Here is a 72,089-nt window from a genome sequence, read left to right as displayed (position 1 = left end):
TTTGTCACATAGTTATTATAGTTGGTAGTGGATTGCTTGTAATAGACACTGATATACTCAAAGAATATCTTGAGTACAAGTGGGAGATTGTTAGGGTTATACTGAAATATTCGTTTGAAGTATATAACAATTATTTGAGAATCTTGAATGCATGTTTTCACATTGTCTGTATATTATATATTGTAGACAATCTAATATCAAATGGGATAGCAGAAGATTAGATTGCCAGACTCCTTATATAATATAATAAAGGTTTACAGTCGAGGTGGTGTTAGACAAACCACTGGAACGGCTGAAGTATTATTTGAAAATAGTTTATCTTGATTATTGAATAATACTTATATACTTTGTGTATATTGAACGGGATCAAAATAGTAGAATAATTGTTTCTTTAATTCTGACAATAAAGAACTAAGATTCTCTGATGTTATTAATGCTTAAGGTCTAAATCTGGATATAGTGATTGACACTTGTATTTAATGCACATGCCTTGACTCATAAGTTAAGTAATTTATTTTAAATTATGAATTTATGTATTGAGCAATGACATAATATACAGAGTGGGATATTGCCTATAGAAGGAAACCGTGTCCGAAAAATATATTCGGGTGATGATGTCCTCTTGAAAGCTCATAAAGATAATTATGCGATATCAAGGATAAAAGATAAAAGATATTGATTAAATTAATTGTCAGAAATTAATTTAATTAATGGACATGCGATATCTTAAACATGGGGAATTTATAAGCAATTAATATGGGAGCCAAATTAATTAATTAATTTACGGAATTAGGAAAGGTAGTGCTAATATTAATTCTTTAGTGGATTGAATTAATATTTAATGACATTGGGCCTGGCCCAGAATGTCATTGGAAGGCCTGACCTAATGGTCCATGATCCTACTGTAGCCTATATATATTCTCGTTCTCCTAAAGCTGAAAGACACACCAAAACGAATTCATCCTAGAGTTTGAGAGAGGCAGACGTTTTTCTCAAGGAGACAGCTAGGGTTTTGGGTTTTCGGAGCTTTAAGGAGAGGCACACGTTGGGAGATCGAAGGCCACACTTCGTCCAAGGAGAATCAGGGAATACAGTAGAAGACGTGGATTTGAATTGCTTGCGCCGTAGTGATTAAGGTTAATATTCTGTTCGAACTTTTAATTAGTATCATAAAACGCAGGGCCAAGGTCCGATTGTTTCTACAATACCAACATTCAATAAGTGTTGCCATAAAATGTGAATTTCTGTGAAATTTGGCCCCACCAATGGGGTCCACAACTCTGGTTTACAGAACCATTTATTTATATATATTTCTGAAATTTAAAAACACATTTTATCTATTTCACTACCAAATATTCATTCCATTAATACACACGAAACAAATACATATTTAACCCAACTGGAAAACACAAGAAAAACAAATACACCGCAAAGTGTTGTACTACTTTAAACATTTAAATAATTTATTACAAAAATAACACATCAAACAGCTTTTGTAGTTGCATCTACTGTGTCTATGGTTTCACTTGACAAAGTTATACCATGAAGATCATCTTTCAGCCAAGCAACATCATAAATTCCACTGATTCATGTATTGTGCTGCCAAACCTAGAGAGATTAAAAAGAGAAAGCATGAATTTAGAAGTATAAAAAGATATCATAAAAGTGCATATTATAGAAACAACTAATGTGTATAAAATCGAGCAAACATTATTTTCTAATAAAAAGGCGAGAAGACTAAAATCTTATTTTCTATAAATAGACAAAGTTCAATCTCAATAAAATGATACTTTGAATTATGCTTTCAGAGAATTTATAATATATTCCATATATTATACCACCATTTCTAATGAGATTTCTAGCCTTAAAATTGGTAACATACTTATCCAGAAGCATGACAATCGACACATATGAGCAAAAATATTTAACATAAAAATAAATTAATGGCTTACATGAGTTCTAGAACATTATAAGCTCCTTCTCTATAATAAATGCCAAATGCGTGCATCTCCAATTTTGTATTGTTTTATCTCAGTATCTACACATGATATCATTGACTAAATAAATAATTTTTTAAATGGCTTCCAGAGGCATATCGAAAAAAAAGATCACAAGAACTTACATATATTTTAAAATCCCATGAAGCATCCGTAAAAACAGTCCTAGACATGCAAAGCCTAATTATAAACAATTGTTGATCTGTTCCATTAACTTACACCTTCCTTCTTCGATATATGTTTCCTCATTTTTTTTCATATCCTCTACAATGAAGAAATGCAGTTATTTCAAATAGGTACTTAAGATGTAGCTAAGGTGTCTGGATATCAATCAAAACATAAATGCATAAATATTTACATGTGCAATTGATCTGCCTAAAAACTATTACCTGGTAGAGAGACTTCTTCCCTGACTCCTTGTATTAGTAGTACCCAACAAAACTGCAAAGTGTTTGTCGTAGAATTTTCATCAAAGAACGAGACATGTTTATGACAAATTATAAGAAGATTACATATATTTCAAGAGAAAACCAAAAAATTTTGAACCAGGTGGTTCGGAGCTGCAAAGGCAGGGGAAGAGGTTACTCGAGAAAAAAAAGGAAGAGATATACACGAAGATTATTCCACCATAGCCAATCGAGGAACAAAACAGTGTGAATATACGAAGTGTGAATAAACAAATGATTTCATTTCATGAGTACTTCTATAATTAGTAGTATTCAACAAGTACCTTGAAGAATCACCAGGGCTATCAACAATAATTTGATAATAGTCTGTTATTACATAATAACTTGTTACATCATAACTTGTTATCTCATCATAGTTCAATTTAATCATAAAAAATAAAAATTTATAGCTAAACTTTCTCTTGATATGTGAAGCACTAAAATCATTAAAACTCTAATCAATGTAAATAATAATGGAAGTCGTAGCTATACTAATCATCTTAGACTTTCAAATGCCACAATTTAGTATAATATATGTAAAGCAAGAGTGCTAATATAAACTAGAAAATAAAATACATTTAACTAGCTAGTAATTCATGGATACCAACATAAGTCAATTGACACTCGCTACAAGGAATGGTAACAGTTTTTGATTAAACACAATTAAGGCCTAATTTTTAAAACCCTAAAAATATTTCTTTAAAGAAACTAAAATTAGAGAGAGAGAGAGAGAGAGAGAGAGAGAGAGAATGGGATTTTGAAGTTAGAGAGATTGGGAGAGATAAACAGAGGATGAGATATGGAGATACAAAAACAAGTGGAAGATAAGCAGACCCCAAATCTGAGCAAATTAACACTCAAAATTACAAATATGTGTTTAAATTAAGAAGAATACCTGATGATATTGAAAAGCCCTAATTCAATCTGTTATATGGATCCTCAATTGAAATCGACACTGTTAGATATAATTGATGATTACTAATGTTCTTAAAGTTTGTTTTAGAACAGGAGTCATCAGAGTTTAAGCTGGAAGCTGATCAGAGTTTGATGTAGCTGATCAGAGTTTAGTAAAGTCTGACCAGAGTTTGATAAAGTCTGATCAGAGTTTACATAGTCAAGACTTGTCAGAGTTTACACGTGGAAAGAGCTCAGAAGCGGATATACTTCAAGGAAGGATAGAAGCGGAGGAGTGATTTGCTGACTATGGAAACTAAACAGAAAACTGGAGCAATCTTTGATTGATAGAATACATAGCTGATTTATAGGATATCAAATCAGAGATTGATTTTGTAACTGTGTCTATATAAACACAGATTAGGGTTACTCTATATGAGTTGAGTTATCGAGTACATTGTTAAGAACCCTAGCAGCTCTTAGTGATACAATATAAATCACTAAGAGAGTTTTTGTAACCATCAAAGCTTTTTGAATATAACAGTTTATTGCTTTCAATCTCTCATATTGTCATACTGTGTTACAGATTGTGATCACTATATCATATTATATAGTGAGTTAACAGGACCTAACAAGTGGTATCAGAGCCAGCTCTGTTAAGATTACTACAGTGAGATCTTAATCACAATCATGTCTGAAAAATCACAAGCTTCATCCTTTAGAGTTCCAATCCTTAAGGCATCTGAATATCCAGTCTGGAAAGAAAGAATGATCATATTCTTAGACTCTGTTGATCCAGAATACCTTGACAGGATCTATGATGGACCACATATGCCCACCAAGCTCTCTGTTGGGCTTGCAGATGAACCTCAGAAGATGGTTCCAAAAGAAAAGAAAGATTATACCCCTGAGGACATCTTGTCAATTGGTAAAGACTCTAAAGTGAAACACCTTCTGCACAGTGCCCTTGATAATGCAATGTCTAATAGGGTGATTGGGTGCAAAACTGCTAAACAAATCTGGGATGCTCTGGAAACCAGATGTCAAGGAACTCAGGCCATTAAGAAAAACAGAAAAACAATCCTTACACAGGAGTATGAGCACTTTGACTCAAAATCTGGTGAGTCCTTGACAGATCTGTATGACAGATTTGTCAAACTGTTGAATGACTTATCTCTGGTGAACAAGGAATATGATCTTGAAGACTCAAACCTCAAATTCCTTCTAGCTCTTCCTGAAAAATGGGATTTGAAAGTCACCACAATAAGAGACAATCTTGATCTTGGAGAAATGTCTCTTGATGATGTTTATGGAAGACTGAAGACTCATGAACTTGAAATGGAGCAAAGGAGCAAACGTCAAGGAGGAAAATCAAAGTCTGTTGCTCTAAAAGTTCAAGAGGAGGCTGCTAAAAGCAAGGGAAAAGCTCATGTCACAAAGTCTGACATTGAGTCATCAAACTCTGATGACTCAAACTCTGATGTTCCCTCAGACTCTGAAGAAAGTGATGATGAGATGATGCAGTTAGCAGCATTGATGGTGAAAAGCTTCAAGAAGCTGGCCTACAAGAAGTTTAACAAAGGCAAAAGTTTTTCAAGGAAAGACAGAAACTCTGACAGAGTTTATGATAAGAAGAACTTTAGAAAGAATGAGAGCAAGGAAGGGAAAGCTGGAAAAGCTGACAAGTATACCTGTTTCAACTGTGGTGAAAAGGGTCACTTTGCATCTGAATGCAAGAAAGCCAAGAAAGAAAAAGAAAAAGCCTTTATCATCAAGAAGGAAAACTGGACAGATACATCTGATTCAGAAGAAGAAGTCAATTATGCTCTGATGGCAAACACTGACAACAACTCTGAATCTACTGCAAAGGTACCTCATTCCTCTCTTGCCTTTGATACTGAAGATATAACTGAGTTAAGACTGTTCCTTAAAACTTTGCATACCAGCTTTAGAGATCAGACTTTAGAAAATGAAAGATTAAAATCTGAAACTCTAAGTGTGAAGAAAAGGAATGATTATCTAGAAAAAGAATTAGTTCAAATGTTGGAAGTTCAAAAAGAAAGAGATGATGTTGTCATTATCAAAGATGAATTATTAAAGAGGTATGCATCTCTTCAATCAGAACTTGCTAAGGAAAGGGAGATCATTAAGACATGGACTAATTCAGGCAAAACTACTCAGGATATCTTAGGTAGTGGAAACTGGAAGAAGGGACTAGGTTACACTGATAACTCAGAAGCTGAGTCATCAAAAACAGAGTTTGTTAAAACTCAAAAACCTAAGGTTAAACCTGTTAAATTTGTTGCTGAATCCTCTAAGTCTAAACAGAATAGACCAAAATCAGAGATTAACAACAATTTAAAATCTGATAAGCACAAACAGGTTAACATAGGACTGATGACTCAGAAACAGCTTAAACATAAGCTTAAAGAGGTAAAGTCTGATGACAAAAACAGGGAGCCTAGGAAAAATAGAAATGGCAAGATTGGAATAGACAAGAGTAATAACTACATGCCTATTCCAAATGCACCTAGGAAGACATGCCATAACTGTGGAAATACTAATCATCTTGCTAATTTTTGCAGGAAGAACAAGGACATTAACTCTTTACCTACAAAGTCTGGAGTTAGAAAAAATAGTATTAGATATAAACCACAAGATCCATGTTTTCATTGTGGTAGTTTATGGCATTCTATTTATACTTGCAAAGAATATCATAGTTTGTATTATGATTATTATCAATTGAAACCTTCTTTAAAGGTTAATAAAAACTCTGCAAGTACAAACTCTGTTTCTAGTACAAACTCTGTTGCAAAGTCTGTTAGCTCAAACTCTGAAAATAATAATTATTCCGCTGCAAAAGCTAACAAACTTAATAAGGCCAAGGGATCCAAGCAAGTCTGGGTCCTTAAAACTAACAATTAGTGGTCTTTGTGATTGCAGGGCAACAGGAAGAATATTCTAGTCTTGGACAGTGGATGTTCAGGACACATGATTGGAAATAAGGCCCTGCTGTCAGAGTTTGTGGAGAAGGCTGGCCCAAGTGTTTCTTATGGAGATGGCAACATAGGAAGGACTCTGGGATATGGCAACATCAATCTTGGAAATGTCATCATATCAAATGTAGCTCTTGTACAAGGGCTAAAACACAATTTACTCTCTGTCAGTCAGATCTGTGACAGAGGATATCATGTTGATTTCTATGAAGAACACAGTGAGATAGTAAGCAAGTCAACAGGCAAAGTGGCAGTAATTGCTCACAGACATGGGAATATTTATGAAATCCACTTGCCTACAAACTCTGAAGGAAAAGCAATTTGCTTGTCTACAAGAATCTCTGCAGAAGAAAGTTGGAAGTGGCACAAGAAGCTCTCACACCTGAATTTCAACTCAATAAATGAGCTTATAAAGAAAAGGCTTGTGAGAGGACTCCCTGAATCACTCCTAACATCTGATGGATTATGTGACTCATGTCAAAAGGCCAAGCAGAGAAAGACATCCTTCAAGAGTAAGACTGAATTCTCAATAAAGAAACCATATCATCTTCTACATGTTGATCTATTTGGACCAGTTAATGTACCATCCATTGCAAGGAAGAAATATGCTCTTGTCATTGTTGATGAGTATACAAGATACACTTGGGTATATTTTCTTCACTCTAAAGATGAAACAGCCTTGCATTTGATGGATCATGTGAAGCAACTGGATCATGAATCTGAAGACAAAGTGAAGATCATTAGAAGTGATAATGGAACTGAGTTCAGAAATTCAAAAATGGAAGAGTTCTGCAAAGAAAGAGGTGTAGTGCAACAATTTTCTGCACCTGGTACACCACAGCAAAATGGTGTAGTTGAAAGGAAAAACAGGACTCTTATAGAAGCTGCCAGAACTATGCTTGATGAGGCTAAATTGCCTACTTATTTCTGGGCAGAAGCTGTTCAAACAACTTGTTTCACTCAAAATGCAACCTTGATTAATAAGCATGGCAAGACCCCATATGAGATGGTGAAGAAAAAGAAGCCAAATCTGAAGTACTTTCACATATTTGGGTGCAAATGCTTTGTATTGAAGACTCATCCAGAACAGCTTACCAAGTTTGATTTAAAAGCTGATGAAGGCATTTTTGTAGGTTATCCTCTGACAACAAAGGCCTTCAGAGTCTATAATCTGAGAACCAAGGTGATCATGGAATCCATACATGTGTCATTTGATGACAAAAGAATCATGGGATTAGCAGATATGGATGATCATGAAGAACTGCATTTTGAAAATGAAGGAATATTCTCTGATTCAACAAACTCTGATGAACAGTCAAACTCTGACTGTGAACAAAATACAGCAAACTCTGGTGAAAATTTACAAGTTCATGATGATGAAGCAATTGTTGAGGGGGAGCATCAGAATGTTTCAGATTCTACCCAAGAATCATCAGAGAATGCTGACTCAAACTCATCAGAGAATACTGATTCAAACTCTGATAGCACAAATTTAGGGGGAGCTACAGAGAATAATCAACAGAATCAGGAAAGCATGGATCAAGGGGAGGATCCAATGATGAAAATGGTCAACTTCCACATGCTAGGAAGTGGACAAAATCTCACACACCTGATTTAATAATTGGCAATCCAGAAGCAGGTGTGCAAACAAGGACAACTACAGCAAATGAATGTTTACATCATTGCTTTCTGTCACAAACTGAACCTAAGAAAGTGGAGGAAGCTCTTCAAGATGCTGACTGGATTCAAGCAATGCAAGAGGAGCTAAATGAGTTTGAGAGAAACAAAGTATGGACCCTAGTACCAAGACCTAAAGACAGATCCATAGTTGGTGCAAAATGGGTGTTCAGAAACAAAACTGACAGTGAGGGTGTCATTACAAGGAATAAAGCAAGGCTTGTGGCAAAAGGGTATTCACAACAGGAAGGTATTGATTATGATGAGACATTTGCTCCAGTTGCAAGATTGGAGGCAATCAGAATCTTTCTGGCCTATGCTGCTCACAAGAAATTCAAGGTATTTCAGATGGATGTCAAAAGTGCTTTTCTAAATGGGAAACTGGATGAGGAGGTATATGTTGAACAACCTCCAGGCTTTGTGGATCCAAAGCATCCAGACTATGTCTATAGACTGGACAAGGCACTTTATAGACTAAAGCAGGCTCCAAGGGCATGGTATGAAACTCTGGCTCAATTTCTTCTTGAAAGTGGATTTACTAGAGGTACCATAGATAAAACCTTGTTTTATTTGAATCATGGTAATGATCTGCTTTTAGTTCAAATCTATGTTGATGACATTATTTTTGGCTCCACTAATGCTAAACTCTGTCAAAGATTTGCCAAGCTCATGCAGTCAAGGTACCAAATGAGCATGATGGGGGAACTCAACTATTTTCTGGGTTTACAAGTTAAACAGACTGAAGATGGGATTTTTATAAATCAAGCCAAGTATACCAGAAATCTTTTGAAGAAATTTGGTATGCAAGACAGTTCAGCTGCAACTACTCCTATGGCAACAGCAACCAAACTAGACAAAGACACTGGTGCATCAGTGGATATCACAAACTATAGAGGAATGATTGGATCCTTGCTTTATCTGACTGCAAGTAGACTAGACATCATGTATGCCACATGTCTATGTGCAAGATTTCAGGCAGATCCAAGAGAACCTCATCTGATTGCAGTAAAGAGGATATTCAGATATCTCAAGGGAACCACATCATTGGGATTATGGTATCCTAGAGAATCAGATTTTAGTCTAATTGGATACTCTGATGCAGATTTTGCAGGTTGCAAAATTGACAGGAAAAGCACAAGTGGGAGTTGTCAATTTCTGGGTGGAAGACTTGTTTCTTGGTATAGCAAGAAGCAAAAGTCCATTTCAACATCAACAGCAGAGTCAGAGTATATAGCTGCAGGCAGCTGCTGTGCTCAAATTCTTTGGATGAAGAATCAACTTTTGGACTATGGGTTATCCTTTTCTAAAATTCCTATTTATTGTGATAACCAAAGTGCTATTGCTATGACAGGAAACCCAGTTCAACATTCTCTGACAAAGCACATCAGTATAAGATATCATTTTATAAGGGAGCATGTGGAGGAAGGAACCATTGAACTTCACTTTGTTCCTACTGAACAGCAGCTAGCAGATATATTCACCAAACCACTAAGTGAATCAACCTTTACTAGGGTGGTGAATGAGCTAGGAATGATATCAGGAACTGAGTAAACATAATGGTCAGATCTTTCAAATTTCAATTGTCAAGTTACCATATGTATTGCTCACAAATTTGCCATGATATACTCTGATTGTTAAAATCTGATGACATTCTCTGATGATATACTCTGTGTGCTATACTCTGATGATATTCTCTGATCGTCATTCTCTGACGATATTCTCTGATGTTTGTAAACTCTGAATCTTGATTAATGATCTTTTTTTTATTTCTCTGAGAAAACAAACCTGTGAAGATACTATGAAGCATGATATGAATTAGTAATCATGAATCTCAGTTCAGTTCTTTAATCTTGATCTCAATTTTGTGCTACTACTTTACACTATATGCATGTTGATATCATTGAGACTCTATTACTTCACATATCTTAATTATAAGTGAGACTGACTAATTTGCATATTCTCTCAGAAAATTAGACAGTGATTACAAACTCTGATGCTATATACATACCCCTGCAAATAAGAATAGTACTCCTTTGAGATCTTAGATATATGACAGTGACTGGGAAGACCCAAACACTTACTGGTATTAAGTAATTGCCAAGATTTTATAATCTATGGTGACCAGTCACAATCTCTGATTACTGGAGAAATACTGTTGCAAAATAATATTTAAAGGTCGTGATTCATTTACACTGAAAAGCGTCCTTGAAAAAACAAAAAAAAAAAAAGAAAAAAAAAGGGGTTAGTTTATTTTATATATTTCTCCATCAGAGTATATCTTTTGTCTATGTCTTGAGAGTTTAAATAAATTATTCTTGTCTACCTTATAATTACGAAATTGTGAAATTCTCTAGTCTCTGATTTAATATGTTAAATCACACACATTTTGTCACAAGCACATTATTGAGCTATGGACTTTATGACAAACTCTGATTTTTTTGATGAATTTTCTAAAAATTATGTCTTTATTCTGAGGTATTTAGAATTTATTTTCTTTGATTTAAATCTCAGAGTTTAATATTCGAGGGATTTGATCTTGATTTTCTAAACTCTTATACATTTTCAGGAGTTCAAATTTTCAGAGAATATGAATGGAGTATTTCAAACGGGTGTATTGTTAGTGGGTTTACATCAAAAACATTTTAATAGGAGAACGTGTAATCAGCATTTATAACTGCACATGTTTTACTGCGCTCATGATTATTACTCTCTTTTCTCCATCCCACTAACTCTCATCTACCAGTTAAAATCTGACAGGTGTCCAAGTGAACAAAGAGCCATGCGTGTACAATTACACAAAATCTGAAGGGTTCATCACATCAGATTTTATTGCTTATCATTCACTTATACACTTATTCACTTATACACTTACACACACTCTCTCAACAAACTCTTGCTCTCTTCTCTCTGACATTCAAATTTTCTCACACACACTTCCTCAAACACTTTCTTTCTTAAACTCTGTTCTAATGGCCACTACAGCATTCATCTTTGCAGGTGTGGAATTTGTAACCAATAACCATGCTGCTATTCTAAACACTGCCGACGCTCCAAGGGATTATCATCCTATGCAGCAATTTCTGGCACAGAGTGCCATTGCTACCGCTCTCACCGCTCCTGCCAGACTCTCAGGAAGCCAGATCATCAATTTCTGGAGGACGGGTAAGTATGACAATGGTGGTGAAGATGGATCACCATCGATTGTGTTTTCATATGAAGGGGAGGAGTATTTTGTTACTCCAGCCACAGTCAGAACAGCATTCAACCTTCCAGAACTAGACACTGCTTACATCACTAATGGAGATGCAAATCTGAGAACAATGATGACTGATTTGGGCTACAGTGAATCACTTGACAAATTGGGACAACTGAAGCGCCCAGGGCTCAGAAGGGAATGGAGTTTCTTTTTCGACAGCATCACCAGGGCATTTCAAAAGAAGTCTACAAACTGGGATGCCATTCCAATGGACATGCTGCAGATTGGGTATTCTCTGATCTACTCTACTAATTTTGATTTTGGTAGATTAGTTCTTAGAAATATTGGTGAAAGAATGCATGAGAATAGACAAGTCATATATTTCTCAAGATTCTGTCAATTATTGTTTAATGCAACTGTTGGTGAGGTAGATTTTGGTGTTGATGATGAAATCAAGCCATTCAGGCTTCATAAAAGAGTGTTTAAGGACCTCATCTCCAAGGATGAGAAGTATCCAATTCAGAGACCTCTTCTGATTCCAGCTCAAGTTAGAGCTAGGATGGACATGCCCCCAGTACAACAACCACAACAACCTCAACCTCCAGTCTCTCCTACAATCCCCAAACAACCCAGAACTTCTGCATCCAAGTCCAAGAGGGCTGCAAAGTCTGATGCAGCCCCCTCCACTGCCAAAAGAACAAGAACCTCTGTTGCTACACATGTTCTGAAAGCAAACTCTGAAGTGCCGACAAACACTGATGAGCCAATAAACTCTGAGGCTCATTTAAACTCTGAGGCTCCAAACTCTGATATTCCAGTAAACACTGAAGCTGCTTCTCCTCAAAAGCAGAAAAGAAGAAGACTGGTTGCAGCCTATGACTATGATGATCTTGAACCTGCACATGCCGTAAACTCTGAACCTATTCCTACAACAGACTCTGAACCTGTTCAAGCCAGTCCTCAAAAGCCAGCTAGATTCAAAAGAAGGTCTCAAAAGCCTGCAAGGGCAAAGGTGCCCATCACAGAGATAACAGATTTCACTCTTGAGGAAGAGCAAGCACCATCTACCACACTACCAGAACCTTCTCAAGCTCTGATGGTTCTTCCTCTTCAGGCTGTTCCAATCTCTGATGGTGCTACAGCATCTACTACATCCTCTGAAGTAGATGAAGAAATAAAGTGTGATGAACCAGTTACAACTGAAGCTGGAGCAAAAATGTCTGATCCTCAAACTCCATTATCTGATCATGGCCCCTCCACTCCAATTCCTCATTCTCCAATGAAAATTCCTGAGGATGCCATTGTTCATGATACAGCTCCAGAAAACTACAAGTCTGATGTAGTTGATGAATCTGACAAAGTAGCTATGGAAGCTATACAGTCTCTTGCTAAGACTGGTGAAGAGCCTAGCAAATCACAGTCTGAAGCTCAAGAAAAATCTGCTCAAGATACTGTTGAGAAAGTTGCTGATCCTGCATCTGATAATGATGAGGATGATGAAAGTTCAGATGATGACAATGATGACAATGATAATGAAGTTCCTCAGTCACATCTACAACAAAAGTGGGAGTCTACCAGCCAGTATAATGCCAGGCTACAAACTCTGAACACAGACTCTGAGCCACTTCCCAGGGATCTTCAGGTTGATCCACCAAATGAAGTATGGGATAAACTCTGGCTGAGCCATCAACATTCTCTGGAACCAGCAAAAGCTGAAGATTTTCTATCTATGGCAGAGAATAAAATCACAAACTCTGATGTCATGTCAAGCCTCAAGGCTACAGTTCTTTATTTAAAGACATTTCATCCTGCTCAAGCTCAGACATCTAAGTCTATAGATAGTCTCAGAACAGAGGTAGCTGGTCTCAAGGAAGCTCAAACTATGGAGAAGAAAAGAAACCTCATACCTCTGAAAGATGATGTTCAGAAGTTGGTATCTGCAAATGAATCTCTGGAAAAGAGGATGACTACCATTGAGTCTACTCAAGAGAAGATGTCCAAGCAGCTGGAAGCCATCCAATCTTCACTTTCTCTGATCACATCAATACTGATTCCTGATGAGGATGATGTCAAAAAGGGGGAGAGAGTAGCTAAAGTCAAATGCAAGTCTACTACTCAAACTCTGAAGAGAAAGAAGAAGGATGATGATGATGATGTTGATGATTTCACAAAGCGCAAAAGATTTCAATCAGGGACTGGTGGAAGAGTTTCAAACTCTGACAGTCAGAAACAGTCTAAGCAAAGCACAAAGTCTGCTCCAACACATAATTTCACATCTGGATCTAAGCAAAGACCAGTGACTGGATCAGACAAACCCATGACTGATGAAGAGCTTGCTAGATTGATTTTTGAACAAGAAAATCCAGAAGCTAATTTGGATTTGGAGTTGATTGCTGCAGAGGAAGAAGAACTAAAGAAAGAACATGCTGAAGCAATAAAGTCAGGAAAAATCCAGAAACCTGCAAAATCAACTGCCAAACCAAAGGAAAAGGGGATACTGATTAAGGAAGCCACTGTTGCTGATCAGAGTTTGTCTGTCAAAAAGATATACTCTGAGGATGAGTATACATCTAAAGGCAAAAGCAAAGTGGATGAACATCTTGAGAGAGGATTCACTCTGAAGAAATCTACAACCTCTGACAAAGATCAAGTTGTAAAGGAAAAGAAATCAGAAGCTGAAATCTCTGACAAAGCTCATGTTGCAGAACCTCAAAAAGAAAGATTAACCTCTGACATAGCTCAAGTTAATAAGGATGCAAAGAAGGACACAACCTCTGACAAAGCTCAAGCTGTGTTCAAACCAACAACTACTCTATTGGCTGGATTTGCAAAGCCAAGTCTGATGACTGAGATAAGCTTTGAAAAGGGCTCAATTCAACCAATCTCTCATCGAAAGGCAGGAAGAGATAAAGGAGGGCTGGGATCCAAATATGAGAAATTTGATCAGAGTATAGGATCAATGTCTACAGACCCCTCATCTCTATGTGCTCCCAAGACTGGAGCATTACAAGAAAAAATGGACAAATTAGATTCAGTCCAGTTGGTGAAGAATGACAGAGGAGATAATATTCTTATCTACTTCATGTCTGATGGAATAGTGTTTAGAGTAATTGAAGCTGATGTATATGCTAAACACTGGGAAGAATTGAGATATGTATCACACATATTTCAAATAAAGAACAAGTCATGCCAACACATCTTCAACCTGCTCAAAGATCAAATCAGAAGAAAGATGGGTATTACAGGAAACAAAAATGCTGGACCTTTTATTCCTAAATACTTCAATCATAAAGGACAGCTGGTTGAGATGAAGAAAAATTCAGCAAAAATAGTAACAATAGGTGGAATCAGAACTCTTGCATTCAATGAAGAGTCTGATAAAGCTTACAATATCAGGCTGGATAGAGACTTGAAAAGAAACAAGATCTATGATCTCAGAGCTGCAATTTATCAAACTGGAGTTTCAGATCCAGAGCTGAGGGAGATCAAGAGACAGATGATTACAGTACTTGAAGAGGCTGAAAGAGAACTCCTCAGAGGATATCTAAAGACAGCTCATGGTGTCTATGAAGCTAGGGAGTAAAGTATCTGTAAGTTTTAAAAAGTTTTCTGTTATATAGCTAAACTCTGTTGCATTTGACTTATTTGTTTTGACATCATCAATTATATGTTAACTTGCACATAACTTATTTATGCACAAGTTGGGGGAGATTGTTAGATATAATTGATGATTACTAATGTTCTTAAAGTTTGTTTTAGAACAGGAGTCATCAGAGTTTAAGCTGGAAGCTGATCAGAGTTTGATGTAGCTGATCAGAGTTTAGTAAAGTCTGACCAGAGTTTGATAAAGTCTGATCAGAGTTTACATAGTCAAGACTTGTCAGAGTTTACACGTGGAAAGAGCTCAGAAGCGGATATACTTCAAGGAAGGATAGAAGCGGAGGAGTGATTTGCTGACTATGGAAACTAAACAGAAAACTGGAGCAATCTTTGATTGATAGAATACATAGCTGATTTATAGGATATCAAATCAGAGATTGATTTTGTAACTGTGTCTATATAAACACAGATTAGGGTTACTCTATATGAGTTGAGTTATCGAGTACATTGTTAAGAACCCTAGCAGCTCTTAGTGATACAATATAAATCACTAAGAGAGTTTTTGTAACCATCAAAGCTTTGTGAATATAACAGTTTATTGCTTTCAATCTCTCATATTGTCATACTGTGTTACAGATTGTGATCACTATATCATATTATATAGTGAGTTAACAGGACCTAACAGACACAATCAAAACCTTAATTGAAGAGCCTACCTGATCTACAAGCTCCCATCATTAAAAAACAAAATCTTGATAACTTGTGAGTAACATTGAAGATGAAGCCGTGAGTCGGTGAAACAGAGAATGCTATCAATTGTATAATACGGGGAGAGAGTGTTTGTGTTTTTTAAGCTTGGGTGTATGTACATGACTATGTTAATCTTTGTTTATTGGGCCTCAGTTGTTTTTTTGTCCAAATACAGGGCGGTAAAAATCCCCGCTTCAAAGTTCAAACATTCACACCCAGCTACAAAATTTTCAAAGTGGGTCACTTTTCATTAGTTTATAATATACTTTTTTAATTAAAAAAATAAATAATTACAAAGTTAATATAAAACATATTAAATTTATAAAAATGTCATAATTTTTAGAGTTTTGACCAAATAATAAATTTTTTAAATTTTAAAAGTTAAAATCGAATATTTTTCAAAATTGATTCAATTTGTAAAATAGATTTTTTATTCAATTAATTACTTTCTTAAAGTTTTTGTAATTCAAATTATTAAAAATATTATAATTTTTTAAAATGACATAACTCTGATTATCAATTTGTTACCTTTGAAAATTGAATATATATTTTTTCAAAATTAATGCTTTTTAAAAAATATAACTATTTATTTTATTATTATTATTATTATTATCATCAATAATATAATGTTAGCGGCAATACTTCATAGGTGTTGCAATGTGAAACATTTTTAAAACCTAACACAACATCCTATTTATGTATACATCAACATTAGAAAGACAATGTTACTGTAAGTATAAATTTTTGACCTACTACAACGTTTTTCAATGCAACACATGTTTTTGATGTTGCGTAGGTGCATCTATGGCGTAGTGTACCAGATTCTGTTTAGATCAGTACACTTCCTTCATCAAAGGTCTACATGAATTTGGACACTAATATTGTTGTTGCAATGCGACAAAGGTTAGCATATCAAAAATATGGCTTTTTATTCTGATGTCGTTGTAATGCTGATTAGATTGATAAGAAGTTTATCCCGCTGAATGTTTTATTATGTACCCGAAAGGCATATGTTTAGCCTATTTTTAATTAAAGAGGTATCAACTCAACTCTGATAAAAGAGTTAAGTAAATAGCAAGTACTGTTGAAGGAATCCGCACAAAGAACGTCAAATGATTTATTAAAATCATATGTCTGAAGAATTTCAGGATGCTGCTGCACACCACTGGAAGAAGTTCATTAATATGTTCAAGCCTCAGTGTACAGATAATCTTTTGTAGCATGTCCAGAAGTCCATAAGGTATAAAGTTTTAATACTTTATTTATTCAGAAGATTCCATACTATTTCTACTTATGAAGAAGAACTACGAAGACAAAGACTCGACGAACAAGCCACATCTCAAATGTTTATTTGATAAAGATAAATGATTCAGCTAGACACAGATGAACCAGACAGTACATTTGTGTGTCAGCTACTCAGATTAAATATTCTGCATCAACAATAGGTGGTCGTTTAATCAAGACAAAGAATCATATCATTTAAAGGAAGTCAGAAGACCTGCTGCTGAAGAAAATGCACTATATAGTTAATTAATTAATTAATTCACATCTCAAAATAATTATATGGGTTATATAATTTATTTATTAAATTGATTCACATTCGAATTAATTTAATTTATGAATTTATATAATTAATATAATTAAGTGAATAATTATTAAATTAATTATATAAAGAAAATAAGTGTTTTATTGATTTTAGGCGCGGCATGACAATCTAATTGATTGTCATACCGCACCTTGTAGAATGCATACTGGCAGAAGCATGACAATCCTTAGGATTGTCATACCGACTGATCTAGGCATGACAATCACAGATCGTCATACCGAAATCAGTAGGTATGACAAGGTATAAGATTGTCATGCCACTACTAACTTGGTGGCCAAGCTCTGTAAGTCATACCGATGGTTTCATGGTATGACAATCCTTTAGATTGTCCTACCTTACCATTTGTGCCATGACAATGGCTTAAATCGCCATACCTTCCCATATAATTGTCATACCACTTTGTTGGATTGTCATAGCACTTCTTAGAATTGTCATAGCCACCTTTGTCACACTAGTTCAAGTGATTTGCCTATAAATAGGCTTTCACTTCTTCATTTGTAAATGTTCAAGCAAGTAAACTTTCAAGTTGTTAGTAACTTGTTATTCGTTAAATACACAGTTTTCTGTGCTTTGATCACTCGGTTGTTTTAATCACTAAGTTAGAATACATCCTGTCGAATTTATTCTACGAACTTTTGTGGACATTAAAAATGAACCATATAAATTATATAACGACTTAAAATATTGTTATACTAATTAATTAAAATCTGATTAACAAGTTATATTCAAATCAGATTATTCCGCCGCGATTATTTTGTGACGATTGTATTTAATACCCCTTCTACAATCGTATCTGGACCTAACAATTGGTGTAATGACTCGGGTTTTTATTAATTTATTGTTTTTTTTGTTGATGATTTTCTAAAAAAAGGAGGAGTAAAATTTTATATTTTATTCCAATTTGTGGATTTACAAAAAAAAAAACAATTTTGTGAGTTACTGCAATTATGTGATTATTTGATTTAATTGTTTTATATGTTCAATGAGCAATATTATTTGTTTATTTTCTGTTTGAGTGGGTAGTTTAGAACTTTGATTTATTATATTGTTTCCGATAAATCAAAATTATCTTTTGATTTCAAAAATCAATAATTATATTTTATATGAGCCCAAAAGTTTTGTATGATTTAAATTACCAAAATATTTAAATTTTGGTATTCTTATAATTTTATCGGTTTCAAAAATATTTGAAAATGTGCAAATGATGTTTTGATTATATGCAGTTTCAAAATGATTTTGAGCATTTGAAAATAGAGAAAAGACTTGATTTTGAAATTTTAATTTTTGTAAATATTTGGTATTCGAGATTTGCAGAAATTTTCTAAAATTAGGGATAGATTTTGGAGCTTTTAAATTCTTTTATTCGCTAAAGGAGCTTTTTATTTAGGAGGTGTTGTGTGTTATGTTTTAATTATAGATAGATAGTTTTTGTTTTGTTAAATCAAAACACATGAGTCGTACACGTAGCAGGGTGATAGGTCCATTATTTTGCACATTTTAACTACCTATTTATTGCTTGTTTTCGTATTTTTATTAGTTAATTGTTTTGTTTTCAGGAATTTTTAGAGAAATCGAGAATTCAAGAGAAAAAGGAACAAAAAGGAACAAAAAGGTGCAAGAAGGGAAAAAGAGGAAGAAAAAGAAAAGAAAAAGAAGAAGAAAAAAGGAAAAGAAAATCAAGACACAAAAATCCTTCTACCCATAAAACCTAATCCCGGCCTATATAAACATCCTTTTCTCTCATTAGCCACCACCTTAGTCTAGCTTAGTTTTTACCTAGTTGTTAGTAGCCTCCTTCATCATTTTCTAGCTTTCTTTTTCAAATTGTAATCTCTCAAATATTGTAAACACTTTCCATTTATACAAGTTCAAGTTTGGTTTCTTTATCTCTTGCATTCTTACCTTGTAGAAATTTATGGCTATGACTAACCTTCTTTTCAACAAGTGGATAAAGTGACATTTATGCCAACCACTTGTAGGTTAAGCCTTTACTTCATGTTATAAGCTTACATTTTTAGTATTTAGATTGAGCCCCTTTTAATTCTCAATATTATTAGTGGGTTCAATGGTTTAGTATTTTAGATTTTGATTTTAGTTTGTAGTTTGATGGGGTTTTGTTAGAAACATGGTAAATAAGTTAGTTTTGAAGTTTTGTGTGATTTGGAGTTAGTTTGGTAAGATTTGATGTTCTCCTTGTTCTTGATTTTGATATTTTTGGGGGGTTTTTGGGTGTTAATTTTAGTTTATGATTTTGACTTGAGGTTAGTGGGTTTTGGTTAGTTATATTTTATATAAGCTAGATTTATAGTTTGGTATAAATTGGAGTTGTTTTAGCTTGATTTGGGTCGTGTTTTGGTAAAAGAAATGGTAGTTTAGGGGCTATTTAGTGTAGAATTTGGTGTTAAATTTGATTTAGAGGTTAGTGGGGTTTGATTACATAAATTTGGAATAGCTAGATTTTTCTGTGAAATCAATTTTACGACGAGATTTAAGCTACTCCGGGCACCTCCTATGATATCCGGTAAAGCTCCAACGCGTGTGACGCGCGACCCTGTTCGCTTCCTCTCTTTCCTGCGCCGTGGTCGTTTTATTCTGTTTGACTTAGATTAAAAGCACTTCACTGATTAGTTATTAGTTTGATTAACAAATCTGAATGATTTCTGTTTTCTGGTTTATGTATTTTCACACCGTGACTTTCTTGTTTCATTACCGTCGTACCTGCTGCGTGATTTCTTTAATTAATTAAAATTTTATTTGGTTCATTAATTAATTAGTTTAATCTTTTATTAGTTGCTCACTAATTAGTAATTAGTAATTCTAAAACAGATCATAATTTACTTTGTTTATTTAAATCGCTAATTAGTAATTTAGCTTTTAGTTTCTAATTTAGATAAACCAAAATATCTCAAAATCAAAATGGTCTAATTCGATTAAATTTGAAATTAAGGTTTTCGCCAAAATAAATTTAGTCCTTGGAACAAATCTTATATTACTAAAACGGGATCGTGCACTTGCGATTAATTTCAAAATCCTTATTTTGAGCACATCAAGTTTTTGGCGCCGCTGCCGGTGACTAAAATTAATTTTCGCGCCTTAATTTTTAATTTTTCGGATTAGTTTTTTTTAATATTCTCTCACTTCGTTTTGGTTGAATTTTAGAAATTAGAGGAATATGAGCTAGCTTGGAATAACTGGAGAATATTCTTGGAGTATAGGAAGCTTGCTTGGGTAACTTGTATCTCTCTCCTATTTCAATTTTTTTTATTTAGAAAATCACAAAAAAAATCTGAAAATTGAAAAACACAAACAAATCAAATATTTAAAATCCAAAAATATTAGTTAGACATACATAATTGTTGCATCATGCATTTAATCACTTAGGGCACATTATTTAGATTTTAATTTTTGTTTTTAAATTTTCGTACCTATATTTGTGGTGATCGCTGGAGGACCCCAAAGTACGTTAATTTCTTCTTTTCTTTAGATTAGAACACGTAGTGTAGAAGCATCCATAAATGTTTATCGCTTTAATTATATCGTTGTGTGGAGCATCATTTAAATAAATCTTAAGGGCATAACCCACTCCCAAGATAAGGGAAGGGATTTCATCATGCTTTCCTTGGCCCACAACAATTTAATTCCTCATTTTGCATACCTTAGCCTTTAATAAAATTGAATTAGACGTTAGCCCCTAGGATTTCACGCTCAAATAGGAAGGTACCTAAAGAACGAGGTAATCTTTAATTTTTCTGACTCTTCGATGTCTAAGGCTAGCGAAAGCTTACCTGGCCGATTAAGGTTTGGTGTCTAAGCGCGGAGATTGGCCTCTTGGCAATGCCTGCTCCAAACTGGCCAAACCGGTTCGAATAATTTTGGATTTATCGAGTTTTTGGTGGTCCTTACGGTTAGGAGCAAGGTCTATTCGTTTTATTAGGGAACAATAGAACTAGGTTTTTCTTTCGCTTTTACACCCTTTCTTTTGTTTGTTTTAATTTTTCGCACTTATTTGCTACATGTTTATCATTTATGCGAATTACTTGGGTTGGGAAGGAATCATCTAGACTAGTAAGACCTATAGTCGAGATATCTTCTTCTTCGTCCTTTTCGGACTCCGAACCCATAGAAGCTAGCAATTTGATTTTAAACATAGCCGTGTCTCTTAAAGACCGTTGTTACCCGTCCTGTTCCGCTCAACCACCGTGCATCACCCTTCCTCCCGTTAATGGGAATAATTTCGAGATTAAGGCGCATCACATTAGTATGTTGCCTAAATTTTTAGGGAGTGAAGGTGAGGATCCCTACCTTTTTATCCAAGAATTTGAGGAGGTTTGCGGTTTGCAAAAACTCCAACAATTGAGTGAAGACTCCATTAGGCTTAGACTAATCAACTTCGCTTTAAAAGAAAATGCTAAAAAATGGTTGTATAGTCTTCCCGTTAATTCTATTTCCACTTGGGACGGGTTTGTGGTGGTTTTTCTTAAAAAGTATTTTCCAAATCATAGGACTACTCGAATTATAAATGAAATAAATCAATTTCATCAAAGGGAAAATGAGTCTTTTTGTAAATTCTTTGATCGTTTTAAAAATCTTCTATCACAATGCCCCTCATGTAATAGAAAAATGGAGACTTTGCAAAATTGTTTTCGAGGCCTTAGATAGTCAAACAACCGCTTTGTTAGAGTCTATGTGCCAAGGCAAATTCATGGAGAAAGATGAGGACCAGGGGTGGGAATTTTTCGAGGATTTAGCTGAAAAGACTATGTTGTGGGAGTCAACTAGGGAACCTAAAAAGTCGATCGAGTCGTCTAGCTCTAACTCTAGGGGTTTGCACTCGATAGGAAACAATGTGGCAACCGATGCCAAATTAGCTACCCTAACTAAGAGACTCGAAGCACTAGAAACTAGTAAATCTCCCCCACAAATGTCAACGTACCTGAATTACAATCCCGCAACCCAACCCTCGCATGAACTTGAACAAGTACATGCGATGTTTCAAAATCATAGGAATGACCCATTTGCATCCACGTACAATCCGGGTTGGAGAAATCGCCCAAATGTTTCATGGACCCAAGGTCAAAATTGTCAAATTCCTCAACCCAATTTTCAAATGAATCAAGGGCCAACTTCCTTTCAAACTCCTCAACAAAATTTTCAACAAAGGCCCAACCCAAACTCTTACCTAAATCAAGGTCCAAATTCATGTCATAACCCAATTCAAACTCCTTTATATCCTCCCGGTTTCAATGATTCGGATAAAATCCTCAATTCCTTTGAAAAGAGTTTGGAAGCCTTAGTGAAATCTCGAACTAATTTGACTCAATCTCAACAAACTTTTATGACAACCCTAACCCAAGATAGGCAACTTTTGCATTCTAATTTGCAAGTCGTGTCTAAGTTAGAGGCTCAATTGAGTCAATTAGCTAGCACGTTGTGTGAGCGCGAGAAAAACAAATTCCCGAGTCAACCCGAGGTCAACCCAAAGTTTCCTCTCAATCAAAGACCTCACGAGAATGTTAATGCGATTATTTCTCTAAGGTCGGGAAACCAACTAGATAACAAAGTTTGTGAGCACATTAATGAAAATGAGGAGTCGATTCCTAAATCAAATCCTTCTTTGTCTAGCACTAATCATGATAAGCTGGAATGTTCTAGAGTCCGTGAGTCTATGAGTGAACCTAGTCCTGGGCCCATTTCTCAAGAGCCCAACGAAGAAGTTTATAAGCCAAGGGTTCCTTACCCACAAAGACTCATTCGCCCTAAACAATCGGCCCAAATGGAACAAATCCTAGAGGTTTTCAAGCAAGTCAAGATAAACATTCCTCTTTTAGATGCCATTCAACAAGTTCCTTCTTATGCTAAGTGTCTAAAAGATTTGTGTACCCATAAGAGAACCACTCATGTTCCAAAGAAAGCCTTTTTGACCTCACAAGTTAGCTCGATTCTCTCAAATCAAATTCCCGTGAAATATAAGGACCCCGGTTGCCCTACAATTTCTTGTGTCATAGGCAATACTTTCGTGGATAAGGCTCTACTTGATTTAGGAGCGACTGTGAATCTTCTTCCTTTCTCGGTCTACCAAGCCCTAGGTTTAGGGGATCTCAAGACCACCAATATGACCCTTCAACTTGCCGATCGTTCTATTAAAATGCCTAAGGGAATTATTGAAGACGTGTTGATTAAAATCGGTGATTTTATCTTTCCCGTTGACTTTGTTGTTCTCGAGATTCAACCCGTCTCGAATCCTAAGAACCAAATTCCTATAATTTTAGGACGACCTTTTCTCGCTACATCCAATGCCTTAAACAATTGTAGGAATGGTTCGATGAAACTCACTTTTGGGAACATGACCATTGATTTAAACATTTTCAACGTAGGAAAAGAACCCAACGAACTTCATGAGCAACCTATAGGGGTTAATGTGGTCACATGGTCTAGTTTCGAGGATAGTGAGATTGAGTCTCTTTTGAATGAGGATTTCAAAGTCAACCATGGGAATAATAGGGAGTATCACGAGTCTTTGAAAGAGTTGACCTCGGAAGAGTTGTTAGGAGCATTGAACGACATTTGTTCAAAATGGGAAACTTCTCCCGAGATTGTTAGTGTTAACCTTAGGCCCGATTTTGAGAGTCATGTAGGTGAACCACCGACATTTGACTCATTGTTCCATCATTCACATAGTGCCTTAGGAAAAGATGAAAACGTTTCCTACATCATTCCTAATGATTCATACCATGACCAAAATTTCATTGTCTCTAATTTGCTTAAACAAAATAAAGAAGCATTAAGTTGGTTTATGGAGAACATTAGTGATACTTGTCCTATAGGGGTAAACGATGGTCACATGCTAGAGAAAGTCTATGTGCCTAAAAATTTTCGCACACATTTTGACTCTTTCTCGAAGCTTCCTCCCATCTTTCCTTCCGGAATTGGCTGATTTGGTTCCTTCTTAGAACCTTCCCTCATGAGATTCAGGTATGGGGAAGGAAATGTGTGCGTGCGTGGGTCGTGTATGTGTTTCAGTAGTTAATAAAAATCCCCCTCATCTCCTATTCAGGTATTTTTCCTCTTTACTCTCTTATTTCAATTCTCTCTTTTGCATTCATTGAGGACAATGCATGATTTAGGTATGGGGAGGGCTTTAGTGTAATTCATAAAATATGAAAAACCCTAAAAAATGAAAAAATTAGAAAAATCCAAAAATAGAGATGTTTTAGCTAAGTTGTCTTTCCCTCACTTGAACTTTAGGAGTACTTGGTATTAGCATGTTTTCAAAAGTATATGTATGTAGTGTCTTTTAGATAATTTGAACGTAGTTGAGTAAGGTTGTCTTTTTGAACCTTGTATCGACCGATTTGTACTCTTAATTCCAAGATGGCACACACATTTGCACAAGACCTTTGATGGAGAGATTGTCTAGTGATGTTATTCGATACCTGAGAGAGATCCACATGTTGAAACAATGTCGAATCGAACCTTTGCGAATAAAAAAAAAGCAAAAAAAAAAAAAAATATGCAAAAAAAGAAGAAGGAATAAACTACTTCAATACCCACTGTTCTTTATAGATAAAATCTTTAGATAAATGGGCAAAAGTAGATTGACTAGTCTCGTTTTGTGGCCTTTGTTACTCGAGCAATTAAGTCCGTAGGGGGATTTCAAAACCTAGTGCCCTAAGACCGTTTGGTTTGGGAGTCACTGACTTAAAGCTCGCTACATGGGTAACATTGTTTGCCTAAGAAAACGGACAAAATAAAGTCAATAAAAAATGAAGAATAAAAAAAAGAGAAAAAAAAGAGAAAAAAAAAAGAGAAAAGAATAAGAGTTTGTGAAGTTTGGCTAGATATTTGTTTCGATAGAGATTGGGTCAGTTCAAAATTGGTTGAAAAAGAGAAAATGTTCTTAGATGATTAGGATCCATCAAAGGCCTTAAATTCATTACACACCTTGGATTTCTAGTAAATTTTTGTGTCGATTCAAGTAGATTAGAGGCAATTGTATCTTGATTATTAGTAGAAGAGTCTTTGAGTCGTATTTTCCTTAAAAACGCTTTTTGTTAACACCAACGAAATTAGAGTCGAGTCGAGTAGGACGATTGTTAGAATGTCTCACAGATTTTATGGGTATATCTTCTGTAAACCCTTAGGAGACAAAACTCCTCTTGTAGAGATCGTCTACGAGTTTAACGGGTTGGTGAACCTAAAATCACTCGTCACGCCTACGAAAAGGAGCCTAGGACTTGCATTTAGTTTTCTTAGTTTATTTTCTTTCCTTTTGATTTTTACTCGAGGACGAGCAAAAGATAGGTATGGGGACGTTTGATAGGTCCATTATTTTGCACATTTTAACTACCTATTTATTGCTTGTTTTCGTATTTTTATTAGTTAATTGTTTTGTTTTCAGGAATTTTTAGAGAAATCGAGAATTCAAGAGAAAAAGGAACAAAAAGGTGCAAGAAGGGAAAAGAGGAAGAAAAAGAAAAGAAAAAGAAGAAAAAAAAAAGGAAAAGAAAATCAAGACACAAAGACCCTTCTACCCCTAAAACCCTAATCTAGGCCTATATAAACATCCTTTTCTCTCATTAGCCACCACCTTAGTCTAGCTTAGTTTTTACCTAGTTGTTAGTGGTCCTTCATCATTTTCTAGCTTTCTTTTTCAAATTGTAATCTCTCAAATATTGTAAACATTTTCCATTTATACAAGTTCAAGTTTGGTTTCTTTATCTCTTGCATTCTTACCTTGTAGAAATTTATGGCTATGACTAACCTTCTTTTCAACAAGTGGATAAAGTGACATTTATGCCAACCACTTGTGGGTTGAGCCTTTACTTCATGTTTTAAGCTTACATTTTTAGTATTTAGATTGAGCCCCTTTTAATTCTCAATATTATTAGTGGGTTCAATGATTTGGTATTTTAGATTTTAATTTTAGTTTGTAGTTTGATGGGGTTTTGTTAGAAACATGGTAAAGAAGTTAGTTTTGAAGTTTTGTGTGATTTGGAGTTAGTTTGGTAAGATTTGATGTTCTCCATGTTCTTGATTTTGGTATTTTTGGGGGCTTTTGGGTGTAAATCTTAGTTTATGATTCTGACTTGAGGTTAGTGGGTTTTGGTTAGTTATATTTTATATAGGCTAGATTTAAAGTTTGGTATAAATTGGAGTTTTAGCTTGATTTGGGTCTTGTTTTAGTAAAAAAAAAGGGTAGTTTAGGGCTATTTAGTCTAGAATTCGGTGTTAAATTTGATTTAGAGGTTAGTGTGGTTTGATAACATAAATTTGAAATAGCTAGCTTTTCCGGTGAAATCAATTTTCCAGCGAGATTTAAGCTACTCGGGGCACCTCCCATAATTTCCGGTAAAGCTCCAACGCGTGTGACGCGCGACCCTGTTCGCTTCCTCTCTTTCCTGCGCCGCGGTCGTTTTGTTCAGTTTGACTTAGATTAAAAACACTTCACTGAATAGTTATTTAATTTGATTAAAAAATCTGAATGATTTCTGTTTTCTGGGTTATGTATTTTCACACCGTGACTTTCTTGCTTCATTACCGTCGTACCTGCTGCGTGATTTTAATTAATTAAAATTTTGTTTAGTTCGTTAATTAATTAGTTTAATTTTTTATTAGTTTCTCACTAATTAGTAATTAGTAATTCTAAAACAGATCATAATTTTCCTTGTTTATTTAAATCGTTAATTAGTAATTTAGCCTTTAGTTTCTAATTTAGATAAACCAAAATATCTCAAAATCAAAATGGTCTAATTCGATTAACTTTGAAATTAAGGTTTTCGCGAAAATAAATTTAGTCCTTGGAACGAATCTTATATTACTAAAACGGGATCGTGCACTTGCGATTAATTTCAAAATCCTTATTTTGAGCACATCACAGGGGATAGGCTAACACGCAGCAGCTTTACAATTTTTAATAAAACAGACAGAATCGATCAAAACAAAACAGAGCGGAGCATGTACAGAGTTGGGGCGGCGATTTGAGGGTTTGGGGAATCGTTCAATTGCAGTGAAATCGGGGGGTAAGTCCTGATTTCTGTGTTTATTCGTATGATTATGGCTTGCTTGTTTGTATTTTTGTTGCTGGATAATGGTTCCATCTGTGTTGGGGATGAGTTTGGCTGATGGCGGAGGGTGAAAGAAGAAAGAGATGGGGTCGGAGTTGTGGTTGAAAGGGAAGGAGATGGTTCATTGGTGAGTAGTTAAAGCAGCGATGGTGGGGAGATGGGTAGAGAAACATAGTGAAGGAGAGGTTAGAGTCGAGAGGGAGAGTTGAAGGCCGAATTTGGTGATTGATTAGGTGTGTACGACTGTATGTATGGATTGGCATATCTGTTCAATGGTGGTGAAGGAAGTGGATAATCGTGACTCAGTGTTGCTCCGGCGATGCTGTCGTGAAAAGAAAAGAGGTGAGCAGAACAGCTCTTCATGGCTGGGTTTGTGTTCGGGATGGGTTGGGGTTTGTTTAGGTGTCGATTGTTGGGTACTGGGTGTTGTATGGTTGTGGAAGATGTGAGTTTAGGAGGACAACGGCTCGTAGTGGCCGTCGACAACACATATAACGCTACTGGAGGACACTGGCAGTGGGAGGTTGTTAGAGGCTGGGAATGGCATGTGGTCAGGAGGTGGTGTGGGTTTGAAGTTCTGATAGTGTATCGGAGTTCTGAGTTGCTGCAACCTGTCGGGGACAACGACAGCCGTGAAAGAAATAGGAAGCAGCGACAGAGTGAGAAGTTGAAAGGATGGGTCTTGAATGGACAGCAATCATGGAGGTTGAACAGAGTGATGTAGGGAGTGGTCAGAACATGGTAGAATAAAACAAGAAGAAACGGTGGTTTAAAGCTTGCTAGAATCGGGCCAGAGATGATGTATGTTCTAGCAGCTAGAAAGAGAGTGTGAGTTGAGAAAGTTAAAGGTGTTAGGGTTATACTGAAATATTCGTTTGAAGTATATAACAATTATTTGAGAATCTTGAATGCATGTTTTCACATTGTCTGAATATTATATATTGCAGACAATCTAGTATCAAATGAGATAGCAGAAGATTAGATTGTCGAGTTCCTTATATAATATAATAAAGGTTCACAGTCGAGGTGGTGTTAGACAAACCACTGGAACGACTGAAGTATTATTTGGAAATTGTTTATCTTGACTATTGAATAATACTTATATACTTTGTGTATATTGAACGGGATCAAAATAGTGGAATAATTGTTTCTTTAATTCTGACAATAAAGAACTAAGATTCTACGAAGTTATTATTGCTTAGGTTCTTAATCCGGATATAGTGATTGACACTTGTATTTAATGCACATGCCTTGACTCATAAGTTAAGTAATTTATTTTAAATTACGAATTTATGTGTTGGGCAATGACATTATATACAGAGTGGGATATTGACTATAGAAGGAAACCGTGTCCGAAAAATATATTCGGGTGATGATGTCCTCTTGAAAGCTCATAAAGATAATTATGCTTTAGTCCTGCAGGCAGATTTGTTCTTGCATAATTATAAGGTTGAGTGGATGATCAAGGATAAAAGATATTGATTAAATTAATTGTCAGAAATTAATTTAATTAATGGACATGCGATATCTTAAACATGGGGAATTTATAAGCAATTAATATGGGAGCCGAATTAAATAATTAATTTACGGAATTAAGAAAGGTAGTGCAAATATTAATTCTTTAGTGGATTGAATTAATATTTAATGACATTGGGCCTGGCCCGGAATGTCATTGGAAGGCCTGACCTAATGGTCCATGATCCCTACTGTAGCCTATATATATTCTCGTTCTCCTAAAGCTGAAAGACACACAAAAACGAATTCATCCTAGAGTTTTGGGTTTTCGGAGCTCTAAGGAGAGGCACGCCTTGGGAGATCGAAGACCACACTTCGTCCAAGGAGAATCAGGGAATACAGTAGAAGATCTAGCCTATTTTAATAGAGGTAAATAGTAGGGGGTCCGAATTGCCATTACCTCTATTATTTGTGAAATTCGGACCCTCTATTATTTACGAAAACAAATAGACTAGATTTAATTTTTGATGATATTTTTTTTTAAATTTTGTTTTATTAAGTTATCCCCAGGTCAAAATGATTTTACATATCGAATGATTTTAAATTTTTAGTGACATGTGTATTAGGTACTTAAAATATACACTATTTTAAATATAAAAAATAAATATCATGTGATATTTATTATAAATAACACATAAATTTATCTATTGATTAAAATATATAAATTTTAATTATTTTGTTTGGAAAAATTGATCAAAAAATTTAAAAAAATATCATCAAAAATTAAATCTAGTCTATTTTAATATATAACTTTCTATTTTCTAAAATAATAAATACATATTTTCAAATAGTTAGTAAAAAATTAGTGAATTTAACTCCTCAAAAAGCAAAAGGGACATGTAAATTGAGACGGGGGAGAATTTTAACGAAGGTAGCGGAATTTAACGGAGGGGGTGCGTATCGTTCCTGAGATGTAAAAATAGGTGGTACGATTCGAGTTTTCAAAAATATGGATACCATATCGTTTTTGAACGTAAGTTAGGGGGTCCGAATTGCAATTATACATATATACTGACTTAACGAAGTGCACTGAGTTAACGGAAGTTAACGGCAGGGGGTGCATCTCGGTTTTGAGAAGTAAAGATAAGGGGTGCGACTTGAGTTTCTTAAAGTGTCGGTACTCTATCGTTTTTGAACGATACTTAGGGGGTGCGATATGCAATTGTTCCTACAATGGTATCAGAGTCAGGTTGCGGTTCTGCATTTTATGATATGTAGTCTATGTCATGATTATATATATGCATGTATGTAGTGGTTCTGTGATGCAGGTTGTTATCCACTATTATGGCCATGTTTTAATTATGTGTTTTGGATTCCACGTGGTTTATCGTGGCTGTTGTAAATCACGAGGGTTGATCGTGATAGTTTTGATCTTGTAATTCAAATTGTAATTGTTTTAGATTATGATCTGATGTAATAGAATAGGCTGGTTCATCTGTACAATTTGTATGTAATTGTTTGATCAACGGGGCTGCAAGAAACAAGGATCTTCCGCTGCTGCGATTAGGGTTTCGGGGGTGCTGCACTGTTTTGGCCGTAACTTTTGCATACGATGTCCGATTTGGGCGAACGAGCACTTTTCGGAGACGGCAGAACGAGACGGAGCAAGCCAGAGCCCGGGGAACCCCGGCTGAGGTGTTTTTTAGGCTGTTTTCAGAACTTTTCGAGGCATTCTGAGGCCGTTTAGGCCTCCAAACGGGCTCTCGAAGTTTTCTGGAATCTTCCGAAGGATGAATTCGAAGCTGATTTTTCCGGGGCCATAATAGTGGACGTGTTTTATTATGATTTACATAATACTTGATTATTGTTGTTATGTGTTTCTTGTCTTTGTTGTATGCCATGTGATACTAACCCTTCGCATGCTAGAATGACATGGACATAGGGATGTTTTTCATTAATGCTTTAATCATGATAGTATGCTGCCATGTTATGTGTTCTTTGTGTTGCTATGATCATAATAGTATGCATGTGGACTTCGAAGAACTAACATAGGGCGATGCATCTAGATTAAAATCCTCAAAGTAAAGTCTAAGTGGGAGAGGGAATTAATATGATATTAAATCCCGTGGTCTCCATCATTGTTTGTATGTAATTTAACATAAAGACGAATATAAATTATGTATACGTCACCCATCGTGGCATGTAATTTATGGTGTCTAGAATGTTATAGATATTACTGGAACAAACTTCTTATATTAATACGAATAGATACGAATTTTCATTATCTCTGATTTGGGGCGATTTCTAAGGCTTATGGGTATTAAGTGAGACCGATGTGACTCCTCCACTGCCTAGAAATCAAACCAGACACGAATATTGAATTGAAGTATTCTATTCAAGGAATATTGGAAGGTATACATGCCGCCCATCGTGGCGTACCAAGTTCCATAGGTTTCGGATAATTTAAGATTTGATGATGGTATACACTTAGCTATGAAAAATAATATAGACCACCCCAACGTGGCTTATTGTTTAGTAATAGGACTGAAGTAACGTTTAAACAAATTTAGGTGGTATACATGTCACCCGTCGTGACGTACAAAAAACTTATGGTGTTTAAACGTTAGTGCATTTAATTTTAATAATTGTTAGAGGAACCAATAGGTCTTAATTATTAATTCACCCTTCTTTATGTGTAATGTGATTTTTTATGCATGATTCTCAGGATAAAATGGGCTTTAATCCACTGTTCACCATACTTAAGGATAACAAACTTACCGGACCTAACTATATTGAATGGAAACGTAATTTGGACATTGTGTTGACTGCTGAGGAGTACAAGTTTTGCACTTATGAACCCAAGCCTGAGCAGCCCGCTGCTGATGCTCCTGATGAGGAGAAAGAGTATTATAAGCGGTGGATAAAGGCTGATGAGATGTCGCGATGTTACATTCTGGCAGCAATGTCGGGTGTTTTGCAGCATCAGCATCAGGCTATGGCCACTGCTTCGGATACGCTCTTTAATCTTAAGGAACTTTTTGGAGATTAGAATAGGGCTGCTAGGCAAGTAGCCATGAAGGCTTTAATGAACACTCAGATGGCTGATGGTACACCTGTAAGGGATCATGTTCTCAAGATGATGTCACATCTGAATGAGATAGAGATCCTTGGTGCAGAGCTTGACGGGGAAACCCAGATTGACATTATCCTTATGAGCTTGCCCAAGAGTTTTGAGCAGTTCCGCTTGAATTACAACATGAACAAGAGGCAGTGTAGTCTTGCGGAACTGCTGACAGAACTTCAGGCAGCAGAAGGATTATTTCGCCAGAGTGTTCAAGTGAATGTGGCTGAGAAAGTTTCTTCCTCTAAGCCGAAAGGCAATAAGAAGAAGAAAAAGGCTCAGACACAGAAAGCTGTGAAGGCAGTGGGAGTTCAAGGTGGTGTGAAAAAGCCTAAGGGGAAGTGCTACCGGTGCAAGCAGTAGGGTCACTGGAAAAAGGATTGTCCTCTTCCTAAGAAGACAAACGATACTGGTATGTCTCTTTCTCTAGTTATAGAAACATTTGTAGCGGCTATATCTACGAGCACTTGGTGTGTAGATACTGAAGCCACTGATCATGTTTGTAACTCTATGCAGGGGTTCCAGCAATCCAGAATGCTTAGAGATGGTGAGATCTACATGTTCATGGGAGATGCTACGAAAGTAGCAGTAGTTGCAGTAGGAGTTATTCATTTATCTTTTGGTTCTGATAGGATTTTGGTTTTGAACAATTGTCTTTATGTACCTTCTTTTAGAAGGAATTTGATTTCGGTTTCTAAACTTGCTATGGATGGTTATAATGTTTGTTTGGATCGTAATGTTTCTATTATGATGAATAAACGGATTATATGTTCTGGTACATTGTAGGACAATTTGTATATAATTAATCCTAGTCAACCCGCACTGCAATAGGGTATTGAACAACACATCTTTTACCTCTAATAAAAGAAAGGAACCTTCTAGTTTGAACCAAACATATCTTTGGCACTTGAGATTAGGTCATATTAACTTGAGGAGGATTCAAAGACTGGTAGTAGACGGGCCTTTAGGCTCATTGGCAGTGGAGCCATTTCCAATTTGTGAATCCTGCTTGGAAGGTAAAATGACCAATAGGCCTTTTAAGGCAAAGGGGAATAGAGCCAAAGAAGTGTTAGCATTGGTTCACTCTGATTTATGTGGACCTATGAATATCCAAGCAAGAGGTGGTTATGAGTATTTCGTCACTTTTATTGACGATTATTCTAGATATGGGTACGTTTATTTGTTGCGCCGTAAGTCTGAGTGCTTTGAGAAATTCAAAGAGTACAAAGCTAAAACGTTGAAGCGACATAATAAAAGTATCAAGTCACTACGATCTGATCGTGGTGGCGAATACTTGCTTGGCGAATTCAGGGAATATTTATCAGAGAATGGGATAGAATCCCAGTTGACTGCACCAGGCACACCCCAGCAGAACAATTGTTAGATATAATTGATGATTACTAATGTTCTTAAAGTTTGTTTTAGAACAGGAATCATCAGAGTTTAAACTGGAAGCTGATCAGAGTTTAGCAAAGTCTGACAGAGTTTAATAAAGTCTGATCAGAGTTTACATAGTCAAGACTCGTCAGAGTTTACACGTGGAAAGAGCTCAGAAGCGGATATACTTCAAGGAAGGATAGAAGCTGAGGAGTGATTTGCTGACTATGGAAACTAAACAGAAAACTGGAACAATCTTTGATTGATAGATTTATTAGCTGATTTATAGGATATCAATCAGAGATTGATTTTGTAACTGTGTCTATATAAACACAGATTAGGGTTACTCTATAGGAGTTGAGTTATCGAGTATATTGTTAAGAACCCTAGCAGCTCTTAGTGATACAATATAAATCACTGAGAGAGTTTTTGTAACTATTAAAGCTTTGTGAATATAAGAGTTTATTGCTTTCAATCTCTTATATTGTCATACTGTGTTACAGATTGTGATCACTATATCATATTATATAGTGAGTTTAAAGGACCTAACAAGTGGTATCAGAGCCAGCTCTGTTAAGATTACTACAGTGAGATCTTAAACACAATCATGTCTGAAAAATCACAAGCTTCATCCTTTAGAGTTCCAATCCTTAAGGCATCTGAATATCCAGTCTGGAAAGAAAGAATGATCATATTCTTAGACTCTGTTGATCCAGAATACCTTGACAGGATCTTTGATGGACCACATATGCCCACCAAGCTCTCTGTTGGGATTGCAGATGAACCTCAAAAGATGGTTCCAAAAGAAAAGAAAGATTATACTCCAGAAGACATCTCATCTATCAGTAAAGATGCAAAGGTGAAGCATCTGTTGCATAGTGCCCTTGATAATGCAATGTCTAATAGGGTGATTGGGTGCAAAACTGCTAAACAAATCTGGGATGCTCTGGAAACCAGATGTCAAGGAACTCAGGCCATTAAGAAAAACAGAAAAACAATCCTTACACAGGAGTATGAACACTTTGACTCAAAATCTGGTGAGTCCCTGACAGATCTGTATGACAGATTTGTCAAACTGTTAAATGACTTATCTCTGGTAAACAAGGAATATGATCTTGAAGACTCAAACCTCAAATTCCTTCTAGCTCTTCCTGAAAAATGGGATTTGAAAGTCACTACAATAAGAGACAATCTTGATCTTGGAGAAATGTCTCTTGATGATGTTTATGGAAGGCTGAAGACTCATGAACTTGAAATGGAGCAAAGAAGCAAACGACATGGAGGAAAATCAAAGTCTGTTGCTCTGAAAGTTCAAGAGGAAACTGCTAAGAGCAAGGGAAAAGCTCATGTCACAAAGTCTGACATTGAATCATCAAAATCTGATGACTCAAACTCTGATGTTCCCTCAGACTCTGAAGAAAGTGATGATGAGATGATGCAGTTAGCAGCATTGATGGTGAAAAGCTTCAAGAAGTTGGCCTACAAAAAGTTCAACAAAGGCAAAAGTTTTTCAAGAAAAGACAGAAACTCTGACAGAGTTTATGACAAGAAGAACTTTAAGAAGAATGAGGGCAAAGAAGGGAAAGCTGGAAAAGCTGACAAGTATACCTGTTTCAACTGTGGTGAAAAGGGACACTTTGCATCTGAATGCAAGAAAGCCAAGAAGGAAAAAGAAAAGGCCTTTATCATCAAGAAAGGAAACTGGACAGATACATCTGATTCAGAAGAAGAAGTCAATTATGCTCTGATGGCAAACACTGACAACTACTCTGAATCTCCTGCTAAGGTACCTCATTCTACTCTTGCCTTTGATACTGAAGATATAACTGAGTTAAGATTGTTTCTTAAAACTTTACATATCAGCTTTAGAGATCAGACTTTAGAAAATGAAAAATTAAAATCTGAAATTCTGAGTGTAAAGAAAAGGAATGATTTTCTAGAAAAAGAATTAGTTCAGATGTTGGAAGTTCAAAAAGAAAGAGATGATGCTGTCATTGTCAAAGATGAATTATCAAAGAGGTATGCATCTCTTCAATCAGAACTTGCTAAGGAAAGGGAGATCATTAAGACATGGACTAATTCAGGCAAAACCACTCAGGATATCCTAGGTAGTGGAAACTGGAAGAAAGGACTAGGTTACACTGATAACACTGAAGCTGAGTCATCAAAAACAGAGTTTGTTAAAACTCAAAGACCTAAGGTTAAACCTGTCAAATTTGTTGTTGAATCCTCTAAGTCTAAACAGAGTAGACCAAAATCAGAGATTAACAAAAATTTAAAATCTGATAAGCCCAAACAAGTTAACATAGGACTGATGACTCAGAAACAGCTTAAACATAAGCTTAAAGATGTAAAGTCTGATGACAAAAACAAGGAGCCTAGGAAAAACAGAAATGGCAAGATTGGTATAGACAAGAGTAATAACTACATGTCTATTCCAAATGCACTTAGGAAGACATGCCATAACTGTGGTAATACTAATCATCTTGCTAATTTTTGCAGGAAGAACAAGGACATTAACTCTTTACCTACAAAGTCTGGAGTTAGAAAAAGTAGTATTAGATATAAACCACAAGATCCATGTTTTCATTGTGGTAGTTTATGGCATTCTATTTATACTTGCAAAGAATATCATAGTTTGTATTATGATTATTATCAATTGAAACCTTCTTTAAAGGTTAATAAAAACTCTGCAAGTACAAACTCTGTTTCTAGCACAAACTCTGTTGCAAAGTCTGTTAGCTCAAACTCTGATAATAATACCGCTGCAAAAGCTAACAAACTTAATAAGGCCAAGGGATCCAAGCAAGTCTGGGTCCTTAAAACTAACAATTAGTGGTCTTTGTGATTGCAGGGCAACAGGAAGAACATTCTAGTCTTGGACAGTGGATGTTCAGGACACATGACTGGAAATAAAGCCCTGTTATCAGAGTTTGTGGAGAAGGCTGGCCCAAGTGTTTCTTATGGAGATGGCAACATAGGAAGGACTCTGGGATATGGCAACATCAATCTTGGAAATGTCATCATATCAAATGTAGCTCTTGTTCAAGGGCTGAAACACAATTTACTCTCTGTCAGTCAGATCTGTGACAGAGGATATCATGTTGATTTCTATGAAGAACACAGTGAGATAGTAAGCAAGTCAACAGGCAAAGTGGCAGTAACTGCTCACAGACATGGGAATATTTATGAAATCCACTTGCCTACAAACTCTGAAGGAAAAGCAATTTGCCTGTCTACAAGGATCTCTGCAGAAGAAAGTTGGAAATGGCATAAGAAGCTCTCACACCTGAATTTCAACTCCATAAATGAGCTTATAAAGAAGAAGCTTGTGAGAGGACTCCCTGAATCACTACTCACATATGATGGATTATGTGATTCATGTCAAAAAGCCAAGCAGAGAAAGACATCTTTCAAGAGTAAAACTGAATTCTCAATAAACAAACCATATCATCTTCTACATGTTGATCTATTTGGACCAGTCAATGTACCATCCATTGCAAGGAAGAAATATGCTCTTGTCATTGTTGATGAGTATACCAGATACACTTGGGTATATTTTCTTCACTCTAAAGATGAAACAGCCTTGCATCTGATGGATCATGTGAAACAACTGGATCATGGATCTGAAGACAAAGTGAAGATCATTAGAAGTGATAATGGAACTGAGTTCATAAATTCAACAATGGAAGAGTTCTGCAAAGAAAGAGGTGTAGTGCAACAATTCTCTGCACCTGGTACACCACAGCAAAATGGTGTAGTTGAAAGGAAGAACAGGACTCTTATAGAAGCTGCCAGAACTATGCTTGATGAGGCTAAATTGCCTACTTATTTCTGGGCAGAAGCTGTTCAAACAGCTTGTTTCACTCAAAATGCAACCTTGATTAATAAGCATGGCAAGACCCCATATGAGATGGTAAAGAAAAAGAAGCCAAATCTGAAGTATTTTCATATATTTGGGTGCAAATGCTTTGTATTGAAGACTCATCCAGAACAGCTTACCAAGTTTGATTTAAAAGCTGATGAAGGTATTTTTGTAGGTTATCCTCTGGTAACAAAGGCCTACAGAGTCTATAATCTGAGAACCAAGGTGATCATGGAATCCATACATGTGTCATTTGATGACAAAAGAATTATGGGCTTAGCAGATATAGATGATCATGAAGAACTGCATTTTGAAAATGAAGAAATATTCTCTGATTCAACAAACTCTGATGTACAGTCAAACTCTGACTGTGACCAAAATACAGCAAACTCTGGTGAAACTTTACAAGTTCATAATGATGAAGCAATTGCTGAGGGGGAGCATCAAAATGTTCCAGACTCTACCCAAGACTCATCAGAGAATGCTGACTCAAACTCATCAGAGAATACTGATTCAAACTCTGATAGCACAAATTTAGGGGGAGCTACAGAGAATAATCAACAGAATCAGGAGAGCATGGATCAAGGGGGAGGATCCAATGATGAAAATGGTCAACTTCCACATGCTAGGAAGTGGACAAAATCTCACACACCTGATTTAATAATTGGCAATCCAGAAGCAGGTGTGCAAACAAGGACAGCTACAGCAAATGAGTGTTTACATCACTGCTTTCTGTCACAAATAGAACCTAAAAAGGTGGAGGAAGCTCTTCAAGATGCTGACTGGATTCAAGCAATGCAAGAGGAGCTAAATGAATTTGAGAGAAACAAAGTATGGACCCTAGTACCAAGACCTAAAGATAGATCCATAGTTGGTGCAAAATGGGTGTTCAGAAACAAAACTGACAGTGAGGGTGTCATTACAAGGAATAAAGCAAGGCTTGTGGCAAAAGGGTATTCACAACAGGAAGGTATTGATTATGATGAAACATTTGCTCCAGTTGCAAGATTGGAGGCAATTCACTACTAGAAAAAGTGCAAAAGACATCACCCATTTAACAGCGGTCGGTGATGCCACAGATGTTAAAATTGTTTTTAACATCGTCAAGTTTTTAACCGATGTTAAAACCGTTTCTAGCATCGGTTTATAAAAGAACCGCTGTCTAATCTCCATTTTTAAAAAAATTTAAAAAAAGCGCCCAGTACTTGTAATTATTTTGTCTATCTTATTACACACCCCGCTTCTTTTATTACACAAAATACACCTCCCCGCCCTTAACCAAATATTTGCTCCCCGTTTCCCCCCCTTTCTCCTCTCGACTCTGCACTGCTCTCTCTCTCGACTCTCTCTCTCTCTCGCATCTCCTCCAGCTCTCTCCCTCTCATATCCATCTCTGAGCATCTCTCTCTCACCTCCATCTCTCACCAGGCTTGAACTCATCTCTCAGCAGCTGTGACCAAAACCCTAGTTTTGAATTAGCTACAATGGAGCTTGCTTTGGGTTCCTAACTTCTTGGTATGGTTTTGGGTCTTTTGATTTTGCTATTTAGCTCTTAATTTTGGGTCTTTTTGCTTGTTTGCTCTTGCTTTGTTTTGTTAATTTCTTGCTCTCCTTTTCGACAGATCTGGAAGTAGCTTTCGAATTAGCTTTCGGGTTGTTTTAAGGTATGAAGTTTCTCATTTTTTGTTTGATTGATTTGATTTTAAAATTTTAACAGCATGCATTTACATTCTTGTGTTCGATTTATATATTTTTGTTTGTATATTTCATATCTAAACACCAGGAGATGCTAAGCTTAGCATCTTACAGTTATGTGTACATTTTTATATATCATATATAAACATTAGGAGATACCTTGCTGGTTTTGTGCTTATTTGTTTTTTATATATCATATATAAGATAATTTAGGATCCTTGCTGGTTTTGTGCTTATTTGTTTTTTGTGAATATGTATTAAATTGTATTTCTTGTTTATGTTTGAATGATAATCAGGTAGGTTGGTTTGGTGATACCTTGTTGTGAAATTTATGGATAAGTCGTGGATTTTGAAAGATAGGGATTCATTAGACTACGAAATAGGGGTTGAAAATTTCTTGATCTTTGCCAAAGAAAATGCAGTTGATTGTAAAAACATTCCTTGTCCGTGTGGTCGTTGTGGTAATTTCAAAAAAAATTCTGTGAAAATCATCAGAGGTCATTTATATGAGAACGGTTTTAGTTTAGGGTACACTGAATGGATTTGGCATGGAGAAAAATGTGTCGAAACTAGGTCTTCAGCTGGTAGTTCATACCCTCCTGACTTGAACAGAGTTGCTGCCACACAAACAAAACAAGTTTGTGAGGCAGCATATGGTACTGGTGATTATGATGAGGAGGCACATGAGTTTAAGAGGTTTGTGGCCGACGCTGAACAACCTCTGTTTGAGGGTAGTGAGTGCACTAAGTTAGAGTCGATGTTAAAACTGCATAACTGGAAATCGAGGTTTGGCATTAGCGATGCTGCCTTTACCGACTTGTTGTCTTCTGTTGGCTCTTTCCTTCCAAGTGGTCATGTTTTGCCTGTTAATGCATATGAAGCAAAAAAGAACCTATCTGATCTAGGACTTGATTATATAAAAATCCACGCATGTCCTAATGATTGCATACTGTATAGGGGTGTATATAGTGAAGGTTCCAAGTGTCCCAAGTGTAATTTATCTCGTTGGAAATTGGGGAAGGATGGTAGAGTTAGGACCAATGTTCCAGCAAAAGTTTTATGGTACTTCCCTATTATTCCCAGATTTAAACGGTTGTTTAAATCTCCTTCTACTGCTGAAATGATGTCTTGGCATGCAAACCACCGAATTCAAGATGGCCTGATGCGCCATCCAGCCGACTCTCCTTCTTGGAGGAATATCGATCATAGGTGGCCCATCTTTGGTAGTGAGTCTAGAAATCTTCGCTTAGCGTTGTCGGCTGATGGTATAAATCCACATACTAATAAGCTAATCAATAGGTATAGCTGCTGGCCAGTGGTGTTGGTAACTTATAATCTTCCTCCATGGCTATGCATGAAGAGGAAGTTTATGATGTTAACATTATTAGTTTCTGGTCCGCATGAGCCGGGAAATAATATAGATGTATACCTACAACCAATGATTGATGATCTAAAAAAGCTCTGGGAAGAGGGGGAACCAAATGTTTTCGACGGGTATAGTAAATCTTATTTCACTTTAAGAGCAATATTGTTGTGGACGATAAATGACTTCCCTGCATATGGTAATCTGTCTGGCTGCGTTAATAAGGGGTATATGGCATGTCCAATATGCTGCGATGATACCATAGCTAAATACTTGACTCATAGTCGAAAAATGTGCTACCAAGGCCATCGCCGGTACTTGCCTCGACATCATCCATATAGGAGGCAGAAGACAAGTTTTAATGGAGAACAAGAGCATGGACAGGCACGTGAACCCCTTTCCGGAGAAGAAGTATTAGCGCAGCAGCAAGAAGTGAAGTTTACTTTTGGGAAAGAAGTGAAGAATTCCCAGAGGGTAGAATGTGTATGGAAAAAGAAGTCAATTTTCTTCGAGTTAGAATACTGGAAGTTTCACCACATTCGCCATTGTCTCGATGTAATGCACATCGAAAAAAATGTCTGTGATAGTCTCATTGGTACCCTTCTAAATATGCGGCATAAATCTAAAGACAGTGAAGCATCTCGCCGTGATATGATGGAGATGGGTGTCAGGGGTGATTTAGCTCCACAAGTAGGAGAAAAAAAAACCTACTTGCCCCCTGCACCTTATACTCTGTCAAAGGCGGAAAAAAAGAAAGTTTTGTCATCATTCTTATACATGAAAGTTCCTTTTGGACATTCATCAAACATCAAAAATTGTGTGTCGATGTCTGATATGAAAATGTACGGGCTAAAGTCCCATGACTGCCACATCCTCCTCCAACAGTTGCTCCCTGTTGCCATTCGATCTGTTCTTCCGAAACATGTTAGAATCAGCATAATTAGATTGTGTTTCTTTTTCAACTCATTGTGTAACAAAGTTGTAGATGTATCAAAACTAGATAAACTGCAATCAGATGTGATAGTGACTTTGTGTGAGCTTGAAAAGATATTTCCCCCCTCGTTTTTCGATGTAATGATACATTTGACAGTCCACCTGGTTAGAGAATTGCGTTTATGTGGACCAGTTTTCTATAGATGGATGTATGCATTTGAAAGGTTTAATAAAGTGTTAAAGAGTTATGTTCGAAATCGTTATTATCCGGAGGGTTGTATAGCCGAAAGCTATATAAAAGAAGAATCAGTTGAGTTCTGTTCAGAATTTGTTGGACAGAGTGGCACTGCAGGACTTCCGAATGAAAAAAGCAAGCTTTCGGGTCCATTATCTGCTGCAAAAGTAATATCAGTTGAAGAAAACGAGCGAGACGAGGCACATCTGCATGTCCTTCAAAACAACTCTGAAGTCTATCCTTATATTTTGTAAGTCTAAGCTATTACTTGTAACTACATCTTCTTATATATTGGATACATCTTTTTTGTTTAATATTGTCATTTTTCAGGATGCATAAGGAGTATCTTGAAAGACTTTACCAAGGGAAAAAAAAAGTGCTCAGTGGATGATGGGTGAACACAATCGGCTATTTGCTGATTGGTTTGAAAAAAAAGTAAGTTTGGCCATTGTTTATTTTTATTCAAGTATTTCCAATCATGAAATAAGATTGAATTCATTTTTTCCGGTTATATGTGCAGGTTAGCAATGAAATTAAGGAGAATGTTGATAGTGTTTCTGAAACGATTAGATGGTTGGCAGGAAAACCATCTTATTATGTTTTGACATATGGAGCATATCTAGTTGATGGAGTCCGGTACTTCACAAAGGAGCGAGATGATTTGAGAGTTGTCCAAAACAGTGGTGTTTCTTTAGTGGCGAAGACAGTCCAAGTCTCCAGTGCTAAGGATTTGAATCCCGTGGAGAGCGATATGAAATTTTATGGAATGATCTTAGATATATGGGAGTTAGATTATCATGAATTCAAAGCTCCCCTGTTCTTGTGTAAGTGGGCAGAGAATGAGAGAGGAATTAAGGTAGACGACCTTGGATTCACACTTGTGGACTTTAGTCGACAAGGGCACAAGAAAGATAAATTTGTGTCCGTTGACCAAGTAAAGCAAGTTTTTTACGTTGAAGATCCGGTTGATGCTAGATGGTCTGTTGTATTAACCTCTACGACTCGAGACTATCACGATGTGTATAATGAAGATGATTTAGGAGACACGGTCTTGGAAAATCCCCCATTCTGCTCTGCTATACCCACATGTGATGTTGATGCCCTTGAGCATAGTGTTAGTCATTGTAGACAGAACATTCAGGGAATTTGGCTTAAAAAGTCAACCTAGGATAAGTTTGTTGTTTTTAATATATTGCATCTTTTTATTTGCCTTTACCATGTCTGATAGTTAGACTTTAATCTATTGCAATATGTGTTACGTGCATTTTTTAATTTTTCAACGTTATTCTTTTGCCTGCTTACTTTCTAACTATTCACCTGTATTTTATAATTGTTCACCTGCAATTGGCTTATATTGAATCAACAGATTGAAGGAAAAGAATGGCACCAAAAAAGCAGAAAGTTAAGAAATCCAAGAAATCCAAGCCGGCAGCTGTGCAGGATAATGCTGATCAGAAACTGGTTGATGCAGGACAAGAAACACAACCTGAAATTACACAATCAGAAACTACTACTACAGAAACTAAAAAAAAACGATATGGAGGTGCTCGAGGTCCTTCGTCTATGTATAAAGTGGTGGTAAAAAAGGCTCAGGGCAAGAAGTTCAAAGTTAGATGCAATTATATTGGAGTTCCAGTGGGAAGAGTTAGGCACACTTTGCAGTCTTACATAGGAATGTTGGCGAGAACTATGATTCCGATCGATATTAAAAGCTGGCCATTTGTCGAACGTGAATTAAAAAATAAGTTATGGATGGATATCCAGGTAAAATCTAATAAAATAATAAAATTACATAGTCCTATAGACTTATATATAGTTGTTAATTGTTTAGTAAATGAATTTTCATGTGTTATATATATATTTAGTACTGTTGACTTATATATAGTTGTTAATTGTTTCAGAATGCTTTTAAAATTCCTGAGGAATGTGAGTCGCTTGTTCTGAAGTCTGCTGGAACAAAGTGGAGACAATTCAAATCTGAATTGACTACTGATTATGTCATTCCATTTAAGGGAGACAAGAAGAAACTGCGGAAGCCTCCAAAAAAGTACGGATTTGTTGGTAAAGATGTTTGGAAGAGATTTGTTGCTGAAAGGACGAGTGATAAGTGGATGGTATTGTTTTACATTTATTTTTAAATCACATTTGCATTTTAAATTCTTCCTTTAATTCCTTTATTGTCTATTATTTTTTCAGAAACTTCGTGCAAAACAGAGCAAAATAGTAGAGCAACGGAAGTATCCACATCGGCTGTCCAGGAAAGGCTACATTGGTTTAGAAGAAGAAGAAGTACGAAATTCCTTACTCTTATTGTAATTTCCAGTTTCATAATTAATATGATTATAAATACTCTTCCATTCTGATCAGGTGAAGGCGGGAAGGTTGAAGCCTGGAGAGAAACCCGATCGAGCGATTCTCTGGAAGAAGGCACGTCAAACAGCGGAGGGTATGGTAGTTGATACCGGGTTGAGTGATGTTCTTAAAAAAATTGTAAGCTATAGTCTTTGTGTTTTGTTTTTTAATTGTTTTATTTATCAATTATGTGCATTTTATGCTTTCTTTCTGAATGCACACGTGGTGTTTATAGGATAACTTACTAGAGATGAAGAAAAAAGGTGAATTTCAGCCGTCTGGAAGTGATGACGTATTAAGTAGAGCACTCGAGACTCCCGAGCATTCAGGCAGGGTTCGAGGAATTGGAAGTTATATCACCCCAAAACTATGGTTTGATTTGCCAAAAGAAAAAAAAAGAAGAATTACCAAGAGTGAGCTGGAAGATCGTGATCGTATAAGGGATGAGGAAATGGAGAGAACAAGACAGGAGATGGAGAGAACAAAGCAAGAAATGGAGAGTTACAAGGAGGAAATGGAAAGAACAAAGCAAGAGATTAATGCGCTTAAATCTCTTCTTAGTGCATCCAATATTACATCCTCTCCACTGTCGGACAAAGACAGTTGTCCAGTAGAGAAAGCAGCACATAACCAAGGAGCGGTTATACCAGCAGCTGCACCAACTTTGAGGGAGGAGTTGATTGTTGATGCCGATATTGAATATGTTGGTGGGGACCCCCCTCCACCCGCAAAGAAGGTAAAAAGTTGTGTATATATACTTATAACTAAACAGGAGAGATAATTATCCATAGAAAACACTATATGTACATGACAATAAATACTATCTGAATGCAGGGTCCGCGATCCTGTGAGTTGTCTGTAGACAACATAGAAAACAAGGTTGCATTCGGCACGATTTTTGATGATACAGAATTGAATACTGTAGTTCATGGTGTGCCTATCCAGCCTGGACATGTTCGTGTTGCGGTGGACGGAGCCATCCAGGGAGATGCCTTACTTCCTGTGCCAGTAGAGGGTGAACTAGAGACTGTGAAACAAGCAATTGGTTCTATGGTTTCTTGGCCAGAGGACTTGATCACTATTCCACCTGCTGTGGTATTCCTTACTTTGTATCCATTTTATTGTATTTACGTGTGTTTTATTTACGTGTCTGTGTTATTTCTAGGAAAAAAATGTGTTATTGAAGTTCTGATTATTTATTTGCAGAAAACAAGAAAGGATGCATCGAAGAAAAAAGACAAAATTGAGATGCGAAATGTGGTTGCTAAGTTTAAGAAAGTGGAGGTAGCTAACAGTGTGCCAAATGGTTTTAACTTGTTGTATAAACATGCAACAACCATAATGAAAGAGACTGGGGACTCTATTGCAATTCCATGTGACGTTGAGGTGTTTGGTTGTGATAAGGTTATCTACATATTGCATGGGAATTTAATTGCTTTATTAAAATTTGAAGAGATTGGCCAAGCTGCAATAACATCACATATGTCGTAAGTTTTTTTACTCCATATTCTTGTTTCATTTTCGATATTAATATTGCAAAATACTGTGATATTTTATTAATATTTATTTATTTGTAGTTACTTGCATGGTATGATTCGTGAGAATAATGAAATGGATGTGTATGGCTTTATTGATCCTGGGGCCACATTTAACCTTAACAAGGAGTTTGAAACTTATGTTGTTAAGCGGTTGATGAATGGCAGCTATGATCGCATGTTCTTGATGCCGCATAATTTCAAGTAAGTTTCGACAGCCTTTGTGATTATGATCTCATGTTCTTGATTGAGATTTGGCGTGAATCTGACCTTACTTAAATTTTAAATGAAAACAGTTATCATTGGATTTTGGTCGTAATTTATGCTGGTGAAATTTTTATCCTCAATCCTCTGTCGCATCCAACTCATTTTCCTCACTTGGAAAAACCATTATTAAGGTGAATTCTTTAAATTTGTTTGTCAAATTTAAATGTATCTATGTTGAATTTTCTTATTGTCCCTAAAACTAAGGACACGAAAACATTCTTTACTGTAGTGCATTTAAGACTTTTAAAGCTCAGACTGGAAGGGGAAACACTGTTCCTAAAATTAAAAATTTGGCTGTAAGTATATTTTTGCATTTGAATATCAGTGATCAGCAGATCAAATTTTATGTTTGTTGTGCTGATAAATAGTAAACTCTAATTTTATTAGGGATCTCCTAAGCAACCAGGTGGCCGTGAATGTGGTTACGCGATTATGCGCTATATGAAAGATATAATCGAGGATAAAGAAATGACTTTTATAACTAAGGTATAGATTTGGTGTTCTGATGCAAGTACTTGACTATTATTGCCAGGTTTTTTGTTTTACAGCTGCTTAACTATTATTGTTGTCTGTTTCTTATACTTTTCAGTGGGCTAACAAGAGTCGTAAATCTTACAAGATGGAGGAGCTGGATGAGGTTCGTGTAGAGGCGCTTGCCTATATCCAAGACAAATTGTGATAGATTTGGCCTCCTGTCCAGTAGCTAGTTGTATATATCCTGGTCTGCTCATATTTTGGTCTAGTACTTGATCGATCTTCAAACATTATGCTATAACATTTTGTCTAGACATGTCGTACTTATGATTCAGATCGATAGGTACTAGTTAATGAGGTTGGTAGTTTTTGGTTGGTTGGAGAAACTAGTGGTATTTGGTTGGTAATTGTTTGGAATTATATATGTTGGATGGATTCTTGAATGGTACTTTTAGAAGATATTGGATGTTTGGATGGAATTTATATAAATGGTGATATTATTGGTAGTTTTTGATTTGTTGGTTATTGGTAGTTTTTGGTTGGTTGGTTATTGGTAGTTTTTTGTTGGTTTCTTGAATGGTGATTTTGGTTTTTTGGTTCATATATATATAAAAGGCAGGGGTGACTTGTAAACCAAAGCAACAGCGGGCACAAAAATAAATCGATGTTGATACATGTAAATGACAACGGTTATAATTAAAAAAACAATGTCTTTAAACACAGAACACATCAGTGCATTAGAAGAAGATGATGTCCTATTGAGTTTTTACATCGGTTACTTATAGGCAAACAAGAACCACAAATTTGATATTACATTGGTAAATCTAAAATAGAGATGTCTTTATACAATTTTAACATTGATTTCTTAAAAAAAACCATGTTAAAACAAGTTACTACATCAGCTAACTAGAAAGGGGTGATGTTAAAGGTTCCTATGGACATCATATCATTTTTAAGAAACGATGTCTGTATCTTATTTTCTCTATAATGTGACATGCTAAAATTGACATATATCAGGAGATAATCCAATATTCAAATAGAAATACTGTCATTAAATGTAATACAATTCAAAAACGACATCAGAAACTAAGTGCGAGACGATGTCTTTGTTTGTATTTAACATCGGCTCACAACCGATGTTAAAAATGTAGGACCTTTCTCTACACATGCGAAGACATCGCTTACAAAATTTTTTAACATCGGTTCTTGACCGATGTCTATTGCTCTGTTTCTAGTAGTGCAATCAGAATCTTTCTGGCCTATGCTGCTCACAAGAAATTCAAAGTATTTCTGATGGATGTCAAGAGTGCTTTTCTAAATGGAAAACTGGATGAAGAGGTATATGTTGAACAACCTCCAGGATTTGTGGATCCAAAACATCCAGACTATGTCTACAGGTTGGACAAAGCACTTTATGGACTAAAGCAGGCTCCAAGGGCATGGTATGAAACTCTGGCTCAATTTCTTCTTGAAAGTGGATTTACTAGAGGTACCATAGATAAAACCCTGTTTTATTTAAATCATGGTAATGATCTGCTTTTAGTTCAAATCTATGTTGATGACATTATTTTTGGCTCCACTAATGCTAAACTCTGTCAAAGATTTGCCAAGCTCATGCAGTCTAGGTACCAAATGAGCATGATGGGGGAACTCAGCTATTTTCTAGGTTTACAAGTTAAACAGACTGAAGATGGGATTTTTATAAATCAAGCCAAGTATACCAGAAATCTTTTGAAGAAATTTGGTATGCAAGACAGTTCAGCTGCAACTACTCCTATGGCAACAGCAACCAAACTAGACAAAGATACTGGTGCATCAGTGGATATCACAAACTATAGAGGAATGATTGGATCTTTGCTTTATCTGACTGCAAGTAGACCAGACATTATGTATGCAACATGTCTATGTGCAAGATTTCAGGCAGATCCAAGAGAGCCTCATCTGATTGCAGTAAAGAGGATATTCAGATATCTCAAGGGTACCACATCATTGGGATTATGGTATCCTAGAGAATCAGATTTTAATCTAATTGGATACTCTGATGCAGATTTTGCAGGTTGCAAAATTGACAGGAAAAGCACAAGTGGGAGTTGTCAATTTCTGGGTGGAAGACTTGTCTCTTGGTATAGCAAGAAACAAAAGTCAATCTCAACATCAACAGCAGAATCAGAGTATATAGCTGCAGGCAGCTGCTGTGCTCAAATTCTTTGGATGAAGAATCAACTGTTGGACTATGGGTTATCCTTTTCTAAAATTCCTATTTATTGTGATAACCAAAGTGCTATTGCTATGACAGGAAACCCAGTTCAACATTCTCTGACAAAGCACATCAGCATAAGATACCATTTTATAAGGGAGCATGTGGAGGAAGGAACCATTGAACTTCACTTTGTTCCTACTGAACAGCAGCTAGCAGATATATTCACCAAACCACTAAGTGAAGCAACCTTCACTAGGCTGGTGAATGAGCTAGGAATGATATCAGGAACTGAGTAAACATAATGGTCAGATCCTTCAAATCTCAATTGTCAATTTACCATATGTATTGCTCACAAAATTTGCCATGATATACTCTGATTGTTAAAATCTAATGACATTCTCTGATGATATACTCTGTGTGCTATACTCTGATGATATTCTCTGATCGTTATTCTCTGACGATATTCTCTGATGTTTGTAAACTCTGAATCTTGATTAATAATCTCATTTTTACTTCTCTGAGAAAACAAACCTGTGAAGATACTATGAAGCATGATATGAATTAGTAATCATGAATCTCAGTTCAGTTCTTTAATCTTGATCTCAATTTTGTGCTACTATTTTACACTATATGCATGTTGATATCATTGAGACTCTATTACTTCACATATCTTAATTATAAGTGAGACTGATTAATTTGTATTTTCTCTCAGTAAAATTAGACAGTGATTATAAACTCTGATGCTATATAAATACCCCTGCAAATAAGCATAGTACTCCTTTGAGATCTTAGATGTCTATATGACAGTGATTGGAAAGACCCAAACACTTACTGGTATTAAGTAATTGCCAAGATTTTATAATCTATGGTGACCAGTCACAATCTCTGATTACTGGAGAAATACTGTTGCAAAATAATATTTAAAGGTCGTGATTCATTTACACTGAAAAGCGTCCTTGAAGAAAAAAAAAAAAAGGGGTTGGTTTATTTTATATTTCTCCATCAGAGTATATCTTTTGTCTATGTCTTGAGAGTTTAAATAAATTATTCTTGTCTACCTTATAATTACGAAATTGTGAAATTCTCTAGTCTCTGATTTAATATGTTAAATCACACACATTATGTCACAAGCACATTATTGAGCTATGGATTCTATGACAAACACTGATTTATTGATGAATATTCTGAAAATTATGTCTTTATTCTGAGGTACTTAGAAATTTATTTTCTTTGATGAAAATCTCAGAGTTTAAAATTCGAGAGATTTAATCTGGATTTTTAAAATCTTGTACATTTCAGGAGTACAAATATTCAGAGAATATGAAAGGAGTATTCCAAACGGGTGTATTGTTAGTGGGTTTACATCAAAAACATTTTAATAGGAGAACGTGTAATCAGCATTTATAACTGCGCTCATGATTATTACTCTCTTTTCTCCATCCCACTAACTCTTATCTACCAGTTAAAATCTGACAGGTGTCCAAGTGAACAAAAAGCCCAAGCGTGTACAGCTAAACAAAATCTGAAGAGTTTATCATCAGATTTTATTGCTTCTTCTTCACTTTTACACTTAATCTTTACACACTCTCAACAAACTCTTACTCTCTTCTCTCTGATATTCAAATTTTCTCACATACACTTCCTCAAACACCTTCTTTCTTAAACTCTGTTCTCATGGCCACTACAGCATTCATCTTTGCAGGTGTGGAATTTGTCACCAATAACCATGCTGCTATCCTAAACACTGCCGATGCTCCACGGGATTACCATCCTATGCAGCAATTTCTGGCACAGAGTGCAATTGCTACCGCTCTCACAGCTCCTGCCAGACTCTCAGGAAGCCAGATCATAAACTTCTGGAGGACGGGTAAGTATGACAATGGTGGTGAAGAGGGATCACCATCGATTGTGTTTTCATATGAAGGGGAGGAGTATTTTGTTACTCCAGCCACAGTCAGAACTGCTTTCAATTTGCCAGAGCTCGACACTGCTTATATCACAAATGGAGATGCAAATCTGAGAACCATGATGACTGATTTGGGCTACAGTGAATCGCTTGACAAATTGGGACAACTAAAGCGCCCAGGGCTCAGAAGAGAATGGAGTTTCTTTTTCGACTGCATCACCAGGGCATTTCAAAAGAAGTCTACAAACTGGGATGCCATTCCAATGGACATGCTGCAGATTGGGTATTCTCTGATCTACTCTACTAATTTTGATTTTGGTAGATTAGTTCTTAGAAATATTGGTGAGAGAATGCATGAGAATAGAAAAGTCATATATTTCTCAAGATTCTGTCAATTATTGGTTAATGCTACTGTTGGTGAGGTAGATTTTAATGTTGATGATGAGATCAAGCCATTCAGGCTTCATAAAAGAGTGTTTAAGGACCTCATCTCCAAGGATGAGAAGTATCCAATTCAAAGACCTCTTTTAATTCCAGCTCAAGTTAGAGCTAGGATGGATATGCCCCCAGTACAACAACAACCACAACCACAACAGTCTCAACCTCCAGTCTCTCCTACCATCCCCAAACAACCCAGAACTTCTGCATCCAAAACCAAAAGGGCTGCAAAGTCTGATGCAGCCCCCTCTACTGCCAAAAGAACAAGAACCTCTGTTACTACACATGTTCTGAAATCAAACTCTGATGTGCCAACAAACTCTGCTGTGGCAACAAACGCTGATGAGCCAGTAAACTCTGAGGCTCACTTAAACTCTGATGCTCCACACTCTGAGATCCCGGTACACTCTGAAGCTGCTACTCCTCAAAAGCAGAAGAAAAGAAGAAGACTTGTTGCAGCATATGAATATGATGATCTTGAACCTGCACAAGATGTAAACTCTGAACCTGTTCAAGCCAGTCCACAGAAGCCAGCCAGATTCAAAAGAAGGGCTCAAAAGCCTGCAAGAGCAAAAATTCCGATCACTGAAATCACAGATTTCACTCTTGAGGAAGAGCAAGCACCATCCACCACTCTACCAGAACCTTCTCAAGCTCTGATGGTACTTCCTCTTCAGGCTGTTCCAATCTCTGATGGTGCTACAGCATCTTCTACTTCATCTGAAGTAGATGAAGAAATCATTTGTAAGGAGCAAGCTACAGCTGAAACTGAAACAGCAATGTCTGATCCCAAATCTCCCATATCTGATCATGGAACCCAAACTCCAATTCCTCAATCTCCAGTGAAGATTCCTCAATCTCCAATGAAGATTCCTGAGGGTGCCATAGTTCATGACACAGCTCCAGAAAACTACAGGTCTGATGTAGTTGATGAATCTGACCAAGTAGCTCTGGAAGCTCTACAGTCTCTTGCTCAGACTGGTGAAGAATCTATCAAATCACAGTCTGAAGCTCAAGAAAAATCTGCTCAAGACACTGTGGAGAAAGTTGCTGATCCTGTTCCTGATGATGACAAAGCAAACTCTGATACTGAGGATGATGACAGTTCAGATACTGAGGATGATGGAGTCCCTCTGACACAACAAAAGTGGGAGTCTACTAGCCAGTACAATGCAAGGCTACAAACTCTGAACACAGACTCTGCACCACTACCCAGGGATCTTCAGGTTGATCCACCAAATGAAGTCTGGGATAAACTCTGGCTGAGCCATCAACATTCTCTGGAGCCACCTAAAGCTGAAGAATTTCTATCTATGGAAGAGAATAAAATCTCAAACTCTGATGTTATGTCAAGCCTCAAAGGCACAATTCTATATCTGAAGACATTTCATCCTGCTCATGCCCAGACATCTAAATCAATAGATGGTCTAAGAACAGAGGTTGCTAATATCAAGGAAACAAATGAGCTGGAGAAGAAAAGAACTATAATCCCTCTGAGAGATAATGTTCAGAAGCTGGTGACTGCCAATGAATCTCTGGACAAGAGGATGACCATGATTGAATCTACTCAAGAAAAGATGTCCAAACAGCTTGAAGCCATCCAATCATCACTTTCTCTGATCACATCCATACTGATTCCTGATGAGGATGATGTCAAAAAGGGGGAGAGAGTAGCTCAAGTCAAATGCAAGTCTACTACTCAAACTCTGAAGAGAAAGAAGAAGGATGATGATGATGATGCTGATGACTTCACAAAGCACAAGAGATTTCAAGCAGGGACTGGTGGAAGAGTTTCAAACTCTGACAGTCAAAAACAATCTAAGCAAAGCACAAAGTCTGCTCCAACACATAATGTCACATCTGGATCAAAGCACAGACCAGTGGCTGGATCAGATAAACCCATGACTGATGAAGAGCTTGCTAGATTGATTTTTGAACAAGAAAATCCAGAAGCCAATTTGGATTTGGAGTTGATTGCTGCAGAGGAAGCTGAGCTGAAAAAGGAACATATTGAAGCCATAAACTCTGGAAAGATCCAAAAGCCTGCAAAGTCAACTACCAAGCCAAAAGAAAAAGGAATACTGATCAAGGAAGCTACTGTTGCTGATCAGAGTTTACCAGTCAAAAAGGTATACTCTGAAGATGAATACACCTCCAAGGGTAAAAGCAAAGTAGATGAACATCTGGAGAAAGGCTGGGATAAGAAGAAGTCTACAACCTCTGACAAGGATCAAGTTGTAAAGGAAAAGAAGACAGAAGTTGCAATCTCTGACAAAGCTCATGTTGCAGAACCCCAAAAAGAAAGATTAACCTCTGACATAGCTCAAGTTAATAAGGATGCAAAGACAGACACAACCTCTGACAAAGCTCAAGCTGTGTTCAAACCAACAACTACTCCACTGGCTGGATTTGAAAAGCCTACTCTGATGACTGAGATAAGCTTTGAAAAGGGCTCAATTCAACCAATCTCTCATCGTAAGGCAGGAAGAGATAAAGGAGGGCTGGGATCCAAATATGAAAAGTTTGATCAGAGTATAGGATCAAGACCAGATGACCCCTCATCTCTCTGTGCTCCCAAGACTGGAGTATTGCAAGACAAAATGGACAAATTAGATTCAGTTCAGTTGGTGAAGAATGACAGAGGAGATAATATTCTTATCTACTTCATGTCTGATGGAACAGTGTTTAGAGTACTCGAAGCAGATCTCTATGCTAAACACTGGGAGGAATTGAGATATGTATCATACATATTTCAAGTGAAAAACAAGTCAGGACAACACATTTCCAACCTGCTTAAAAATCAAATCAGAAGAAAAATGGGTATTACAGGAAACAAGAATGCTGGACCTTTCATTCCTAAATACCTCAATCATAAAGGACAGCTGGTGGAGATGAAGAAAAATTCAGCAAAGATTGAAACAATAGGTGGAATCAGAACTCTTGCATTTAATGAAGAGTCTGATAAAGCTTACAATATCAGGCTGGATAGAGACTTGAAGAAGAACAAGATTTATGATCTCAGAGCTGCAATTTATCAAACTGGAGTTTCAGATCCAGAGCTGAGAGAGATCAAGAGACAAATGATTACAGTGCTTGAAGAAGCTGAAAGAGAACTCCTCAGAGGGTATCTACAGACAGCAAATGGTGTCTATGCAGCTAAGGAGTAGAGTATCTGTAAGTGTTAAAAGTTTTCTGTTATAATTAGTTAAACTCTGTTGCATTTGACTTATTTGTTTTGACATCATCAATTATCTGTTAACTTGCACATAACTTATTTATGCACAAGTTGGGGGAGATTGTTAGATATAATTGATGATTACTAATGTTCTTAAAGTTTGTTTTAGAACAGGAATCATCAGAGTTTAAACTAGAAGCTGATCAGAGTTTAGCAAAGTCTGACAGAGTTTAATAAAGTCTGATCAGAGTTTACATAGTCAAGACTCGTCAGAGTTTACACGTGGAAAGAGCTCAGAAGCGGATATACTTCATGGAAGGATAGAAGCTGAGGAGTGATTTGCTGACTATGGAAAGTAAACAGAAAACTGGAACAATCTTTGATTGATAGATTTATTAGCTGATTTATAGGATATCAATCAGAGATTGATTTTGTAACTGTGTCTATATAAACACAGATTAGGGTTACTCTATAGGAGTTGAGTTATCGAGTATATTGTTAAGAACCCTAGCAGCTCTTAGTGATACAATATAAATCACTGAGAGAGTTTTTGTAACTATTAAAGCTTTGTGAATATAAGAGTTTATTGCTTTCAATCTCTTATATTGTCATACTGTGTTACAGATTGTGATCACTATATCATATTATATAGTGAGTTTAAAGGACCTAACAACAGTGTAGCAGAAAAAAGGAACCGGACTCTTTTAGAGAGTGTTAGATCGATGATGAGTTATTCGGATTTACCCAAGTCATTTTGGGGACATGCCTTAGAGACAGCAGCTTATCTTCTGAACTTGGTACCTTCTAAGTCGGTTCCTAAAACCCCTTTAGAATTGTGGACCGGGGACAAACCGAGTCTGAGACACATTCGGATATGGGGTTGTCCAGCACATGTGCTGAACAAGAACGCAACTAAGCTAGAATCTCGTATAGAAGTAAAGTTGTTTGTAGGCTACCCCATGGGAACAAAAGGTTATTTATTTTATAGTCCTAAGGATCGGGATGTCACTGTTAGCATCAATTCAAGATTCTTAGAGGAAGACTATATAATGAATCACAAACCCATGAGTAGTATCGTTTTAGAGGAACTAGTGGGAGGGGCGAATAATGAACCTGTAGTACAAGTAGAACAACCATAGCAGACTGTGCAACTGGTCACTAATACCGCACCAGTTCCTCGTCGTAGTGGGAGGGTTATTCGACAGCCCGACAGATTCATGTTTTTGGGAGAGTCTTCGGACTTGGTCTCTGGTGAACATGATAATGATCCCCGGACATACGAAGAGGCAATACAAGACAAAGATGCAAGTCTTTGGCAAAAGGCAATGGATTCTGAGATGGAATCAATGTATTCTAATCTGGTCTGGGAGCTCGTGGAACCACCCAAAGGTGTAAAACCTATTGGATGTAAGTGGGTCTACAAGAAAAAGAGGGAATCAGACAAAAAGGTGAAAGGCTGGAAAGCAAGACTTGTTGCGAAAGGGTATACTCAGAAAGAAGGTATCGATTATGAGGAAACCTTTTCGCCAGTAGTCATGCTTAAGTCAATCCGTATTCTTTTATCTATAGCAGCTCATCTCGATTATGAGATTTGGCAAATGGATGTCAAGACAGCTTTCCTTAATGGAAATCTTGAGGAAACCATCTATATGCAGCAACCAGAGGGATTCATTAAAGAAGGCCAAGAGCATCTTGTGTGTAAGCTGAAGAGGTCTATTTATGGACTGAAACAAGCTTCTACGTATTGGAACATTCGCTTTGATCAGGCAGTCCAGTCGTATGGATTTGATCAATGTCCAAGCGAAGCATGCGTGTATAAGAGATGTGAGGGAAATGCAGTGGTTTTTCTAGTGCTTTATGTTGATGACATTTTACACATTGGAAACAATGTTAAGATGTTGTCTTCAATAAAGGCATGGTTGTTCAAACAATTTGAAATGAAGGACTTAGGTGAAGCAACATACATCCTTGGGATCAAACTTATAAGGGATCGCAAGAAAAGGATGTTGGCTTTATCTCAGGAGCCCTACATAGATGACGTATTAGCTCGTTTTAACATGCAGGACTCCAAGAAGGGTAATTTACCCTTCAGACATGGAGTTACTCTATCAAAGAGGCAGTGTCCTTCGACACCTAAGGAGATAGAGAACATGAAGGCAGTTCCGTATGCTTCGGCATGTGGGAGCCTAATGTATGCAATGTTATGTACGAGGCCTGATATCTGCTTTGCCGTGGGCATGGTTAGCAGATACCAGTCAAACCCAGGACAAGAACATTGAGTGCCGTAAAAGCAATACTCAAGTACCTGCGAAGGACTAAGGAGTATATGTTAGGTTAGAAGTCCTCTGATTTATTGCCTCTGGGATATACCGATTCGGATTTCCAGACAAATAAGGATAAGAGAAAGTCCACCTCGGGATGTGTTTTTACTTTGGGAGGTGGAGCCGTGATATGGAGGAGTGTGAAGCAGAAATGCATCGCAGACTCAACCATGGAAGCCGAATATGTGGCAGCCTCTGAGGCAGCCAAAGAGGCTATATGGTTCCGAAACTTCCTGCTGGATTTGGATGTAGTTCCTAATCTGCCACAGCAGATCACGATTTGTTGTGATAACACTGGTGCTGTGGCGAATACCAAGGAACCACGGGCCCATAAGGCAGCGAAACACATAGAGCGTAAGTATCACCTCATACGACAGTTCGTTAAGCGAGGAGATATCATTGTGGCTGATATAGCATCGAATGATAACCGAGCGGATCCTTTCACGAAGAGCTTACCAGCTAAGGCTTTTCAAGAGCACGTGGAAGCGATAGGAGTCAGATACTTGGTCACATAGTTGTTATAGTTGGTAGTGGATTGCTTGTAATAGACACTGATATACTCAAAGAATATCTTGAGTATAAGTGGGAGATTGTTAGGGTTATACTGAAATATTCGTTTGAAGTATATAACAATTATTTGAGAATCTTGAATGCATGTTTTCACATTGTCTGAATATTATATATTGTAGACAATCTAGTATCAAATGGGATAGCAGAAGTTTAGATTGTCGAGTTCCTTATATAATATAATAAAGGTTCACAGTCGAGGTGGTGTTAGACAAACCACTGGAACGACTGAAGTATTATTTGGAAATAGTTTATCTTGACTATTGAATAATACTTATATACTTTGTGTATATTGAACGGGATCAAAATAGTGGAATAATTGTTTCTTTAATTCTGACAATAGAAAACTAAGATTCTACGAAGTTATTATTGCTTAGGTTCTTAATCCGGATATAGTGATTGACACTTGTATTTAATGCACATGCCTTGACTCATAAGTTAAGTAATTTATTTTAAATTACGAATTTATGTATTGGGCAATGACATTATATACAGAGTGGGATATTGACTATAGAAGGAAACCGTGTCCGAAAAATATATTCGGGTGATGATGTCCTCTTGAAAGCTCATAAAGATAATTATGCTTTAGTCCTGCAGGCAGATTTGTTCTTGCATAATTATAAGGTTGAGTGGATGATCAAGGATAAAAGATATTGATTAAATTAATTGTCAGAAATTAATTTAATTAATGGACATGCGATATCTTAAACATGGGGAATTTATAAGCAATTAATATGGGAGCCGAATTAAATAATTAATTTACGGAATTAAGAAAGGTAGTGCAAATATTAATTCTTTAGTGGATTGAATTAATATTTAATGACATTGGGCCTAGCCCAGAATGTCATTGGAAGGCCTGACCTAATGGTCCATGATCCCTACTGTAGCCTATATATATTCTCGTTCTCCTAAAGCTGAAAGACACACAAAAACGAATTCATCCTAGAGTTTGAGAGAGGCAGACGTTTTTCTCAAGGAGACAGCTAGGGTTTTGGGTTTTCAGAGCTTTAAGGAGAGGCACACCTTGGGAGATCGAAGGCCACACTTCGTCCAAGGGGAATCAGGGAATACAGTAGAAGACGTGGATTTGAATCGCTTGCGCCGTAGCGATTAAGGTTAATATTCTGTTCGAACTTTTAATTAGTATCATAAAACGCAGGGCCAAGGTCCGATTGTTCCTACAAAAGGTGGGTGGCCGGGTGTTGGTTGAATTGTGTTTTGGTAACAGTTGAGTTGTAGGCAGTGGTTTTGGTGGAAGTCGAGGATAGTGGAATGAGTGGATGAATGGAGATGACCAAGTAATGAATTGGATATGTGTAAACCAATTATGGGGTGAGAGTATAGTAGGAGTATTTACACATAATTCAGTGGGGGATCTGAGGTGTGATAACTTGGCTGATGTTAATAGATTACAAGGCTAACCAAGGATTGTAGAAGGAGGCCAGGAAGGGTGGATGTCAGAGTTGGAGCAATATTCTATGATTATTAAGATTTGTTTATATTATTGTTATTGTTATTATTATCGATATTGATAATAATAATAATAACAATAATAATATAACTCATGTTAATAATAACAACCATGGTATTAATGGCTAATTAGTTGTTTAGTTGACATTATTTGCGAGAGTAAGAATGTTTGAGATAATTGAGTATGGGCAACAGTCTGGGACCATGCATTTAGAATTCAACTTCAATTATTCGGATAGTTATTGTGATTGAGATTACAAAACTGTATTATTATTACTGAGCTAATACATGTTTATTGTTAGAACTTATTTCTGAGTTCTGATTATTTTGTTATTGCGACAATTGTTCCGGATTTTATATAAACTCCGGAACTTATTATTTAAATCTGAAAATCGATTTTAATTCCGGACTAAATCTATCTATAAGCATATTATTTTGGACAGGGATGGTTGTGTCGTTGATTTGGGGATTGCTCAATTTTAAAATACATGATGTCTTAAATTATATTATTTTATTAAATTAGCTTGATGAGATTCCGAGCTGAATTGAGAAGTGATTGGATTACAACTGGACTTGTGATTCGGATTTAGATTGTATCCAGAAGATATTATTACTGTGATTGATTATTTATATATAATCAGATATAAGATTATATACAAGATTCATTTGATTATATATACATTTAAATATTAAAGCATTTAAATTAATTTGTACGTGCTGATGTGATTATGCGTTTAACTGTGTGATATTATATGTATACATTAACTGTATATATATATTATATATTTATATGACGAAGGGTAGTAATATAATTTCAATTCTGCAAGTTCAACGACGCTTTGGATCATTCTTCAACTGAAGTATTGTATGCTGTCATATATAGTTTATCGAGACACGGGCATCAGCGACTTTCAGAAGCAAGCAAATAGTGATGCAAGCCAAGTCTGAAATAGTCCAATAAGGCCAGATTGTGCCGTAAGATAGTTCAATAGAGTGTAATGATTTCAGAATTAGCAACTGAAGCTAGTGTAGATATCTTGAGTTGAGTGACCGAGTTGTCACTTGTATTCTGTCAGAGGGAAGTATTCCTATTCTTCTTTTAATTTAAAGAGCAAGTATTTCAATTCTTTTTTTATAATGCCAGCATTCTATCTATGACTTGTATTTCCTGCAAGCATGATTATCTATTTCTAATGTTTAAAAGTGCAAATACTTTTATCCTTATCTTGTGATTTTAAATATATCGACTATCTTTAGTTCGATACTTTTTACTGTTATATGAACAGTGACAAATTTATTTGAAAAGTATACTGATTATTTTAATCAGTTTTCTGAAAGATTATTGTCTGAGTTACTTTATAGTTTGGAACTATTGATGACTCTATAACAGTCATATTTCGACATTACAATATATGCCTGGTCTTCTGTCCCAGACATAAACCCTAGATTTTTAATAACTAAATAGCTTTGTTAATTCCTTTGAGCCGTATTACAGTGGATTTTTTAATTGTACTCAGACTTTGATGAAATTTGATTTTTGACAGTATTTTGAATTTGAAAACGAAAAAGTTTGCAGGAAGGTTTTGAAAGATGATTTTATGGCGTAAGGGGTTATTTAATACTCCAGCCAGATAGACCAGCAAAATATTATTTTGAGAACAGATGATTAGTTATCTGCTTCCGGAAGAAATCAGAAGATTTCTTTATTTTTGCGTAAGAGACCGAGACGGCGGTCCAACGGAGGGCTATTTGGGTATTATTGAAATATTATAATACTTTTATGCCAAAGGCCAATGTGTTGCCTTGTATTGGTACCTATTTTGAGGCATGTTTCCACGAAACATGACTCAGTATTATCACACGGGCTGATCAGCTGTGATAGTACGCCGTTGTTTAAAACCTAGTCATTATTGTTTAAGCTTGTGCTAGCTTATGTTTACTGTCAAATTTATCTTGTGATTTTCAAACATATTGATTTATATGTTTGCTAAACTTTTGAGTTCCAAGTCTTCGGATTGTTTTAGAAATTGTTTTATTTCAAATACTCTGATTTAATTCAAAAGAATTATATATTGTTGCTCTTGCCTTCCATATTATCTTGCTGAGCATTTTCACTCACTCTTGCTATTATTTCTAACCCTTTCAGCTAGGGATTGAGATAGTCACCTGTGTAAGCTGCGCATAAGATTGATGCTAGGCGAGATCGTCAGGGAGATGTCTACAAGATAGTTCTGGTTAGAATTGGTCTACTTCAATTCAGCTGTAGATAGATTTATTTATTTGGTTATCAGTTACTCTTCTTATCGAGGTTTAAATGATAATGTAGTTTAAGTTGTAATAAGATTGTAAGTTTTGGTTTCTGATTTCAGTGCTGTAACCTATTAGCGATCCTGTTTTTAGGGGGTCAAAGTGATTTTGATTTAAATCTCTTTTAATATATTCTGATTTTCAAATATCTGTTTTAATTTTTCCGCAAATACAGGTTTTCAAATTGTTTTTCTTTTAGTGGCACCAAATCCAGACTCCAGGATTTGAGGGTTGTCAGAATTGGCATCAGAGCGGTTCATACAAATATACCGTATCAGATCCTATACACACTCTTTAACGTCCAAAATTTTTTTATTCGTATTAATTTTGTTCCAAAAATTAATTCTGATTTAAAATATTTTTCTTTCAAAAACCCAAACACTATTCACTTTAAATCTTTAAACATGAGTACACAAAAGATTAGTAGCATTAAAATCCCACCGTTCAGCAAAGAACATTTTGGCCTATGGAAGAGGCATATGTTATTGTTCCTCCACACCGCCAACAAAAAATATATCGGGATATTAACCAAGGGTGTTATTGCTCCGATGAAAGTCATACTAGCACACGAAGAGGATGGTGTGTTGATACCTCACAAAACTGTTCCGAAAGAACTTACTGAGTATACAGGCGAAGAGAGTGAACAAATGAATTTAGATGACGCTCTTCAACTGATTTTGGTTGAGTCTCTAGATCCTGTCATGTACAATGCTGTTGTAAATTGTACGAACGCAAAGCAAATCTGGGATACACTAGAGATTATAAACGAAGGCTCAGAAGAAGTTAGAGAAAACAAGAAAGAGTTACTGATGGGGATAAATATCAAGTAGGTCACTCGTTTCGTCCAAATGTATCAATTGAGTCACTGATTCCCAAATTGACTCAAATGAGACACTCATTAGAAAAAATTGTATCAAAAATATCACTCTATCATTAGTTGAAATTTTGAAAGTATTATATATTGAGTTTCGCACATTTTATGAATGGTATTACATCCAAATGAAAGATCCCGAGTTCTACTATTTTCGCTAAAATTTTTAGATTTTTAAAAATTTATCTCCTATTTATTTTTATCTAAATCAAATAAAACGATCAAAAATTTAAAATAAATAGTTGATAAAATTTTAAAAATCTGAAAATATTAGCAAAAATAGTAGAATTCGGAATCTTTCATTTGGATGTAACACCGTTCATAAAAAAATGTGCGGAACTTAATATATAATACTTTCAAAATTTTGACTAACGATAGAGTGATATTTTTTATACAAATTTTTCTAATGATTGTCTCATTTGAGTCAATTTGGGAATCAGTGACTCAATTGATACATTTGGACGAAACGAGTGACCTACTTGATATTTATCCCGTTACTGATGGCTCAGTATGAACAGTATGGTTCCAATCCCGGAGAAGGGATTTCAGAAGTGTTTATTAGACTTAATAACCTGATTAATAATTTAAATCTGAATGGGAAATACTATGACAAGAAAGAGGTCAACATGAAATTTCTCTTAACACTTCCTGAAAATCTGGAACACAAAATCACTGCTATCAGGGAAAGCAGAGATCTGAATGAGATTTCTCAAGAGAAACTCTATGGAGTTTTGAAAACTTACGAACTTGAACAAGTTCAAACTAAGCAGAGATATGGCTGGGGTAAAACACTTGGTAACTCGAGAGCTCTAGTTGTTAAATCACCTACACCGGAAGAAAAGAAGGGTGTTGTTGTTCCTTCTAAAACCCCTTAGGAATTTGTTGTGCTTGAGATGGGTCAGACTGCTTCTTCCAGTGGTGAAGAAGATTTCTATACAATGGAAGAGCTAGAACTGTTAGAAGATCAATCTCTATCACTGTTTGCCAAGAAGTTTGGAAACATGAGATTCCGGAAGAACCCCTTCTACAAGTACAAACCTACTGCTAGCAGGTTCCAAAAAGGAGGCTACTCATCTTCTACAAGCAAAGGAGGATACAAGACTGGGATGGAGGACAGAATCAAGTTCAAATGCTTTAATTGTGGTGAAGCGGGACACTTTGCAACTGAATGCAAACAGCCCAAGGTTCAAGGAAAGGGAAAAGATTCCTACGACGAGCTGAAGCGGAAGTATGATGCTTTAGTGAGAAAGCATCAGGGTACTTCTGGAGGTCAAAGCTTCAAGAGCAAGTCTTATCTGGCAGAAGGGAAAAGCTGGGATGATATAGATAGTGATGAAGATGAACAGATTGGGAATGTTGCTCTAATGGCTAATGCTGGATCATCTTCACCTCCTCCGGCTGGAAGCTTTCAGGTAGATCCTACATGCCCTAAACTTTTTATGCAATTAGGACTAGAAAGAGATGATGCTATAAGTAAGTTGAGAGCTGCCAATCTTAAGATTAATGCTTTAGTCTTAGATATTCATGCTTATAAAATCAATGAGATGAAAGTGTTAAAGCCTAAAATTGAACAAATGACTATGGATTTAGAATTACAATTTGCTAAAGTCAGAGTTTTAGAGAAAGGTGAAATTGCTTTAAGACTTCAGATAGACGAAGAGAAAGTTAAGTGTAAAGCCTTTAAGGATGCCTCCACTATAGTCAAAGAATTGAATGATAAACAAGAGATCAAGAGAACTGTTGGAATAGGCTTTGACATTACTCCCTTTAAGAAGACTGCTGATGAGAGAGGGATTCCTTTTGTTTTGAAATATTCCCCTCAACCATTGTTCAAATCCTCAGAAGCTGAACCTCTTTGAGAAACACCTGTTGTCATTAAATATGAATTCAAATAGGAAGACCTTGAAATGAAAGAGAATAATGAGAATAGAGATGAGATCCTGACATCACTGAAACCAATTAAAGTGAAAGGCAATGTTAGGTTGCCTAAAGCTGGTTTAGGTGTCAACTCTGAGAGAACTAAATTCAACAAGCCTAATAATTTTGTGAATAGTAAGAACAGAGATAATAGATGTCATTCTACTAAGAACTTTAAATCTGCTAACGAAGTTAGAGTAGAATCTATTGACGTTCCTACTACTGTGATTGATATTCCTGTTGCTCCTATATCTGATGCATGCCATAAATGTTGTGGTGTTGATAAGTGTATGCTTTGTGCTTTCAATACGATTTCTGCTTATTTTAGAAATTTGCATGCTAAAAATGAAAACACATCACCTAGACAACACACAAACAATAAGCATGCTAGAGCAAAGACTGCTAGTCCTCCTCGTGTTAGGAAGGAGACTTATGTTCCAAAGCCTAAAACCAAGGTTTATAAGGCTGTTGTTAAGGAAGTAAGTTCAGTCAAGTTAGAATCAAATATCAGTCCAAGAGGCTCTGTTGTTGTACCTGATAGAAATCAGTTCTTGAAGCTTGCTGGACCCAATCAAGTATGGGTCCCAAAGAATGTTTAACCAAGTTGTCTTTTGCAGTGTGCCAGTGGAATTGTACGAGTTGTTTGGGTGCTTGACAGTGGAGCGTCAATGCACATGACTGGCATGGGATCCCTGTTGACAAAAGTGAGAGAGACAACTGGACCTTCAGTTACTTTTGCTGATAATAGCAAAGGTCGTAATATTGGATATGGCAAGTATAAAGTTGGAAGGATCATCATAGAGGATATTGCAATAGTTGAAGGACTTCAACAAAATCTCCTGAATATTAGTCAGTTCTGTGACAAGGGATACTACGTTCACTTTGAAAAGAAGATATGTATCATTAAACATATCAAGAATAAACGTCCTTCACTATGTGGCATGAGGAAAGGCATCATATACGTAGCTGATTTGTCTTCAGGACCAGGAAATGCAGTTTACTGTTTCTACGCAAAGGCGTCTGCTGAAGATAGTTGGTTATGGCATAAGAAACTCTCACACCTCAACTTCAAAACTATGAACTCTTGAGTCAAGAGAGATTTGGTGAGAGGTCTGCCTTCCCTGAAATTCTCAACTGATGATCTCTGTGAAGCTTGTCAGAAAGGAAAAGCGAAGAGAGCATCTCACAAAGGCAAAACCATCAAGAGCATCACAGATCCACTGCAGTTATTGCATATGGATTTGTTTGGCCCCGTGAATTTTACATCAATTGATGGAGATAGATATGCCTTGGTCATTGTGGATGAATTCTCGAAATATACTTGGGTTTACTTCCTTACTTCTAAGGCTGAAACTCCATTGACAGTTATTGATCATATAAAGCAAGTTGAATTGGGTAAGGTGTGCCAGTGAAAGCAATAAGATCAGATAATGGCACAGAATTCAAGAATCAAACTCTAATCAACTTTTATTCTGAAAAGGGAATTAGACGGTAGTATTCAGCACCAAGGACTCCTCAACAGAATGGAGTCATCGAAAGAAAGAATCGTACATTGATTGAAGCTGCAAGGACAATGATTGCTGAGGCAAAGCTTCCTCTGTACTTTTGGGCTGAAGCTGTGACTACTGCCTGCTATACCCAGAATCGAACTGATCAATAAGGATCATATAAAAACTCCATTTCATCTGTATACCAACAAGAAACCATATGTCAAACATCTTCATGTCTTTGGAGCTAAATGTTATGTTCTCAAAGATGGAGAAGAGAACTTGAACAAGTTTGAACCAAAGGCATCTGAAGCCATTTTTGTTGGTTATACTAATTCTGCTTATAGAGTTTTCGTAATTGATACTCTGTCAGTGAAAGTTAGTGTCAATGCTACATTTGATGACACTAAACTTCCATGTTTACAATCTACTATCCAGATTCTGATTCAGATGATGATGTGCCACCTGAGGCTGCAACAAGTGATGACAACAATGATGATAATGATCCAGGCAATGGTGGAGGAAATGGTAATAATGCTGGAGATTCCACTGATGCTAGTGGTGGATCATCAAGTCAACCTGGCAGCAACTCAAGGGGAGATGGTGGATCAACTAGTCATACACTTCAGCTTACTGACAATACTGCTAAATCATCAAGGACACAACGTCCAAGGAAAAGGATCTGGAGCAGAGATCATCTATGTGATCTTATAATTGGTGATCCTGATGCTGGTGTAAGGACTAGAAGTGCTACATCAAATGAATGTCTATTTTTTGGTTTTCTATCTCAATTAGAACCTAAGAAAGTAGATGAAGAACTTGCTGATCCTAATTGGGTTCTTGCCATGCAAGAAGAACTCAATCAATTTGAGAGACAAGAAGTCTGGGCCCTGGTTCCAAGGCCAAAGGGAAAGTCTGTAATTGGAACTAGATGGGCCTTCCGTAACAAGTTAGATGGTGATGGCATTGTTGTGAGGAACAAAGCCAGATTGGTCGCAAAGGGTTATTCTCAAGAAAAAGGAATTGATTATGATAAAACCTATGCTCCAGTTGCTCGTCTTGAAGCCATCGGAATATTTCTTGCATTTGCTGCACACTCCAACTTCAAAGTTTATTGGGTGGATGTGAAAAGTGCATTTCTGAATGGAAATCTATAAGAAGAAGTATATCTGGAACAGCCCCCTGGCTTTGAAAATCCAGAGTCCGCTGATTTGTATACTTCTTATTTAAAGCTGTCTATGGACTCAAGCAGTCACCAAGGACATTGTATGACACTCTTTCTGAGTTTTTAATTGAAAACAATTTCACTAGAGGTGTCATAAACAAAACTCTCTTCTATAAATTGCATTAAAATAATATGATATTTCTTCAAATATATGTTGATGATATTATATTTGGTTCTACTAACGATAACTTGTGCAAGAAGTTTGCTAAGTTAATGCAGAGTAATTATGAAATGAGTATGATGGGTGAGCTCTCTTACTTTCTTGGTCTTCAAGTAAGCCAAAAGGAAGTTGGCATCTTCATTTTCCAGTCAAAGTATGTCAGAGATCTTCTGCGAAAATACAATCTAGAAGACTCTTCTCCGACAAAGACACCCATGGCCACTGCCACAAATCTTGACCAGGATAAATCTGGTAAGAAAGTTGATATCTCAAGCTATCGAGGTATGATTGGCTCATTACTCTATCTCACTGCTAGTAGACCAGATATTATGTTTGCAACATGTTTATGTACTAGGTTTCAAGCTGATCCTAAAGAATCACATCTTATAGCCGTCAAAATAATCTTTAGATATCTTAAGGGTACACCTGGTTTAGGTATTTGGTACCCTAAGAATACTGATTTTGACTTAACCGACTATACATATTCTGATTATGCAGGTTGCAGGATTGATAGAAAGAGTACGTCTGGAAGTTGTCGATTTCTAGGACGTCGATTGGTTTCCTGGTACAACAAGTAGCAGCACTCAGTGTCAACTTCTACTGCTGAAGCTGAGTACATTGTTGCTGGCAGTTGCTGTGCTCAGATTCTATATATGGATCAGGAATCAATTAAATTATTATGATATTGATGTTAACAAAATTCCAATATTTTCTGACAACACCAATGCTATAGCCATTTCCAACAATCCAGTGCAACACTCCAAAACCAAGCACATAGATATCAGGTATCAATTTATTAGAGAACATGTCATGAATGGTACTGTAGTGTTACATTTTGTACCCACGGCTGATCAAATTGCTGACATCTTCATTAAACCACATGATGAATCCAGTTTCTCTAAGTTGGTTTGTGAGCTAGGGATGTTAAATATGCCATGATTCTCATTGTATATATTATATATATATATATTTTGTATATTATTATATATTTTGTGAATTTTGTGTGTAATTATATCTATTTTATTAGAGTTTATATAATTGTTTGCAGATTATCTGATCATTTTCTGTATAATTATGCATGTTCATATATGTCTATATAATTTTCTAAGTGCTGCATACTCCCCTGTATCATTCTCTAAGCATTTAGATAATTATTTGTGTTTATTTTGTATTTTTGAAAATTAATTAAGCATAAATATTTGATTTTAAGTTAATTTGTTTTAATGAATTAACGTTAAATTCATAAATATTTATATTTAATTAAAGTTGAATTTAACAAAATATATGTGTAATATATTATATATTATGTGTATTAGGTTTTTCATTTTATGTGTAAAAAGTTTTATTTCTCAGAAAATCAAAATTCATATTTTATACATATATATTTTTCGTTTTATTTTATTAAAACTCGGCATGACATTTCTTAAAAATATCATACCGAGTGCGTTCTGCTGCTAAATATGTCGGTATGACAAACGTTTAGTTTGTCATAGCAGCCTCTGGGAAGTGTGTCTTATACTCTTTAATAAACTCGGCGTGACAATTCGATTAATTGTCATACCGAGTTCTAATCACACCTACCACGACTGTTAAACTCTCGGTATGACATTTACATCTATTGTCATACCGAACTAGCATATCCCCTATGACATAGCAGTCCTTTGTCATAGCAACTACTTCATCTTCTCCATCATATACATACACCCCCGTATCTATACACGCACGATTTCACTCGGTTTTTCAAGTTTTCTCTTTAAAAACTTGTTGGATACTTGATTCAAGCGTCATTTGCTTACTGGTTACGATTTTAATCAAGATTTTAAGCCGTTACTCTGCCCATTTTTCGCGAAAACCAAACCCCCTTTTGCGCGATTTCAAGGACTGTTCTTCGCAATTCTTGCTCGGTTTTGGACTCTAACCCTTGCTGTGTTCATCTCCGTGGGTTCTCTAATTGATTTCGAAGCCACTGACTGATTTGGGGTTTGAATTTGGTCGAAATTGAATTGATTTGGGGTTTCGAATTTTGAATTGTTTTTGTGGATTTAAGACCCCGTTTGGCTACATAGAGTATTTGAGACTTATTTGGAGTTTTGGTGGATTTGATTTTGGCCGATTAAGATTAATTAACTTTTAATTCGAATTTAATCAATTAATTCGAATTATTAATTAATTGGTTAATTGTTAATTAAATATTAATTGAAATTTGCGAGATATTTGAGAATTAATATTTTATTTGAAAAATTCTCGCTTAATTCAATTTTTAATTATAAAAATGGCGGGCCAATTTGTGATCGAGGAGACGAACTATAATGGTTATTTGGATCCTGATTCTAGTTTGGAGGATTCAAGCCATGGGTGAGGTTTCTAAATACTCAAAGTTTAGTAAGTACGGCGATCACAGCTCATGCAGACTTGCACATTCGACCACTTTAAGACTTCTATTCTACGGCCATGAACACTACTCTATTGGATAACTACAGGATTTCAGGGGACATCACTGGACGACGAAGCATTACAATTACAACTGATGATGTCAACAGGATTCTTGGGTTTCCACGAGAGAATTTTGCTGAGATTCCTACAGATGATGAGTTGGTTCACTTCTTTCAAACCATTCTGTTCCAAGGAGAGATCTATCTGCCAAGAATGCTCAAAGGGAATCTGAAACCTGAGTGGGATATTTTCTTCGATACTCTGGCCAAGGTCTTTGCACCTACTACTCAAAAGAACTTCAACAATATCTCCTCTCTTCTTCAAATCATTGGATTTTGCATTGCTCACAATCGACTAATCAATTTTGGGAAATTGATTTTAAAGGAGATTCTGAAGAAGTTGGGACCACTTAGAAGTCGGTCCATTGATCAAAACCCAAGGTATTATGCTTTTACCCTCGGTTTCTAATGTTGTTTTTGAACGATAAGATGACAGACGCTAAAAAGAATTCATATTTCAATTCTCCAATTGCACCGACTCAGCGTGTCTGTACTAAGCTGATGAAGGGTTTGGTTAACAAAAGGAAGTATGAAACCCTTCAACTTGTTGTGACTCCATATATGCTGGAGCAGTTCAATGCTCAGAGCCAGCCCTACTTATTTCAAGTGGCACCCCTACTACAGCAACAACAACAAGATCAACCTCAACAACAACAACAGCAACAACCACAACTAGCATAACTACAGATTGAACCACAACCTGAACCACAACCAGAACCACACCAATCACCTCACCAATCACCAAATCATTCCCCTCTACATCAAACACATCCTACACCCTCATTTGAAGACGAACCTCAAGAATACATTATCTTCGAAACTCATTCGTCGTCATCTAAACCACTACCACAACATCAATACACCCAAAACCTCCCACAAACACAATCAACCTCTCAACCATTACCTTCTGACTCAACAATCCACCTGGAGCTGCAGTCCTTTCCACAGGATCTACAGGTAGCTCAGGTACTTTCTAACTTCTCATCTAATTTTAATGTTGATACGTCAGATTATTTTTGTGACCTTGATTTTGTTTACTACACTACCAACAATGAACCTGACAACACACAGGTTCATAACCAAGCTGATGACTTTATTCAAACAACTCTCTCTTCTGCAAATACATCAATCAACACTACTACGCAACCAATTCGTAAAATTGCCAGAAAGAGGAGTTCGAGCAGTTTGATAGCTCAACCCGCAGCTCTGTCTTCCTTAAAGAAGCCAAGGTTGGAAGCCATGGAGACATCTGCAGCCTCATGTTTTCCTTCCCAAAAAGGCTTGGATCTTGAACAGGCAATGAAATAGTCTCTGGACTCATTATCTCAACAGAGTGATGCCATTGAAGTTGACCGCCCTGCCACGGTACCCTGTACAGAGTCAAGCACTGCGCTAGCACTCACGCTTGTGCAAGACCAAACAAATACACAGGTTACTATGTTTACTGAGTGCACAGATTTTCAAACTCAATTTATCATGTATGAAAACTTTTCTGATCACACTTTCTTTTCTGATCAGGGACTACTTGGCAGCGTGCAAATAGATCTGCCGTCACTGGCATCCGGAGGGCAATTTGTTCCTCCACTACCTTTGAACCCATCTCAGGGGACATTGGTGGTTTATACAGGTATAGCTGGAAGTGTGAATACTATGAGTGAAGAAAGGCAAACACCGAGCGATACACATGCACGTGAGGAAAGTGAAACAGCTCTGAGTGTACGTGAGGTGAGTGCACACACTGACCCGACTCTTTTTGAGTAACAAATGGCTAAGCTGAAAGCTGAACTTGCCCGGATGATCCAAGAAAATGAGAAACTGAAAGGTGCACAGTTGGTCACTTTAGAAAACAAAGCAGATGAGCAGCCATCTAGTTCGTACAGAGATGAGTTGAAAGAGGAGATACATGAGTTGTCTGTGCAAATGAAATCCAATCATGAGCTGTATATGGCAAAGTTTGATGCAGTTGACAAAACACTGGCTCAAGTGCTCAATCATTTGCAGAACTCAAGGTCGAATGCTCAAGATTTTGGAGAGGATCCCTCAACTAAGGGGGAGAACAGAGACAAAGGTAACAGGGATGATAAAGGAAATAGCTCGAATCAAAGCAATAAGGGAAATACTTTTGAATCTGCTCCTAACAAAGAATTTGAAAGGTCAAAAGGCAAAGAACCGTTACATCAATCTGATAATGTCTTCAACTCTGACAGTTATGATGATTATCCGAATGACTTGGATAATGATGACGTCTTCGATGCTACTTATCGTCAAGCAGAGGAAGAAGGCAAGTTCGAGGAGAGCTACTTGTTTCCGGAAGAAGAACCTGTTGACCTGGAACACGAGGAGAATGTTCGGAAGTTCAAAGCTGAGAATGAAGCTATGAAGTGTAAGATTCGAGATTATCAGAAACTTCTAGAGGACAAGTTGATAACTGAAGAGCAAATCAAGATTGAGAAATAGAAAATCTATGATGCTGCCTGCAAGTAGAAGAATCTTGATATAAGGAGGAAAGTTGGAAAGAGCTGGGATATTGCAAAGAGGATCTTTAATGGACCTCAAAGGGAGCCTTTTAATGACAGAAAGTTTCTATCTCTCATCTACGATCTTCGAGAGGTAAACCCTGACGAGGATGTCTTTATGCATGCCTTTGCTCTAGAACTTGAGTACGTAACTGTGGCAGTTAAGGGTCTGCTGGAAGAATGGGTGCTAATTGTTTATACACAGAGAAACGGATCATTCAGATTCTCAGTAGAGTTTCTTAAAACTTTCTCTGCAACTGAGCTCTAGGTGCTTCGCAACAAGGTAAAGCGCTGCTCCAATTTGAACGAACTCCTTCGTGACAAACTGCTGGATTGTGCTGTTTTCAACAGTCCTCAAGTTGTTAAGAAACCATATTGTGTCAAGTTCGTTCACAAGGAGATCTTCAGCACTGTCTATCTAAATGAAGATGCACTGCCTAAGTATCCAGCCAAACAGCTGGCTCTAGCCGCCACTCTTCTCAAAACCAAGGGCTTCGCTTCTAAAGCCAAGTCTGATGATGTGATTCTAGCTTATTGCACCCGAAAGAATGTTTCTCAGTACTTTTGGAGGATGAAAAATGCTACTAAATCTCAGCCATCAGACTTCCGTGAAGACCCTGTGGAAATTGAAGTACTACATCAACTGGCTCTGGCAAGAGAACTTAAGAAGCATGGTGAATCCACTACATCAGAAGTGCCAACCAGACAAGAAGAACTGTCAACTCCTATACTTCACTGCTCTGATGTAGAAGAAGCAGGAGTTGATCTTTAGATTTGATAAGGAATTTGTAATATATGTTCAGAAAGAACGTCCTTATGTAATCTAATGTGTTAATTTGAATTCTGGTCAATGTTTAATTTTATACCAGAAACTATTGCTATTTACAATTCATGTTTAATCCTTTGTCTTATCAGTTAGTTGAGTTATCCTCTCGATAATTTGCATGTTATGTTAACAAACAAATAGGGGGAGATTGAAAGGCATATGTTAAGCCTATTTTTAATTAAAGAGGTATCAACTCAACTCTGATAAGAAAGTTAAGTAAATAGCAAGTACTGTTGAAGGAATCCGCACAAAGAACGTCAAATGATTTATTAAAATCATATGTCTGAAGAATTTGAGGATGCTGCTGCACACC

At 36.5% G+C, this 72,089-nt stretch overlaps 3 protein-coding genes and 2 long non-coding RNA genes across 5 annotated transcripts; all 5 read left to right on the top strand.

Moving 5' to 3' along the window:
- The first annotated feature begins 26,945 nt into the window (after positions 1-26,945).
- LOC135147299 (uncharacterized) lies at positions 26,946-58,283 on the top strand. The gene is made up of 2 exons (XR_010284715.1): positions 26,946-28,074; positions 57,693-58,283. It is a non-coding gene; the product is annotated as an uncharacterized LOC135147299 (long non-coding RNA).
- Positions 38,405-42,725, top strand: LOC135147090 (uncharacterized). The gene is made up of 3 exons (XR_010284504.1): positions 38,405-38,559; positions 38,667-38,708; positions 42,637-42,725. It is a non-coding gene; the product is annotated as an uncharacterized LOC135147090 (long non-coding RNA).
- Positions 39,071-42,566, top strand: LOC108212082 (uncharacterized). Its single transcript, XM_017383813.2, has 3 exons — positions 39,071-41,520; positions 41,601-41,705; positions 41,791-42,566. The coding sequence occupies exons 1-2, from the start codon at positions 39,071-39,073 to the stop codon at positions 41,659-41,661; spliced, it is 2,511 nt and encodes an 836-aa protein (XP_017239302.2). The 3' UTR covers positions 41,662-41,705; positions 41,791-42,566.
- On the top strand, positions 42,834-45,113 carry LOC135147068 (uncharacterized). The gene is made up of 7 exons (XM_064079463.1): positions 42,834-43,034; positions 43,172-43,384; positions 43,467-43,559; positions 43,638-43,760; positions 43,858-44,358; positions 44,457-44,717; positions 44,829-45,113. Exons 1-7 carry the CDS (start codon positions 42,834-42,836, stop codon positions 45,111-45,113), a joined length of 1,677 nt encoding a protein of 558 aa, XP_063935533.1.
- Positions 45,229-46,147, top strand: LOC135147055 (uncharacterized). Its single transcript, XM_064079405.1, has 5 exons — positions 45,229-45,361; positions 45,454-45,555; positions 45,654-45,720; positions 45,812-45,910; positions 46,014-46,147. The coding sequence occupies exons 1-5, from the start codon at positions 45,234-45,236 to the stop codon at positions 46,101-46,103; spliced, it is 486 nt and encodes a 161-aa protein (XP_063935475.1). The 5' UTR covers positions 45,229-45,233; the 3' UTR covers positions 46,104-46,147.
- Positions 58,284-72,089: the final 13,806 nt, after the last annotated feature.

The sequence above is a fragment of the Daucus carota genome, chromosome 6 (genome assembly GCF_001625215.2).
Source record: "Daucus carota subsp. sativus chromosome 6, DH1 v3.0, whole genome shotgun sequence".
In the NCBI taxonomy this organism is placed as follows: domain Eukaryota; kingdom Viridiplantae; phylum Streptophyta; class Magnoliopsida; order Apiales; family Apiaceae; genus Daucus; species Daucus carota.
The sequence above is the reverse complement of the archived record's forward strand: the minus strand, read 5'-3'. Positions and strand labels throughout refer to the sequence as shown.

Excerpts from the sequence above, each read along its gene's own strand:
- LOC108212082 (XM_017383813.2), top strand. The coding sequence starts at position 39,071 with ATGGATAAGTCGTGGATTTTGAAAGATAGGGATTCATTAGACTACGAA. Across the intron at positions 41,521-41,600 it reads GAAGTCTATCCTTATATTTT|GATGCATAAGGAGTATCTTG; the intron begins GTAAGTCTAAGC and ends GTCATTTTTCAG.
- LOC135147068 (XM_064079463.1), top strand. The coding sequence starts at position 42,834 with ATGTATAAAGTGGTGGTAAAAAAGGCTCAGGGCAAGAAGTTCAAAGTT. Across the intron at positions 44,359-44,456 it reads CCCCTCCACCCGCAAAGAAG|GGTCCGCGATCCTGTGAGTT; the intron begins GTAAAAAGTTGT and ends ATCTGAATGCAG. Across the intron at positions 44,718-44,828 it reads TCACTATTCCACCTGCTGTG|AAAACAAGAAAGGATGCATC; the intron begins GTATTCCTTACT and ends ATTTATTTGCAG.
- LOC135147055 (XM_064079405.1), top strand. The coding sequence starts at position 45,234 with ATGGATGTGTATGGCTTTATTGATCCTGGGGCCACATTTAACCTTAAC. Across the intron at positions 45,362-45,453 it reads TTGATGCCGCATAATTTCAA|TTATCATTGGATTTTGGTCG; the intron begins GTAAGTTTCGAC and ends AAATGAAAACAG. Across the intron at positions 45,556-45,653 it reads TTGGAAAAACCATTATTAAG|TGCATTTAAGACTTTTAAAG; the intron begins GTGAATTCTTTA and ends TCTTTACTGTAG.